General features: G+C 37.7%; 3 protein-coding genes and 3 pseudogenes across 3 annotated transcripts; 3 read left to right on the plus strand and 3 right to left on the minus strand.

Annotated features, from left to right (window-relative positions):
* The first annotated feature begins 18,666 nt into the window (after positions 1–18,666).
* On the plus strand, positions 18,667–19,597 carry LOC144254435 (olfactory receptor 56A4-like; annotated as a pseudogene).
* Positions 19,598–25,025: 5,428 nt separating this feature from the next.
* On the minus strand, positions 25,026–26,020 carry LOC113177858 (olfactory receptor 52L1-like; annotated as a pseudogene).
* A 7,054-nt stretch (positions 26,021–33,074) lies between these two features.
* LOC113177857 (serine/threonine-protein kinase 38 pseudogene) lies at positions 33,075–34,134 on the plus strand (annotated as a pseudogene).
* Positions 34,135–39,946: 5,812 nt separating this feature from the next.
* LOC144254273 (olfactory receptor 52K1-like) lies at positions 39,947–40,906 on the minus strand. Its single transcript, XM_077797282.1, has one exon. The coding sequence runs from the start codon at positions 40,904–40,906 to the stop codon at positions 39,947–39,949; it is 960 nt and encodes a 319-aa protein (XP_077653408.1).
* Positions 40,907–56,787: 15,881 nt separating this feature from the next.
* LOC113177856 (olfactory receptor 56A4-like) lies at positions 56,788–59,122 on the plus strand. The gene is made up of 2 exons (XM_026382368.2): positions 56,788–57,036; positions 58,418–59,122. Exons 1-2 carry the CDS (start codon positions 56,788–56,790, stop codon positions 59,120–59,122), a joined length of 954 nt encoding a protein of 317 aa, XP_026238153.2.
* Positions 59,123–68,435: 9,313 nt separating this feature from the next.
* LOC144254496 (olfactory receptor 56A3-like) lies at positions 68,436–69,383 on the minus strand. Its single transcript, XM_077797740.1, has one exon. It carries the CDS (start codon positions 69,381–69,383, stop codon positions 68,436–68,438), a length of 948 nt encoding a protein of 315 aa, XP_077653866.1.
* Positions 69,384–72,089: the final 2,706 nt, after the last annotated feature.

The following is a 72,089-nucleotide window of genomic DNA, read 5'->3' on the forward strand; positions in this document are numbered from 1 at the left end:
ACAAAAGCTTGTAATACTGCATTAAGCTCTACCTTTTGAGCTGATTGTTTGGGTACTACAAATGTAAAAGCTTGATCAGGTGTAACTATTGCTGCTGTACCATTATTTGACTCATCAGTGAATATATTTGGAGCATTTATGATAGGGGTTTTTCTTGTCATTTTTGGAAAAATTACAGGATGCAATGACCAAAAAGACAATAAAGGATTAGATGGTAAGTGGTTATCAAATGAAACATTAGATTTGCACATGATTATTGCCCAAGTATTTAACTCATTAGCTAATTCATCAATCTGATTTATATGGAATAATAATTTTATTGGGAGAAATTCCAAACACTCCCTTTGCTGCTTTTATTCCTTTGAGTATTAATTGTCCTACAGCCTCAGGATACCTAGTAAGAATAGTGTTAGGAGAATAAGATAAATGTATCCATAATAATGGACCTTCTTGCCAAAATACTCCTGTAGGAATATTTTTTGTTGGTAGTACAATAAATAATAAAGGCAAACTTATATCAATTCTATCCAAATGCATATTTTTCATATATGTTTCAGTGATTTTTAATGCCTTTCTTGCTTCAGGCTTTAACATTCGGGGTGAATTTGGATCCGATGGACCTTTTAGGATATCAAATAAAGGTCCCAACTCTCCTGTTGGTATACCTAGATAAGGCCTTATCCAATTTATGTCTCCTAATGACTTTTGAAAGTCATTAAGTGATTTGAGTTGATTTACTCGAATTTGAATTTTTGGTGGACAGACCATGGTTGAGGATAATAGAACTCCTAAATAATTAATTGGAAAATTTAATTGTACTTTATCTATTGCTATCACTAGATTATAATTTTTAATAAGTTTGTAAGTGTGGCATAACATTCTAGCAATGTGTTTTTATCTTTGTGTGCTAATAATACATCATCCATATAGTGAAATATTTGTATTTCAGGATTCTGATTTCTAAATGGTTGGATTACTTTGTTAACATAAATTTGATACATAGTTGGGCTGTTAGCCATCCCTTGAGGGAGTGCTTTCCATTCGTATCTCTGATCAGGACCTTCATGATTCAGTGCAGGGATAGTAAATGCAAAACGTGGAATATCCTCAGAATGAATTGAAATTGAAAAAAAAAACAATCTTTAATATCTATAACTAAAACATACCAGGTTTTTGGCAAAGCAGATAATTGGGGAATCCCTGATTGAGCAGGTCCCATAATAACCATCTCATTATTAATGGCTCTTAAATCTTTCAATAATCTCCATTTACCAGATTTCTTTTTGATGACAAAAATGGGAGTATTGTGGGGAGATACAGAAAGTTGTATATGTCCTTCCACTAATTGTGGTTTGACCAGGTCATGGGCTGCTTGTATCTTTTCTTTAGTCAGGAGCCACTGAGGAACCCATACTGGTCTTTCTGATTTCCAAGTAATTTTTATTGTCTCAGTGGCCCCTTCTGAAAATCCAACCCATGTCTGTGCAATACCTTGTTCTTGTTTTTCTAATCTTTTTTCTTTCCTAAAACCTTGTGTAGCCACAATAGTGGGTGCATTTTGATTGATGTTATTTGTTAATGTCAAACCTAATTGATCTAGGACATCTCATTCCCATAAATTTATGGGAAGATGATCTAATACATATGGTTGTATAGTTCCTTCACATCCTTCAGGATCCTTCCAATCTAATACCATTGCACTTCTATGGGGATTAGTCGCCACTCCTAGGCCTCGAAGCGTTTGAGTGGCTTGTTGTAATGGCCAATGCTTTGGCCCTTCTTGACGAGAGATGATGCTAAGGTCTTCACCTGTATCCAGTAGCCCATTAAATTCATGTCCTTGAGTATTTAGTTTTAGCATGGGGCGAGAATCTAAATTTAAAGAAAGCATAGCCCAATCTACACCTGTGGAGCCTAATCCCTTGGAACCTCTTTCTACAGTACGACTGGAAAATTTATCATGTAGGCTGGGTATTATTAGTAACTGTGCTATTCTATCTCCTGGTGAAATTACTGATAGACCCTTTGGAGAACTTGCTATAATTTTTATTTCACCTTCATAATCGGGATCAATTACCCCAGGACTTATCATAAGTCCTTTTAGAGTAGAAGAATTGAGTCCCAATAATAAGCCTATATGTTCCTTTGGGAAGAGGTCTTTTTACCCCTGTGGGAATGATTTGAACTCCCATCTCTGGAGTTAGTACTGTTCTGGCAGAGGTGCAGATGTCCAATCCTGCGCTTCCTCTGGTTTGTCTAGTGAGGGATTTAATGGACAATATGTCCTGGGCACTACACTGATGGGGTTGCTGGGTTCTTCCAGTGCCCCGTATATTTGTGGTCTTGGGCCCCGAGAACTGGGCCCCCCTGTCCTTTTTTTCATAATGGAGCCCGATGCCTTTATCCATGATATCGTGGATAGACACCTGGTCCTTGTTTGTTTTTTGATAATGGAGTACCCTCTATGGTGGTTTGAGAATGGCATTCATTAGCCCAATACCGCATCGAGGGCAAATACCCAGTATTCTACTCCTTTGATACCTAGTTGTGTTAAACTCTCCTCCTATGGGGCAATTCCTTTTAAAATGTCCTGTTTGTTCACAATTGTAGCATGTTCTTGTCCTGGCATCTAAAACCTGTTTTACTGCAGCTGCCACGACTTGCCCTTGTTCATTAATGTATCTACATAATTTAATATATGTGTTTAAATCTTCATGTTTCCATGGCCTAATGACCTCTCTGCAGCAATGATTTGCTTGGTCATAAGCCAGTTGTTTTATTAACAGCAATGCTTGTTCTGTATTCCCCAAAACTCTGGTAGCTGTTTGAATAAGCCTGTCTACAAATTCAGCGTAAGGTTCATTAGCTCCTTGTATTACCTTAGATAATTGACCTTGTAAACCTCCATGTCCTTGTAAAGTCTTACATGCCCTAACCACATCTACAGCAATTTGTATGTATACACCAGGATCATATGCAATTTGTTGCTGCTGATCCTCATAATGTCCCTTTCTTAACAACATATTTAGATTTCTCTGAGGATAACCAGCTGCTACATTTCGCCTAGCCGACTCCTTGCAAAATTCCTCATTGGCAACCTTCCATAATAGGTATTGTCCTCCATTTAGCACAGATTTACACATATTAGCGCAATCTGCTGGCGTCATGTTCAAGTTGGTAATGGATTCGACCATGTTTACAGTGAAGGGTGCTTGAGGACCATAGGTTGTTACAGCCTCTTTTAGCTGCTTCACTTTTTTGAAATTTAAAGCATGGTGATGACCCACTTGAATCAAACTGTGAAATATGATATATTAAGAATGGTGTAATGTTTTGAACTACCAACAATAAAAAAAAATTAAAAATTAAAAAAAAAATAATGCATGGTGAATTCGCTGCCCTCCTGCCTGCTCAAATACAGGGCATGTTAATATTTGAGATCCTGTCTCAGGATCCCAACTATCAACTGCGGGGGTTGGGGGCCTCCCAGCATATGGAGGTCGTGCTGCTGGTTGGACACTTACGCCCTCTGGTGATAGAAAGGTGTTAGTAGCAGTCTCCTGTAGAGGTGGCACTGTTGGTTGGACATTTACACCCTCTGGTGATAGAAAGGTGTTAGTAGCAGTCTCCTGTTGTAACTTTCCCCCTGATGGCTTTTTCTGCTCTAAACTTTCTTCCTTTGTCTGACTAGCTCGAGAGACCTTCGCTTTTACTTGAATCTTTTCCACTGTCTGACTAACTTGAGAGACCTTCTCTTTTACTTGAATCAATATATCTTCTCCTTCCTCTACCATTGTCTGAACAGTTCAGCTGGAAGTTTGCTGGCAGCTGGAAGTTTGCTGGCAGCTGGAAGTTTGCTGGGGCCCCTTTGGCTATGGCCACCAACACCCTACTTGTGCCTCCTAACACCATGAGGAGATGGTCTGTATTTCTCCCTTTTCAGACTACTTCAGCAGTACTGACTCAGGAAAGAAAAACAGATTGTGTCTTGTCTTCTGGTTAAACTTAGTACAGTATCCTGTACCAAGATTCACTGACAGAAGAGATGAAGCATGGTGTCTGGTTCACAGAAATTGAGGCTCTGGTTGGTTCCAAGAGGTATCTGCAGATGCTTATACTCTAGATGTTCAGGGACACTACCTTTTTTGAACTTCTCAATTCCCCTTCCCTTGGTCCTAAAAGGTCTTCCTAGTTAAGGCAGGTAGATGAAAAAATAAAGTGATTTTCTTTCTTTCTGAATGCTCTCCTGATAATTTAGCCCTATACTGACTATGTACAACAGGTGGTCTCCTGGGTACAAAGTTTACTTACTCTTCTATGTATGTTCATGCTCATTTACATGTGCACATTCAACACCTTTTGCATATTCCAAAAACTCATTCAGAAGTTCTGTTGGATTCTGGCAAATGTTTATTGGATGGGCACAGCCTATTCAATTGAATGAATCAAAGTTAATTCCTAATGGTATTCACCATGGAACTTTAAAAGTGCCATAAAAATTATAGTGTATGCTGCAATTTATTCAGCATGAATCTTTCAACTTAATGAAGCAAATCCAACTTTTTTTCTTTATGCAGTAATCATCTACCCTTGATGCCATCAATCCTACTTTTTCTTCTTTGGCAGTTTACCTTGTCTTCTGAATATCTTCTATATCTCTACTTAATGTTTTGGAATATATGGGATTCAGTTTTAATCATTGAATGTTTTTGTTTTCTATTTCGATTATTTTGATTGATTAATTTCCTTCTTCATTCTATTTGTAGTTGTTTATTTTCTACTTATGTTCATTTCTAGAAAAATTTTATTGTATATCACAGATTTTGGATTTTGCTTAGATACTATATTTAATTTAGTTTTAATTCTGTAAATATTCTTAGTCTTTTCTCTGAATGCATGTAAGTTACTTGAAAACAATTTTACCTTTTTGAGCTCTGTTAGCACAAACCAGAACCAATTTTGGTCTAGAACTAGTTTTGATTCACAAATGAAGAAAGATTCCTTTGAGTATTCCGATTGAAGCCTCATGAATTATGTTTTTATTTCCTTTTCTGGCTGGTAGAATGGCTATTCTTAAGGCCCATTTGAGAGCTGGATACTCTCTTTTTTAATCCTTAGGGTACTGTAGTTTCTCCTCCTACCTCATTTGTTACACTCATCACTTGAGGATCCTTTGCAGATTGTGACCATTCTCTGTGTGCAGCTCTTTCTTCCCTAGAACTCTGCCCTGTTAACTTTAGCTTTATTTTTCTTTATATACTTCCAACTAGACCTCTTCAATTCAGGGACTCCACTGAATTCCACCTGGGGTCCATCTGTCCTCCCTCACGGTAGCCTGGGAACTGGGTCATGTCAGCAAACTGGAGTAACTGCCTCACTTGTTTCCCATATTGCAGGGATCCTTGTTCTCACTTGCATGAGGTCTGGTGTATTAGAACCATTACTTAATATATCTCACTCAGTTTTGATTGCTCTTTTTTCCCCCAGTTATTAATGTGAATTCGGTTCCTTTTACTCCATCTTGGCTAGATGCTGAAGTCTATGGGAATTTTAAACTTTACCTTTTATCACCACTTGTTGTGGCTGATCTAAAAAGATGATCTCACACAGTAGCAAGCCAGTCAGGATGCCATATCTTGTGTGATTTCATTATCTTGAATCTGGAAATGGGTTCATTGAAACTGGATCAGTGAGTGGAATCCCTGCTCTGACACCAGCCATCTGCTCTGTACATATTCTTCCAAGGCAATCTGGTTCCATACCATTGAGCCTCCTCCAGAGAAACATGGACTATAGTTTGGGCATCCAAAGATCCTCCTTCCTTCTGCCTCTGCTGTTTCTGGGGTGAGGTGGGGATCAGGAGCTTACAGTGAACTTCTACCCCATTTCATCCTTATGTCCTTTCCTCTCTGTCTTTTGCCTTTTTGGATCCTCTTTATGCTAGTTGGTTAATTTCTCCCAGTCACATTCTTTCACCTTCTTCTGTTTCTTCAGTTTTCCCACATTTTTTTAATAACAAGGTGTTAGGGAGAATTTGAGTTGATCACCTTGCACCTTGTAACCCTGAGTTACATTCTAGGACCCCAGGGCATCTACTGTAGTTGGAGTGCCCAATATGGCTTCTTTACTTATAGGTCTCGCTCCTGGGTTAGAATGGCTCAAACACAGCAGAATGGCTAGGCACAGGCCTTTCTCTGAGCCTTCATCATATTGCTAACTTGGCCTCCCTCATATCAGAGCTGCCTCAGGGTAGTTGGACAATTTTCTGGCCAAGGGCTCTTCTCTACTTGCTTTCAAACCTGATCCTCAGCCTTCAACCACAAAGCTTTCCAAGTTGCAAGCCCAGCTCTCATCACACCACAACCCCTGTTCTAGGCAGGTGTCTAAAATCATAGTGGTGACTTGATGCCTTCATATCCCCATGTTGCCATATTCTGTCAGGCAAAAATATTCCTGAATCTGACTCAATATTCTTAGCTTATCATAATTTACTCCATTACATCCTGCAGGTAAAATATATGGCTGAACTTGTGGTAATGATTTGTTTTTTTTCTGACTAGTCCCCTTCCTTGTAGCCAAGGATCCAAGGCTAGAATTTGGGCAGGACAGAATTTTGCTTTCATGTCTGCTACTGGACAAGTTGCATAAATTATTAAAATATTATATTTCTAATTTGTTTATTTACTGGAAGAAATAAATGTGAGCATGTTTGTAAAGCCCTTAGAGGTTCTTGTTGGTGGTTCAATGCTGTTGTCTTATTATTATTATTATTATTATTATTATTATTATTACTAAACCCTAAAAATTGGCTTCTCAGTATGTTTTTGGGGAAAATGCTAATGAGCAATAAGTAAATGTTTGCTGCTGCTCAACTTGGAGCCCATTATTAAAAATTGTTTGTGAATCTTAATCTCAAATCAGTGCCCAGTCTTTGGAGCACATGTACATATAATTGCTGGTTTTGTGTTAATTTTATAAAAAATAATTTCCTTTGCTCAGAGCATCTTAAGAAATTGTTGCCTATGAGCCTCTATAGCCTAGGCACATTTTCTGAGGACTATTGTCTAGATTCTTGAAATCATCCTCTAGTTCCCCTCAAAGTCAGCTCTGCACATATTGGGTAGCTAACTTTTAAAGTCAGACATTCCACAGTCTGTCTGGCTCATTTCATTCGCTTTTGTTATTTTATCATTTTAGTCTCTTGAGCTCTTCATTCTGGTATTTCAAACTTCCTATTTAGAAAATTAAGGGCTAAGGATGAGTACTTGCCTGGTGTGTGGGAAGTCCTGGGTTTGATCCCCAGCACTAGTGGGAAAAAAAAACCCAGATTTCCTAACCATATTTTTCTTTGTGTCTTTGTTTCATTTCTTCAAATTTTGCTTTCTCCTATTTCAGTTTACATTACTGTTACCTTAGCCCCATTTCTAGTAATTCTCTTATCAATGAAAAAAAATATTTCTAGGTTTTATGTCTAAGGTATCCTTTTTCCTCTGTTAGATGCTGAAATAATTTTTTTTTCTTTTTAAATCAAATTCATTACAGAGGCAAGTGAAATCTTCATCTTCTGGGATTGCAAACTATGGCCCCAGGCTTCATTAACTGCTTACAAAATAACTTTCACATATATAACATCATATTTAATAAGTGTCATTTCAAGTTTACCAGAAATTTTTCATTTGCCAAGTTTAATTATGAAAAGATTACTGAGGTTATTGGGAGTTAATTCAGTGTGACAGTGTTAGTGGGCAAATTCAAATTCTGACACCAAAGCTAGTTTATACCTTAAGGAAACGATACAATTTTCCAATGCTAATATATTTTTTCTTTTTAGTTTTTAATAGGTTCCTACTTATACATAACATTAGAATTTATTTTGACAGAATTATAAATGCATGGAGTACAGTTTGCTCCAATTCAGTGGCCAGTACTTACCCCTGCCCTCTGCCTCCTCTCTCCCCTGTTCCCTACTGATCTTTCCATTTATCTACATTCTTTTTATTAGTATATTGTGGCATAATGGTTTCCTCAACACTACTTAATGGTGTGATACACACATTATCCCATGAAAGAAACCCTGGAGACATCCTCAGTACTTTCCTCTTCTTTACATTTCCTCACTCTTCAGTTCTAAACACTCATCAATTCTTCATTCAAGTGCACTTAAATACTAGATAAACACTGCATTCACATTATCAATGCTCAAGGAGCTAGACAGACTGGTCCTGCTCTTGTGGGTCAAATAGGTTATCGAGGAGGACAAACACTGATCAGATCATTTAAGTAAAGTGGCAACTGGATTACAAAGAGGAGTTGCTGTACACTAGAGGCTTAACTAACCTGGTCATTACTTTTGGGGAATGATTTCTTGAGGAGCTTTGGCTAAATTGACAGCAGAAGGATGGGAATGGATACATGGAAGGGTGAGTCGGGGAGAAAAAAATTCTAGTTTATGAAAAGAATGGGAAAAGATTTGAGTGGTGAGGAATGAAAAGGCAAAGATGAAGGAATGGAAGGTCAGTGTGAACCTGGCTGAGAAAGAAGGCACAGAATAGATGAGATAAGAGGGCGTAGAAAACCAGAATGGAGGCTCTTGTGGTTAATCCAAGAAATTTCATCTTGTCTTAGGAACAATGGAAAAGAATGTAGGCTTTAAGCTTCAGTGTAACATGATTCAACTGCAATTCAAAAACCATAATCTGCTTGCACTGTCAAAAGTGTATTAAAGTCAGCATGCATACATGTAGCCAAATCAGTTACAAGTTTATCACTGACATCAGATTGAAGATGACATTATGGTGTACCCTGCTGCTAGTGATGAAGGTTGTCCAGAGCAGGTCAATTTAAAAATAATTTAGTAGGCTTAATCTTCAGAAACTGCTGTTCAATCAATTTTTCTTTCCTCTTACTGATACTGAGTTCACAGGATATCTTTTACCATAACTTCCCCCTAATTCATTTATTTTCACCAAAATTCCTTCATATTTTTCCATTTTGAAAAACATTTGAGGGATCAACATATTGACCCTAATTATTAATGAGATTAATTATTGAGACTGGGAACAGTGATTCACATGCTTTGAGACAGGAGCAGGGACCAGAACTCTGTGAGGGGCTAAGGAAAAGGTTTTGAGGGTATGTATATCAGATGCATCCTCAAAAATTTATATATGTATATATATCTTGTATGTTTACATGAATATATATTTTTTAAATCCCATTGACTCCTTGTGACTGCACATAGAATGAGTGGGTGGGGGTTGATGTTAATTTCATGTGTATTTATTTATTATATTGTTTTTAATATGAAACATAGCTCATGTACCAACATCCTAAAACCTTATATATTGTTATATGTTCTAGCTGCTTCTAGTCACTTAAGTCTCCCACCTTCTATATTCAGAATTATCTGTAAACTTAACCACTACTACCATTTTCTGACCCCATCAGGTATATTACAGAAGTTCCCATATGAGAAAGGTTTATAGCATGCTGTGGCAGGTACTGCTCCAAATGCAGGTGTACACCAGCCATTTAGTCAAAGTCCTCAAATTCATGCAGCTTAAATCCTAGCATTGCAATATTTTGCTTCCTGGTCTCAAACAAGATTTCTGCTGTTATTAGAATCCTCTTATTTATTAATATTCTTTCTAAAAGTTCCTTTGATACTCTAAATATATAACAAATTCAGAATATTCAATAAGCTTAGCAGCAGCAGAAAAAAAATAAAGTTCTATTATGTCACTACTTCTCTGTGAACTGCTACCATCATTGTGACCACTACTAATGCAATAATTTTCACCTTTATATACTTTGTATTTTTTTTTCTGTTTAATATGTAGTTTCATGCATGTTGTCTAAGGTTTTCTCCACCATATCTTTCTGTGCCACTCTCTTCCTTTTCTTTCTGAACCTCTCTTCCCTTTTCAGATACTCAATTCCCCAGTTCAGCTATATTGGACTTTTCCTAGTAACTGCCTTCCATTCTCAGAGGCAGAATATTTAATAACCTCTCTACCCAGGCTCACAGGATTCCCATCCCGCAGACCATCTGTTCTCCATTTTTGGATATGCAATAAACCTTCTCCTCCTGGAATGACTGACTATTAAGAGCTTCTCTTCTGAGTGACAAAATGAAAGGATTTAGAGAGAGAAAAATTTCCATCATGCCAACTGGTAGGTTACCATGAGTGTTCTCATATAATAACATTTGTTCATATGTTTGTGTCTAGGCATATGCTCCTGCATTTGCAAAAACTGGATTGCTGGTTTGTCACTGTGCATGTTTTGCTGTGTGCTTCTGTGTAGTGTCTGCCTTGTGGCAATTGATACAGATTATTCTCAACATGACTCCTCTCTGTCTTCCTGCAGACCTTGGAGGTGGCCCTCTACAGAAACACTGGCTGATTCACTGGAGCTCTACCACCCCTGGGATCACTTTGGTTATTGTCACTGGAGCCCTCTTTCAACAAAACCAGGGGAGCTGACTCACCTACCTCTGCCCAGCATCTGAGAAGTCATTCCTCAAGGACTGGATGCCACAGACTGCAAACTAAATGTGACTGAGTTCTCACAAGCCAGGACCAAGAAATTTGACAGCCACTCTAGTCCCCTGGGAAAAGCCTTCACAAGCAGGTGGTGTCTCTGGACCTAGGATAGAGGATTTTCATATCCTCGAGGATAGAGCTCTGTTTTCTAGTCAGAGACTTCTGGTTTCCAGTCACTTGCTATCTGTGCAACCTCTAGTGAGTGCTCTTTCCTGAACAGGTTCCATAAGTCTAGTCAGCCAAAGGAATAGTGGCTTCACACCAACACCTTAAATCCCAGTGTGTCACTCAATGAACAGTTACTTTTGGCAGAGAGACAGCACAGGCAAAAACAGAGCACTGTAGGAAAACCCAGAAACTCCTCAGAGTCAACTCAGAAATATGCATAAGTGGCAGAGATATGAATCTAACTTGTTTCCAAACTTTGAAATATATATATAAACTTTTGAAATATATATATATATATATATATATATATATATATATATATATATATATCAAGGTTTATAACTGTAAGAATTATATTACATGATTTCCATGAGCATTTAGTGACTCTTTCTATATGTTATTAATTTAAAGAAACACAAAAATAAATATATATTAATATAAAGGGAATACGTTTATGTACAGACTAAAAAACATGACTTTTGATCCACTTAATTTGTTCTACGATTTTGATCTACTTCATGTGTCATTCTAAGTCCCACTTTTGGTTTTCTCACATGGAAAACGATAAAATATTATGTGGACTTGTAGGATTTATGTAATGATATAATAATGTTATTCTTACAAAGTTCTTAGAAACTATTAGGCACTTATTGATAAACAAACACTGGCAACTTTTATAATTTTTAACAACCTAATCTTTGAAATTAGCACTTGGAAGTCAGAGACAGTCTATGGTTACTTTAACTTTAGACCTATTTTCTATAATTTGATAGTTGATAAAAACATTTCTTAACATCTCTGCAACTCATGCTTCTCTGTAAAACACCCAGGAGTCATAAAAATGACAATATACATTTTACATAATATTTCTAACAAGTGAAAGAATACATGTGGCTAGAATAGCAGTGTGTTTGAAAACAGATCCATACTCTTATTGAAATGAGCATCATTCTCATCATTCTCAACAGCAATCATGTCTTATGCCATTAATTTTCCCCCTTGTCTTTATATTTTCCACTACTGAGGATTGAAACAGGGGTACTTTACTACTGACATACATCCCCATTTTTTTCTGTTTATTAATAATTAATTAATTAATTAGTTTATTTTTGGTACTAGGGATAGAACCCAGTAGCACTTTACTACTGAGTTCCATCTCTCCTCAAACCCTGTTTAGTCTTTATTGTGAGGCAGGGTCTTGCTAAGTTACTTAGGTTGGACTAGAACTTGAAATCCTCCTTTCTAAGCCTCCCAAGTTGCTGAGATTACTGGCATGTGTCCCTGAGCCTGGTGCTATTATTGTTCTTACAGTACCTAACACAGAGCCTCATTTCTATAGCCAGCACTAAATTAACTTTTATACAGTGAAGACTAGCACTGGGATAGTCTGGATAGATAGAATTTAACTCTCATATCAGCGAATTTGGCTAAATTTGTGTACTCAGGTTTCATGAATTTGGGCTAAGCTCATGGACCATGGGTTTCTTTACCTTGAAAATGGTGATACTGATCTTATTATTGTTGTTTTGAAGAATAAATAAACTAATTGTGAAATTTTTTTAATAGTGCCTTAAATTTATACATTTCAGATTATACACACTTTGAGTTGTTATTGTTTTTATTAACATTTCCCTGTCCTTTGATTAGGAGTCAGCTCATTGCTAAATACCCCATTTAACTTGGGATAAATAGTATCCATGTCACTTGATTCCTCCTCTGTCCCTATAGTTGTTTTAATTATAGTTTATTTTCTTTTTTAAAAATATGTAATTTAAATTCTATATGGACCTTAATTTTGATTATTGATTTCTATGTGGTGCTGGGGATTGCAAACAGTACCTCACAGGTGCTAGCCTCCACAGTTTATTTGCTTGGGAAATTCTTTTGTATATGTGAGAATTATAATGTAAGAATCCAAAACTATTGGGTTTCCCACAAAATTGTCAATCGGACAAACTCCATCTATATCCAATTCAGTCTGGGTATTCCATAAAGTTTCTCAAAAGCATCTCTTATGAAATGCCACAGGATGGCTATCAGTGATAGGAGACTACAATACCACCCCATGCTCATATCCTTTTGAGGCTACCTGGCTTCCAATGTCAGTTCCTCCCAAGCCATCCCCAGTTCTTTCCACATTAACTTTTGACATAGTTCAGGGACCAAGACAGGCTCAGACACAGTAATCATAAAACATAAATCTGCTTTCACCACACCCCAAGCAGTTTTCTTGGTAAATTATCTTTTTGATTCCTGTCCACTTAGTATGCTGGTGCTTGATTACTTTGTAAAATCTTCCCTAAGCATAAAGAGAATTGACACTCTCAGTTTAGCTGTAAAATAACACAATAAGAACCCACAAATTCTGCAACACATATTTTCTCTAGACAATCTCGTTGAAGCCTCTTTTTAGTTCAGTTTCCTTCGTGGGGTAGAATTACTCCAGTAGTCTCTCTCAGAATCAGCTGTCACCTGACACTTTGTCTAAAAAACCTGCTAAGCTATTATTGTCCATTTCTACTGAAGCATTCTCAGTAGAAAGGAGTGATATTGTTGCCTGGTGTCATCAATCTTGTTTGCTTTTCACCATTTTGTTGTAATTTCCCTTTCTTTTGATTTATTACCATTCTTGAGTGAGGAGTTCTGTATAGGAACACTGATAACGCATAAATCAGTCAGTCATGGGACCCTCACTGGGTCCATTCATTTTGTCTAGGAGGAGGTGGCAGTGTTCAAATGGTAGAGTATAAGAGAACCATCTCTACTCCTTGGCATTATTTACGGGCATTTCTAGCTTGGACCAGTGAGGTGAGGTTGTCATCCACTTCAAAGTGTCCTTCAGAAGACAGACAAGCACAAAAGGACAGGTCTTTTTTTGTCCTATTGTGCCCCCTCAACTGAAACCTGACTGCTATCCCAGTCCTGAAAATTAGGCCTTGGGAAGTAGAAGAGAGAGAGGGCTTTGCCTCAGCATCCTCTCCAGCTCCTGTGCTTCTTTTGCAAAACCCTGCAGCTTTTTAAGGCATTTCCCCATTACTACTGCACATATGCAAAGAAATCCTGGAATCATCCCAGCAAGTGAGTCAGATTTTCATACTCTAGTCATGCTCTATAATTAATAATGAAAAATTCATCTGCGCATTTCAATTTTCAATCAAGACACTACACTGTGGGTAGTAATAGGGGAAGTAATATGTCTCCAACATGTCTAGTTTTGGCACACTGGTATACGGTAGTGGTTATCAGAGGCTGGGGAGAGAAGTGGCCAGAGAACTAGGGAGAAAAGGTACAATCCATGTTACATTTAGATAGGAGGAATAAGTTTTGATGCTCTGTGGCACAGCAGAATGATGCATGATATATATACAAGAGAGAATTTGGGATGTACTTACCATAAAGTGATGATAAAATTTAAGGTGCTGTATTTGCTAATCTACCTGAGCTGTTTATTACCCAATATATACATATATAGATATGAATTGAAAAATCACCTGGTATCTCAAAAATGCATATAAATGTAGTGTGTCAATAAAAAAAATTAAAAGGTATTGACATTAAAAAAAACAAGAAGGTGCTGGGGATGTGGCTCAAGTGGTAACACGCTCACCTGGCATGTGCAGGACGCTGGGTTCGATCCTCAGCATCACATAAAATTAAAACAAAGATGTTGCATCCACTGAAAACTGTGAAATAAATATTAAAAAATTATCTCTTTCTGTCTCTTAAAAAAAGAGGAAAAAGAATAAAGATAATTCCTGACTTATGATGGCTTGACTTTTGATATTTTGACATTATAATAGTGTTACAGTAGAAACCACATTTCAAATTTTGAATTTTGATCTTTTCTGGGTTAGTGATGTTGGTATGATTCTCTTTTTTGATGCTGGGTAACAGCAGTGAGCCACAACTCACAGTCAGAGGCCTGATTATAAGGTAAACACCTGATACTCTAAAGTGTACTGTTGCTAAGTTATGATTTTTGGTAGGTTAGGTGTATAAAGCATATTTTCAATTTTATAATATTTTCAACTGAAGATTGGCTTATTGTCATGCCATTGTAGGTCAAATGCTAAATTCTTATTTAAATGTATTTTCCCTAGGAGTACACCTAATGTCTGAAACAGAGGTCTCTCTGTCCTATGTCTAGAAATGCTTGTTTCCAGATGCATATATTCTTTAACTTGAATGCTCCAAGTTGTCTGGATTTTCCTCAACTTTGTTTCTCTTCACTGTTATCCCATATTAAATTTGTCTTCTTTGTTTTCTTTTCCCATCCCTGAGGAATGGCCTTATGGTCCAAGGTTCAGATGGCTAAAATAGCTTTGCCACTGTGGGCATCTGGGACAGGGAGGGTCAAAAGGGAGTGAAAATATCCTCTGGAGCCCCCAAGGGATTGAGCCAAATGGTGCACCAAATGGTCATAAGTGGTGGTTATAGTACAGTGTTGAGCTGTTTGGTCTAGTTCAGAACCAGGAAAACTATGAAGAGGGCAATAATGTGGCATGTAGGGACCCTGGTGTCCAATATAAGTATGAAGAAGAAATTCTTCTAGTAGGTCTATAGTAGGTCTGGAGTTTCAGATTCAGTTTCTGCCAATTTCTCCAAATCAGCTTCTTCCCTTCTTCTTCTATGGGGGCAAAGTTTTTGAACATGAACTGTACACTACTGTCTTGTCCAGAGACTAGTTGTGCCAGGTCAGTAAGATAGGACTGAGACAGGCCTAAAAAAAAACGTGGCCAGAGACAGCATGGGAGACATATGATTTGTTTGGGAAAGCTTACAAGAGACCAGAGCCTGCTCTAAGAAGAGTTCAGTGGTGACAGGCTGACAGCACCTCAGTCCTTATGGTGCTTTTCCAGGCAGTGCCTCCCCTCCCTCATGGTGTTTTGTCCAGTGGTGGCCAGCTGGATGAGTGACATGTATCTTTTCTACAGTGCCCTGAGTTCCATGCCCATCTCCATTCAGAGAGGGATTTTATTTGTTAGGCTGCAGAAGCAGTGACATCATCAGTGTTAACTTGTTTAGTTTGCTGGTCTGACCAGCATCCTGAGAAGTACCTGGTGTACATGCACAAAAGTGTCTTCCTACAGATAATACTGACTTGTCTTTGTTTCTAATGTGAATAAAAGAAGTCCATTTCCTTAAAGATAATATGTATCTGGACTTTCTGAACCAGGCTTGCCCTTATTGATCCCTTAACTTGACTAGATATTGGGAACAGAAAGGGGGCATATTAGTGTCCCTCTTTGGTCTAGGAATGATACAATTACCCATTTAGAAAAAACTGAGATTTGCAGGGTGAGGGCTTTTGAATTACACCTACACCTTAATTGTTGCCTATAGCAGTCGGAGACCAGGAAATCCTCAATGAGTTTATATTCCCAAATACAATTTAATCTCCCAAAAGAAATTTGCCCTGGAGGCACCAGATGAGATAGGACCAGTAATCCTAGCTGCCTTCATATCACCCTTCTGTCTCATTCTGCCTCATCTCTTGGTGCTGTCACCTGCTTTCATGGTTGGGACACATTATCTTTCCCATTGCTACTTATGGAGTCAACTGTATGATTGGCTCATTGACCTAGGAGAAAAAACTTAATGGGGAATTGGAAACAATTCAAATGACTTTATATATATGAAGGTTATCAAAATCTGGTCAGAGGTAAGTTTGTATGGTCTGACTTACAGGATAAATAGATTTTTATTTGGATTTATAGCTGAAGCTATAGTTGTTCTCTAATTTCACTTCTACCTTTTGAACTTCAACTTTTTTCTTCCTGTTTGTTAACAATATCTATGTGTAGTTCTTATGTGAAATAATCAAATATTTTTTTGTGAAAGAATGATGCCACATTTTTTCTATTCCATTCCATTCTATTCTATTTCCACATTTGGAGATATCTGAAAATTTGCCATTATTTTCTAAATAGTGACTTTAATCATGTCAAATAAGTTACTTCAATGATTTAAGGAATGGGTCGTGATGAAGTAGTAACTAGTTTGAGTTAAGGGGTAAGAGTGCTAGTTGCTGGAGACTCCTAGTCTCTGGTAGAGACCTCTGTGATGACAGAAGCTGAGACAATGGATAGGTTCCCATTTTTATGTCTGGGAGGTCAGTTCACTAAGATTCCTAAAGGAAGCTTGATGAGTAATACTGAAAAAGAAAATGAAAATTGTAATTTTGAGCTGTCCCAGAAATGGAACCTGATGAAATTAGGTTCCATATAAAATCCAAGAGTCATAGATGCCAAGTGGCCAACACTAAGATTAAACTCCTATATCAAGCAAAATAAAAAGAGAAGCTTTTTAGTTTCCCATGTCTTTAGACCTGTGATGTTTGATGCAGTAGTCAATAGCTACTTGAAAAGTGGCTAGTTCAAATTGCAAAATTCTTATTTTAAAGAATTAGTACAACAAGAAAAACTGAAAAAACTCTTTCAAGAAAAACTTTAAAATAAATCTTTAGCATTTTAAAATTTAAAATTATGTATATTCTCTACATTGTCTTTTTGCTATTGATATTTTGCTGGTGCTACAGATTATATGGAGGGTGCGTTCACATTATTAGGCAAACAGTGGAAATTTTGTTTATTTCAACCTTCATCTATGCCTTCAAATATTTGTATTTCAAACCTTTGAGAAGCTGGCTTCCATTTTCTCAGAGGAAATTAATGGAAATTAATGGAAAGATTCCAACAATCCTTAGGACTACTGTCATTGTTGATTTAAAAGTGGCTGAGTATGAACTTCCTAACAGCATTAAAGAAACAGTGTCACTGGGCATATCAACCAATGTTCAGAGGTAGGCTTTAGCAGGGAAATCGTGTAAAAGGTTAACCCATTATATTTTTTTCCACAACTGCTTATGATATATTAGGCCAGGAAGCCATAGAGTGTGGGTTTGTGACTAATGGTGAATTCACATGGAGTCAGTTGCTGCTGTTCCTCACCTTTTCTTTTATTATTATTTTTTATTTTTAAAAGCAGGGATCAAACCCAGGGGTATTTATCCATTGAGACATATCACCAACCCCCTTTTTAAAAATTACTTTTTATTTTGAGAAAGGATTTTGCTAAGTTGCTTAGGACCTTACAAAGTTGCTGAGGTTGTCTTTTAACTTGGGATCTTCAGCCTTCTGAGGCACTGGGATTACAGGCATGTGCCAACACATCCACTTGTCCCATAGTCTAGGAATAGTACTGTTGGACCAAAAATTGCTGGCTTCTGAAATTTACGGTTCTAATCTCAACACCTTGCCTAAGACACTAGGATATATATAAAATTTTTACATTTTATATTTTTATATTTTTAGATGTCTATGAGATTTATTTTCCATACATATGATAGTCACAAGTGTAATGAAGTCTTCAAGTATTATCTGGTAATGTAGTTAGGTCTGATTCCTCCTTTGCCTGTGATATAGTCTCTTGGATGAAGGACAGAGACCAACATTGGTTTGGAATCTATGGCTGATCTACTTTACTAGCTGGGCCTGCATAAGTAGTTTTATATAAGTTTTTATAGTAGCAGAAAAAGGTAGTGGCTGTAAGATCCAGATTTCATAGTTTCAAGTCATGGTTTCACCATGATTTTAATAGAGTGACTTTGCTTACCTTTTCCTTTTGTTTCTTCATCTGTAAAACTGGGATAACAGTGGTACTGTCTTATAAGGGGGTTGAGTACATAATATATCAATCAAGTTGAGCACAAAAACCAGTAGCATAAAAAGGGATTATCTCAGGAAAACAAAGAAATATAATTTTTTTCTGTCCATTCTAACTACAGGGTTTTTAACAGTTAAGTATATAGCTTAGGATGCTAGATACTTAGCTGTTACTATTTTTAAATGATTCTTTGGAAAATGAGTTACCTCTCTCTGTAGGTATTCATATTGCATAGATGGATTTATTCCTGTTTTGTCCATCAAGGTTTTCTGAAGTGTCAGTCCTGATGAGAGCACAGTATATGGCGGTACAAAGCAACTTCTCTACTGTACTGATCTCTGAATTCCTCCTCATCTGCTTCCCAAACTACCAGAGTTGACAGCACTGGCTGTCCATGCCCCTCAGCCTGCTCTTTCTCCTGGCCATGGGGGCCAACGCCATGCTCCTGATTACCATCTGGCTGGAGGCCTCCCTGCATGAGCCCATGTACTACCTGCTCAGCCTCCTCTCCCTGCTGGACATTGTGCTTTGCCTCACTGTCATCCCCAAGGTCCTGGCCATCTTCTGGTTTGACCTCAGATCCATCAGCTTCTCTGCCTGCTTCCTCCAGATGTTCATCATGAACAGTTTCCTGACGATGGAGTCCTGCACTTTCATGGTGATGGCCTATGACCGCTATGTGGCCATCTGCCATCCACTGCGGTACCCTTCCATCCAGGGCTGCTATCTTTATCATGGCCCGGAATGTTCTTCTTACTATGCCTATCCCCATACTTTCTTCCCAATTGAGATACTGTGTAAGAATTATCAAGAACTGTATCTGCACTAACATGTCTGTGTCCAAACTGTCATGTGATGACATCACCTTAAATCAGCTCTACCAGTTTGTGATAGGCTGGACACTGCTGGGTTCTGACCTCATCCTTATTGTTCTCTCCTACTCCTTTATATTGAAAGTTGTGCTAAGGATCAAGGCTGAGGGTGCTGTGGCCAAGGCCCTGAGCACATGTGGGTCCCACTTCATCCTCATCCTCTTCTTCAGCACAGTGATACTGGTTCTGGTCATCACTAACCTGGCCAGGGAGAGAATTCCCCCTGATGTCCCCATCCTTCTCAACATCCTGCACCACCTCATTCCCCCAGCGCTGAACCCCATTGTTTATGGTGTAAGGACCAAGGAAATCAAGCAGGGAATCCAGAAACTGCTGAGAAGATTGTAAGAAGTCAAATGAGTGAGACGTGACCTTGGAAACAGAAATTGACAATTTTCACAATGCATAGGAAATTTAAATATTTCATGTAAGAGTAAGTTTGTATTTTGCTTTGCTCATTGCTGAATATGGGATTTTCATATATTGATGCCTGTTTTCTGTTACACTGACTTGAAGCTTAACTTTTGCCTTTTGGTATAATTTGTAAATTTTTTCTGGCCTTATCAATTGAAGGGGACTTATCAAGTCATAATTTCAGGAATTTGGAGTAATATGGTTTGTCAAATGAAGAACAAATATTATTTCAATTGTTGTAAATGATCTTCAGTTTCCTACATTGTTTAACACATATGTGTTAGGTCTCTTCATTCTCCTTGATGTGGCTGAACCTGGTTTTTTGCCATCACTTAGTCTCTTGTGGAGCTACAGTGGTTGATTCCAGAACTTTGGTCTGATGTAGAGTTAGTGGCATGTGTTATACACTGCTTCTTTTCTCCCTGATAGAAATCATTATCATTTATACTTAAGGCCACTTCTCTGCTCTATAAATTTTCTGTAGTTTTTTCCTTATTTGTAATAAATTTTATTAAATTCTAGGATGATTTATATTTGCATGGGTACATGTTTTTTTTAATATATTTTTAATTGATTCTTTTTAGTTATAGATAACATTAGGGTACATTTTGATATAATCATAAAAGCATGGAATATAATTTGCATTAATTCATTCCCTAGCACCTCCAGCTCTCCCCTTCCATGCTTCTCTCCCTCTAGTTCTAATGATCTTTCTGGAGTTTATTTATAGTATTTTTAAAAATTTGTGTTTTGGGGTATACTTGATGTTGGGATTCAATGTGGTGTACTCATGTATGTACATATGAAAGTTCAGACAAATTCATTCCATTCTTCTTCCATTTTCCTATATTTCTTTCCTCCTCCTCCTCAATCCCCTTTGCCTACTCTACTGATATTTATTCTAGTTTGCTGAAATATTTTTTTCCTTTTGTTTTCTTTTCTCTTTCCCTCTCACCTTATTTTGGATTAGCTTCTGCAGAGCAGAGAAAATATTTGACCTTTGACTTTCATAACTTGCTTATTTCACTTCACATTATATCCTCCAGTTCCGTCTATTTGCTGGAAAATGCCATAATTTCATTTTCTTTATGTCTGAGTAATACTCCCTTGTGTATATATGCCACATTTTTCTTTATCCATTCATCTGTTGAAGGAAACCTAGGTTGCATCCATAGTTTGGCTATTGTGCTGATTTTCAGAGTGGTTGTACTAATTTGCAGTCCCACCAACAATGCATGAGTGTAAATTTTTCCCCACATGCTCTCCAACATTTATTATTATTTGCTATTTTGACTGGAGTGTGTCTTATTTTAAGTGAAATATTGTGTTCTCCCTCTACCCAGTTATCAGTGTCTAATTTCATACTGTCTTACCTGGTTCCTCTGTCAGATTTCAGGTACCATCTACATTCTCATCCTTTCCTTCATTTCTTTGATATACCTTAAATTGTACTCCTCATCCTATTTGAAGCCCTGTTGTGTCAATCTTCATGTCTTGTCCTGGGGCCAGTGTAGTTTTCTATAGAATGCAGGCATTTGAATTAGTGGGTGGCTAAAGGAGAACAAATGTTTTTAACTCTTTAGAGTTCTCATCCCAATCATGCTCTGAAAGTGATTGTGACTGATTGATTGGTAGTGATTGATTGATATTTCCTGGTATTCATTTACATTAGTAACCAGGTCCTTTTTGGGATAGTAATTGAGGGCTTCATATATAGTATTTTATGAGTCGTTTGAGAATGCTTTCCAACTTAGCTGATCTGGCTTGACCCAACATTTCTTGGAGGACTTATAAAGTAATTTATCATTCCTATGATGTTGTCTTTCATCAAAATAATATCTTTATTCTCCATTTTCTGTTTGCAACTCCCAAGACAGAGCTCAATCAAAACACAATACTTTTCAAGCACGCTTCCCTTCACTTGTTCTTCTGCCAGCTCCTAACTCGTGCTTTTCTAGATTATGCTCCCACTTGCAGATATATATATATATATATATATATATATATATATATATATATATATATATTTAAAGTAGCCTTTTCTACACAGAAAACTTAACACTAATGTCTTTATTTGACACACTGAGCCCACTCTAAGAGTCTCAGTTTAGACTATGCTTACTCCACAGTGCCTTATTTTATTCACCCCAATGGAATCGATCTGGCCATCTTGAGTCATGAGTATGTGTTCATCTCTCACAGATATTAGATTGTAAACCTCTCTGAATCTGGTCAAGAGTTTTACTCATCTTTTCAATTTACATATTGCTTTACATAGTGTTACATTTGTTGAATAAAAGTTAATAAAACATGACAGTTTGTTTCTTGTATTCTTTGAAAATGGCTCAGTGAACCAAGTCATTAATATATTCTCCAAAACACTTAACAAAATGCTGCATATAACTCACAGTTCAATGCAAACTTGAATACCATAAAATCTAAGGGTTCTTATTTTGTCTATATATATATATATATATATATATATATATATATATATATATTTTTTTTTTTTTTTTTTCTACTGGGGATAGAAGCCAGAAGTTATTTACCACTGGTTACATGACCAGTTTTTTTTTTTTAATTTTAAGTTAGAGTCTCACTCTAACTTAAAATTAAAGTTGCTGAGGTTGGCCTCCAACTTGGCCATGACTCAGTCTCCTGAGTCACTGGAATTACAGATGTGTGCCACTGCACCTGCTAATTCTGCTTATCTTGGAATGAGATTGATTTATTTTAACCCCTGAGCACATGAGTTTGGCCATTTATAAGATGTGTGACTTTTGACTCACAGATCTCAATCTGAGTTAGTATTCTCATTTAAGAAGGATGATAACTCCTCTATTTATAAGCAGTTTTTCCTGATTTTTCAATGTTCTAGATGACCTAATTTATGAAGAGTTTCTCAACCAGAGTCTAAAACATGCTTGTAACTTATAAGTAGCAACCCACTTTATTATTTTCCTCTTTACATTGCTTCTCTAATGTTTTCAAAGAAATGTATCTTCAATATCGTATTCTCCTGTGTATTGAGATCAGAAAGACACATGTGTTAGAAGTCTGTAGGTCAAACCAGAAGCAAAGAACAGTTCAGGCCTGTATCGAGAACGGAGACTAAAGGGAGACCCCAAGTGTGAAGAGTTTTCTTTAATTGTTACACCAGATGATAAAGGGTTCAATAATGTATCAGTTTTTGTCATTTTACCTGATGAGATTTGCTATTAACAAGGGTGATATGGGTTATACTAAGACCTTTGGTTCAAGAATGATGAGGTTCAGGGGAGAGCAGTAGAGCTCCAAACCTCTACTTGAGAACCAGATTGTCCATCCTGGGGGAATGGAGGCCAGAAGGGAGCAATGTTGCAGGGATGTCAATCTGATGTGTAAAACTAGGGGAGCTAACCTAGAGCTGAGCTAGTGGAGGCAGAATCAGGATTAGTCTGACATCAGTGCTGACATGTAGACATTTGAGAAAAGAGTGAATTTACTTCTTTAATGAGAGAATTTGTCATAATAAGACTCTGCTTCTCCACCTGAAGTTGTGCAAATGGAACCATATGTAGATGTGATCATCTGTAAGAAGTGACATTTGGCCTATGTTTAGGTAAAACATGAGAAAATTAGTTATGCAGGTTGCTGGAAGCTCAAGGAAACACCCTCAGAAAATTAAAATTCCATTTGGTGTTTAGTTGGATCCTTAACCTCTTCACTAAGTGTCCTTTCACACCCAATCCTACTCCTGCCTCAGAAAATTCATTCCCTTATCTTACATCTTTCTGCTGAGGGAAGGATGAATATTTGAGCAGCAACCACCAAAGGAGCAAAGTGAGAGGCAACAGATAAAGTGAACTCAGATTTTTGTCTCATTACTACTCAGTTTTTGTCCTATAGCTGTTGCTGATTCTCTGAGAAAATGTGCAAAATGTCCTGAGATTAGAGGTGGAGCAAAGGATTGAAATGCTGGTGACAGAAGGCTGATAGAAGAGCTAAGGGATTTAATAGTTGTGTTCAAAGGAGTAAAGAACAAGGGGAATGATCTAATTATGTCTAAGACTCTAATAACAGAGAACATGTAACACTCAGACAAAGTAAGACAAAAGCGTTAGAAAAAAAGCAGGGAAATATTTTCTGATTGAGGTAAGAACATGTGTAATGTAACAGTAGTGAGAGAAAATACATTATATACTAGTGCAGCTGAAATCCTGTAAGGAAACAATGAAATTTAAGTCTAATGTAATTATTTTTTTTTATCCATAGACCTTCTGTGAGTCCACAGAAGGACAGAGTAGAATGATCTAAATTGATTTTACTCATATTGTTCTGGAAGAAGCTTTGGGGAGGCATTTGAGGGGTTAGAATAGCAGCAAATGGATCACTCTAGGAGGATATGAAAGGACATGTACATCAACAGATGTAATTTTGTCTATTTTATTTCACCTACACATAGCCCTTCCCTCTTTCCAGCTCTGATATTATTTTTAAATAGACACCTGTTTTTATTCTTTCTTTTGTATTAACTATTTTTCACTCTGTTTTATTTCCATTTTTGATTTATTATAATTTTCTGTTTTTGAAATTTTTATTTTTGTTGCTTGAGGGTTTATAGAATATGTCATTATCACAGAATACTTTAAAGTGATAGGTTATTTCCTACATAGTGTAACAAACTTACAGAGCAACAGTTATACATTGCTATGCTTTTATCACAAAGGAGGATTATGCAATCATAAAGAAGAATGATTTTATGATATTGCCAGTAAATGGATGGATCTGGAAGCTATCATGAGAAGTGAAGTAAGCCAGTTCCCCAAATCCAAAGATCAAATATTTTCTCTGATAGGTGGAATCTAACCCACAAAATGGGTGGGGGTGGTAAGGCTATGAATAGAAGTGTCACAATGGAGAATGAAGGGAAGGATGGGGAATAAGCTGCTACCCAGGAGTCCAGTGATTTGGAGCTCACTGTCAAACTTAGAGGTTTTGAAGATGCTCTAAAACTGAGCAAAACTTGGGACTTTCCATTCCCATTCCAGACAGGGTTGCAGGAAAGATGTCATAATCAGAGCTGTCATTTATCTTATTCTGAAATCACTCGAAAAAAGGAGTAGACAACTGTGGGCAACAGGGGAAAAAATATATAAAGTGTGTGCGTGTCAAGGAGTGGGTCCTCTTCATGATCCAGCTATCCAGATACATCCCAACAGAACGTGGAGCCAAATGCCTATGGGCTGTTCTTGGCATGGGGGCTAGTAGGACTAGAAGGACTCTTCATTGTAGAGTGGCCTCTATCCATATTATCCATACAACCATAAGTTCTTGGCTGTGCCTGTGTCAGGAACCTCTGAAGAAACTAACTAGATTAGGTTCAGACCAATCCTTTAACATAGAACACCCTGAGTACTTGCTGGCGGATCTGCCGAGTCTTCACCCCATAGACGAGAGGATTGAGGGCAGGTGGCACAAGGAGGTACAGGGTGGCCAGAAGAACATGGACATGATGGGGTACATGGTGGCCAAAGCGGTAAGTGAGGAAGGAGAATATTCCAGGGACATAGAAGAGCAAGATGACACAAACATGAGCCCCACATGTGCTAAAGGCCTTGAGTCGAGCCTCACTCCCTGGTACCTTCAGCACTGCCTGGAGGATGAGGGCATAGGAGACACCAATGGCCAGGACATCTAGCCCAACCACCAGAAGTGCCACTGCCAGCCCATAGGCTCTGTTCATTGTGGTTTTTGAACAGGCAAGTTTTACCTCAGCCATATGTTCACAATAGGCATGGCCTATGACTGTGGTCTGGCAGAAGATAAGGCTCTGAAGGAGGATGGGGAAGGGGATGAGGAGGATTAATCCATGTACCAGCACTGCCATCCCAATGTGCCCTATGGTCCCTGGATGCAGGATGGTGGAATGGTGCAGAGGATGGCAAATGGCCACATAGTGATCCAGAGCCATGGCCACCAGTACACCTGACTCCATGGAGGAGAAAGCATGAATGAAGAACATCTGGGTCAGGCAGACAATGTACCCAATCTCATGAGCATGGACCAGGAGCACAGCAAGGGCTTTGGGTGCAGTGGAGGAGGCCAGGACAAGGTCAATGGCAGCTAGCATGGCCAAGAAGAGGTACATGGGTTGGTGCAAGGATTGCTCAGCCCAGATGATGAAGATAATGGTAACGTTGCCCACTAGAGCAAGGAAGTAAAGGACACCCAAGGGGAAAGCTATCCAGTGCTGACTCTCCTCTAGACCTGGAATACTACCAGGAAAAAGGAAGGCTGAGGTAGCCTCCTTCTGGAATTGCTAAGGGCCATCATAAAGGGATTAGAGAGGGAAAAGGGAAAAGAAACTAACGTCATGATTTTTTTTCACTCTTGATATGTTACCACATAGTCCAGCTCTGGCTACCCTCTGTACCAGAAAAATGAAGTACCTTGAGCTGCAACACAAGAGGATATGGTTAGCGATAAAGAAAAAAAAATCCCCTTTCCTGAAGATACTCTTCTTATGGGTGAGATTTGTACATGTCTGAATTAAGATATATCTAGTTTTTCTCAGAGATGAGAAACACATGCTGCCTTTGAAAGAGATTCTTATACTTTACCATTCAATTCTTTGTATTTCAGAACTGTTCATTTGAAAGAACTCTCCTCATTCATTCTCTGGATGTTAATAAAGTCTGTTTCTTTTGAAACTAGTCTCCTTAAGTTTCCACAACATTGTACTCTACAGTTGTTCCTCCTCTGACCCCAGACCCCCCATCTTTTCCACCTCATTAGAGATTGATTCCAGGATTCCATCCTCTCTTCCTTTCACAAAATTGAACATTATGTCTCAATTGAATTCACCCATTGACATGCTTTTAACATTTAAATACTTCCATTTCTTCCAAACTTATGTTTTTAAGTCTGAAACAAATTACTCTCATGACTATGCAGTAAACATATCCAAGATTGGACAAACTTACCTATTCTTCCCAAATGGCTTGTCTATATTTTTGTGAGTTATACCACTATCTACCTTTCCAACTTCATCCAGAAAGTTGGAAACTCTCCTTACTCATTTTTTCCTTCGTCCTTTTTGCCCCTTCACCAATTCCTAATGACTTATTTACTTTTATTTTTTGCATCTCTTATAGCCTTTCCTTTTCCTTGTCCTCTGAAGTCCAGCTTTAGCACACACTCCCAACTTCTTTCACCTGGACTTTGTTATTAGGTGTTTCTGTTGTAGCTTTGGGTCTCTCCCCAATCTACTATCAGTCCTGAAGTTAAAGGGTTTTTCCTAAAATGCAAATGTCATCATGTTACTCCAATGGTCAAAATTGTTCATGAATTCCCTGTATGAATAGTCATATTTTTAGGACAAGCACATGAAGTTTTGAAGACGGTCTTTGTGTATTACTTGTGTATTCTATTTAACATGTTCCCATATGTTAAATGTTTTGTTTTAGACATTCTAAAACTCCTGGGATTACCACTGGACCACTCTATTTTGTATATTCCCTTCATGTATTCTTTCATTTTCCTCCTTTATCTGAATTAATAGTTCTCATCCATCAAACTCGAGTACACTCTCTCCCACCCCTTAGGAAGATTCATTGACTCTGTTAGGTCAATGCCCATTATATTAGGAACTCTTAATTCTATGATCATCCTTTGTTCATCCAATAGTAATGACTTATCATTACTATAAAACTCTTTTCAATCTTAATTATTTGTATCCACAGAAAGGATTATAGTTCATTAAAGTTGGTAATTACAAGTTAGCATGGTAGACACTTCACAATGTAGTAAGATAAACACAAGCATCAGGGACTAAAGGATTCAGGTGTAAGCTGTTTCCATTTCATATTCTAGGAATGAATTGTTGGCTGTCTACTTAAACTCTCAAAGGCTTTATCTTAGGATAAATAAGATCAAATCACAGGTTTATAATAAATATTAATGAAATACATGTAAAGTCTTGATACATAAGTAATTCTATAAAGACAGTTATTAACAGTAATAATAAGAGATGACTTAGTGTGAGATCACAGATTTCTTTTTTCTTTATCTACATGAATCTCTTTCTGAGTTTCAGATTGTTGTTGTGTCTGTCTCTCATCATGATGCTACAATAATTCAGTCTCTGTCACCCTCCATGTAAACATCAAGTGCCAAATAATTAGGTGTTCTAATTAACAACTTGATTAACCCCTCAAGCACCAACACAAAAATCTGAATCTGTACGTTTGTGTATACATGTTTGTTTTAAAAGACAGATGGCACTCTGAAATAATGTTTTTCTGTGTTGAGGGTTTACACATGTATATGTAAACATAATCTAGAATGCCTCAGTTTTTGTGGACTGAGCACCCATAGATCATTCCAGGTGCCTTTTCCTAAATCAATAATGATTAAATACTGCCACAAAACTCTAAAAATATCAGCAATAAAATATGAACTGCCTGGTGGGTATGTATCTCTCTGTATTTGTTTTTCATCCAGAATAAGCTTAGAAAAGCAGTGACATTACTATTGAGACCTCCAGGGGAATCTATAATTCTACAAAAATTCACCTTTCAGTACTTAACATTTCACCCAGTGAGACAGCTGATTGCTTTCTTAGCTACCCTCTTCTGCCACCAGATTAAGGCCATTTCCCGTCTTTTAGCTGAGAAGTGAAAGAGCAGCTACACACGTGCAGGGTACCCTGGCCTTATCACAGGCAGCATTCAAGGAGCACTGAGGCTGAAGCCCACCTGTGGGTACAGGAGAGATGAGAGAAGCTTGTGCTGAGTATAACCTGCCTCCTCTTTGTCCTGGGTGACTCCTGAGCCACAGTGAAAGCCTAGAACTGCTTGTTAAATATTAGCTGTTAAAGTAACAAGAATTGTCTCTGTGCTCCTTAGAGGAAAAGCAGAAGGGACTTCTTCCCAGGAACCTGAAGGGGAAGATGCCCTTAACTCTCTGACCAGGAAGCAAAGCGATAAATGAGCAAAGCACTGATGTTGCTCAGCTCCTACTTGTTTTTGTAAATCCAGTGCAAGCAGCCTCTCTTCCATGAGGCTTTCCTCCAGTGCTGTGAGGCAGCAGGATGTGGCCTCTGCACTTTCCGATCACAGTCTCCTCACTGCTTTGTCAGTGCACTGATTACTCCACACTGTAAAACCAGTCAGTGTCAGTCCTTGAGGAGTGGGGGCTATGCCTTCCTTACTGGAGCAGCCCCAGCACAAACTTCAAAAGGGCCTAGAATCTAGTTGGTACTAAGGAATATTGGCAAAATAAACACCCACATGACTAAATTAAAGAATAAATGAATAAGAACATGAGTGTCTTAAAGGAACTGAGAATTGTGGGAACCTGACAAGTCAGAGGCCCAACGTTAGGCATAAGGATGATGTACCAGACAGTGGAGTGTCTCTTGAGCAGGGAGGGGGCTAAGCCTCAGTGTTCTTCACCCTGATTTTTGACAGAACCAGCTTTGCTGAACCTCTCTACCTTGAGAGGCCAGTGAGGAGTCCCAGATGTGTGTGAGATATGAGAGACTTCCTTTGATCATGAGGGATCACTACTGTCACTACGCAGAAAGTCTCTTCTTTGATGTGACCTGATCCTTCTTAATGCTCTTCTTTTTTAAAAATTTTTAAGGGGCTGGGGATGTGGCTCAAGCGGTAGGGCGCTCGCCTGGCATGCCTGCGGCCCGGGTTCGATCCTCAGCACCACATACCAACAAAGATGTTGTGTCCGCCGAGAACTGAAAAATAAATATTAAAAATTCTCTCCCTCCCTTTCTCTCTCTCCTCTCTCTCTTAAAAAAAAATTTAAATTGATTTTTAAAAAATAAATGACAGCAGTTTGCGTACAAGTCTTATTAAACATATTCAGCACAATTTTTCATATCTCTGGTTGTATATACAGTATATTCACACCAATTTGTGTCTTCATACATGTACTTTGGATAATGATGTCTATCATATTCCACCATCCTTGTTAATCTTCTGCCCCCTCCCTTCCCCTCCCACTCCTCTGTCCTATCTAGAGTTCATCTATTCCTCCCATGTTCCCCATCTCTACCCCAGTATGAATCAGCCTCATTATATCAGAGAAAATATTCAGCATTTGTTTTTTTGGGATTGGCTAACTTCACTTGAAAGCATTATCTTCTCCAACACCATCCATTTACATGCAAATGCCATTTTATACTCTTTTATTGCTGAGTGAAATTCCATTGTGTATATATGCCACATATTTTTAATCCACTCATCTACTGAAGGGCATCTAGGTTGGCTCCACAGTTTAGCTATTGTGAATTGTGCTGCTATAAACATTGATGTGGCTGTGTCCCACAGAGGCCTGGATTCTATGAGAGTGAGAAAGAGGGAGAGACAATAGCACAGATAGCTATTGGAGGAGGGCACAGAAGCAGAGTGTCCATGATACTGGCCTAATAAGAAAGGAAGATAATAAACGTCAAGCATTCAGAGGTAGAGTTCCAGAGAACAGACCTGAGACACACAGGTAATTGATACACCATGCCTGACCAGTTGTTTCCTGGTCTCTGGGATGTCCTTGAAAATGCACATTTTAGTCTGAAGTCAGGCTTGAGAGAGACTCAGCAGCACAGAGAGAATTGAGAAAAGACAAAATGCCCAGACTCGGAAAACTTACACTACAGCCTTCCCTGCTCAGCTCCAGGGATTCCCAGATTCCCATGAAGTCCTTCTGCACTAGCTGGGCACCAACAATGAGGATCAGGTATTTTGTTCAGAAGGCTTCACTGCAGTCTCTGACACTCAAGGAAAAATCAAAGACATCATTCAAGGTCTGTGCAGTTAAAGTTTCCCAAAGTTAGGAAACATGAGTTGTAGACTTGACAAGACTAGCACAGATTATGTCCTCCTGCACCATATGTGCTGCTGAGAATGCCGACCCAAGACCATGCTGAATGCCCCATGACTGCCTCAGGCTGACCCCAAAGTTTTGATGACATTTATAGGCATCTGTCAACCCACAGGTTGGCTTTTAGCAATGTGTCCTGCTCTGATCTCTCTTTTTGTGCTTGACTCTCCCTGTCAGTGCCCAGGTCAGACCTGGGAAAACAACTATTCTGTCTCAGGAGGAAATAAAAGTAAGAGACGCTAAACCAGAGGCACTGGGAGACTCAGAACCACATTAACCAGGCCAAGAAATAACCCCATCACAAGGGCTCTGAGGAAAACAAAAGTTCTCAGCAGTCTTCCCCTCAAATGATAAGCCCCAAGTCTGTCCTCATTTTCCCCACCTGAAATCCCATGGACTGTCTCACTTTTACCTTGAGCATCCTTTCTTGATGTTTACCCAAGGCAGGGACAGTGACTGTGGACACAGAACTGGGAAGGTAGGGTGTTATTATTAATCGCAGGTCCCAGAGGGCTCCAGACACACCTGGACAAAACCAAAGCTGGTGTAATATTGGCAGGAGGCGCCTGAAGCTAAGGATACTGCCCTCAGGGATGGGTGGTTAGGCAGAGAGGCAGAGCAGGTAGTGGCACCCATACCTAAATAGGGGTTAACCTCTGTCCACTGTTAATTATGACCCCTGCATCATCCTGCATATCCTGAAGGCTGGGCTAGAAAATCTCCTGTTTAGTGACCTGGGAAATTCCAAAGTGCTCTGGAGTTCAGACTTCTCATTGTCACAGAACAATCTGGGACCCCAGTAAATTCTTTAATGGATACTGTGTTTCAGTGCACCTGTTCTCCAGGTCTTACGAGTGTTGACTGCTGGAAATTCATAATTACATCACTTTTTAAAAACTTTTTTTATTTGTTCTAATTAGTTATACATGACAGTAGAATGTTTTTTTGACACATCATACATAAATGGAGTATAACTTCTCATTACTCTGGTTGTAAATGATATAGAAACACATTGATAATGTAATCACATATACATGTAGTGTAATAATGTCCTATTCATTCTACTATCCTTCTTACTTCCAACCCCCTCTCCTCCCTTCACTCCATCCTATCTAATCCAAAATATTCTTCTCTAGCCCACACCCCCTGCTTTATGGTTATTTAGCATTCACATATCAGAGAAAACATTCATCCTTTGCTTCTTTGGGGTTGGTTTATTTTGCTTAACATGACATTCTCCAGTTCTATCCATTTACCTACAAATTCCATAATTCCATTCTTCTTTAAGGCTGAGTAATATATATATATATATATCAGTTTCTTTTTTAATATTTATTTTTTATTGTAGTTGGACACAATACCTTTGTTTCACTTATTTATTTTTATGTGGTGCTGAGGATCGAACCCAGGGTCTCCTAGGTGCGAGGCAAGCACTGTACTGCTGAGCCACAACCCCACCACAGTTCCACAGTTTCTTTATCCATTCTTCTGTTGAATGACACCTAGGTTAGTTCCATAGTGTAGCTATTGTGAATTGGGCTGCTATAAACATTGATGTGGCTGTGTCACTGTGGTAAGCTGTTTTTAAGTCCTTTGGGTATAAACTGAGGGGTGGGATAACTGGGTCAAATGGTGGTTTCATTCCAAATTTTCTGAAGAATTTCCAATGAATTTTCCATAGTGGTTGCACCAATTTACAGTTCCACCAGCAATGTTATGATGTACATTTTTCCACACATCCTCACCAACATTTATTTTACTGTTGCTTGTATTCTTGCTAATTGCCAGTCTGATTGTAGTAAGATGAAATCTCAGTGTAGTTCTGATTTACATTGCTCTAATTGCTAGAGTTGCTGAACATTTTTTCATATATTTGTTGACTGATTATATTTCTTCTTCTGTAAAGTGTCTGTTAAGTCCCTTAGCCTACTTGTTAATTTGGTTATTTGGTTTTTGGGTGCTAAGTTTTTTTCTTGATTATAATTGTTTGATTTTTATCAAATTTTAGCTGTATTATTTCTTCTCTATTTTATATATTTCTGCTCCTACTCTTATTTTTCCTTCCTGCTACATAATTTGAAAATCATTTGTTATTCTAGCTTCTTTCTGATACAAGTACTTTAAGTTATAAATATTAATCTAAGAACTGTTTCATTCCAGAGATCATGGTATTTTAAGCTTTTATTATCACTTAGTTTAAAGCACTTTTTATTTATTTTTCTTATATTTTCTTCCTTGACCTCTGAGATATTTATAAGTGTGCCATTTAATTTTGAAATAGTTGACATGTGGGGATGGGGTTCTATATATCTTAAGGTGATTGAATTCTAATGTAATAAATAATGCAGGAAATAAATTCTGCATGATTTCAAAATTTTTTAAAAAGTAATAGAAATACTTTTAATATTGATTGTATTGGTTACATACATGTTGAAACTGATCAAATTTCATACTTCATATATTTGCATTTTATTGTACTTCAATTTTACCTCAACAAACCTATGGAAAAAAATTTTTAATAGAAATAAAGTATATGAATACTGGGGGAAGAAAAAAAGCCACTCTGACCAAAGAGAAAACTAAGTTTTCTATAGCAGAAACTAGCCATAAACTCTATTAGCCATAGACTCTATTCTCCAACTTGGATTCATCCACAGAGACATCAAACCAGACAACCTTCTCTTGGACAGTAAGGGCCATGTGAAACTTTCTGCCTTTGCACAGGACTGAAAAAAAGCACATTAAACAGAATTTTATAGGAATCTGAACCATAGTCCCCCTGAGTGGTTTCACTTTCCAGAATCTGAACTCCAAAAGGAATGCAGAAACCTGGGAAAGAAACAGATGTCAACTAGCCTTCTCCACAGTAGGCACTCCTGAGCACATTGCTCCAGAGGTATTCATGCAGACCAGGTACAACAAACTCTGTGGTTGGTGGTCACTTGAAGTGATCATGTATGAGATGCTCATCAGCTACCCACATTTCTGAGACCCCTTAAAAGACATGTAAGAAGGTGATGAACTGGAAAGAAATTTTGATTTTTTTCCTCCAGAAGTTCCCATCTCTAAGAAAGCCAAGGATTCGATTTGGAGATTCTGCTATGAATGGGAACATAGAATTGGAGCCTCTGGAGTTGAGGAAATAAAAATTCATTCTTTTTTTGAAGGTGTTGACTGGGAACATATCAAGGAGATGCTGCAATATCTATTGAAATTTAAAGCATTGTTGATGTCTCAAATTTTTTTTTAATTTTTAATATTTATTTTTTAGTTCTCGGTGGACACAACATCTTTGTTGGTATGTGGTGCTGAGGATTGAACCCAGGCCGCGTGCATGCCAGGTGAGCGCGCTACCGCTTGAGCCACATCTCCAGCCCAAATCTATATCTTTTAATTGACATATTTTAACCATTCACATTCAGGCTTATTATTGAAATATGATTTTTATTCCTGAACATTTTGGTTTATTTTTGTTTTGATCAATTTCCAGATCCAGAACCTGATATTCTTAAGCCAACAGTGGCTGCAAGTAATCACCCTGAGAATGATGACAAGACAAAGACTGGATCTTCATCAATTACACATACAAGTGATTAGGGGGCCTGATTGAAAAGCGGGGGGAGGTAGGGGATGGGGATATACCTTCCTACATGAAAGCAGCAAAATAGGACCCTTGTCACGGAATCCTGAGAGGAGCAGATTTCTTTGTATAACATCAGAGTTTTCCTCTTACACTTTTCCAAGAAGTTTATGGAACCCATCAATATGTCATTAGTAAAGTTTCCTGAAATGTGATAGTAAGTGGATTTTCTTCCACAATACATCTGAAATCTGAAAGAACAATGACAGCCAATTCTACTACATTAGCCATAAATAGCTGTCTTGCTTCTTTAGACTTTTAGCACAAGGTGCCTTCTCTGTGGCAGTTCTGCCACCTTCAGATGATTTTTGCTGCATCAGAAAAATATGGAGGTTCCACTTTAATGCATTACTCATTTTTGGTTTTAAGTTTTGATAACTATTAAAGCCTCATTTGTACCTGGATGGTAACTTTGCCTGATGTAGAGCATCATGGCCAAGCTCCAGCGGGGAGCCTGGTTTCTTCAGTCTCAAGGTTGCAAAGGTCAGCTTCAAAAGGGAAGTACATCCCAGTGAAACTGCTTGGATTTTAACATCTTAGATGAAGAAAAAAGAATGTTAGGGAAGTTTTAATCTGGATGAAAATAGTGTGTTTATCCCTTAATTTTTCATTCATAGCCTGTGACAGGAAGTAAATGAGATTATTTTGTGCAACTCTGTAGTTCCTTTGTATTACCAAATAGTTGGTTAATACATGAGTGTGTTTTGCAAGAGTGTGTGGGAAGCAGGGTAGGAGAAATAGCAGAGTAGCAGTAGCAGCTGTGGGTTTGGGAGTGGCAGGGCATGGTTTGTTGTAGGGAAAAATGCCCACATTTTAATTTTCAAACTTCTAAATAAACTGTGTGAGAGCAGCCAAAAAAAAAAGTAAAATAAAATAAATAAAACGGATTGGGGATGTTACTCAGTGGTAAAGCACCCTTGAGTTCCATAATTAATCCATCACACACAAACACAAACACACGAATAATACAAAGACCTAACTCACTTTATTCAATCTTAACAACACTGAAGGGTCAGCCCAGCTCAAGAGGCCCCACTGGGTTAGCTGAGGCATCTAGGAGAATGAGATCACAGTTCAGCATTTTTCTCTGTAGTCCTACTTCTCTCAATCTTTGACAGGTGTCATTCCAATATACATACTTCACAATGAACTTCCTTTGTATAAAAGTAAGTTTCAGGGTCTGTTTCTTGGGAATCAAATCTAAGAAATATGCTTCCTGCCTCAGAAGTACTTTGTTGTTTCTTTGCAGGATTGTGACACACTCACAGACATCAACCTCCTTGCCATAGCAAGAGTGGGATAAATAGGGCTTCTCAAACAGTCCAACCCAGGGAATTCCCAACAAAATGCACTGAATCCTCTTCTACCATATTTCCCCATCACCAAGAACTTCTCTTGGTCCCACCTCTGAAGTAGCTACCACATCAGACTTCACTTCAAGAAGAGTGGCTACCCTCTCCTTGGGAACAGTGCGTAAGCCTTTCATTCATTCAGTCAACAAGTATTTCATTCACAGCTGATAGAAACCCTCATTCATTCATTCATTCAATAAATACAGATTTTCTATGACTTAAAATTTTTCAACATTACAATGGTGCAAAAAATGCTAAGATTTCAGTAGAAACCATATGATTTTTTTTTATTGTTGGTCCTTCAAAACATTACATAGTTCTTAATATATCATATTTCACTGTTTGATTCAAGTGGGTTATGAACTCCCAATTTTACCCCGTATACAGATTGCTGTATCACATCAGTTACCCTTCCATTGATTGACATATTGCCTTTCTAGTGTCTGATGTATTCTGCTGTCTGTCCTATTCTCTACTATCCCCCCTCCCCTCCCCTCCCCTTCCCTTTTCTCTCTCTACCCCTTCTACTGTAAATCATCTCTTCCATTTGTATTATCTTGTCTTACCCCTCCTTTCCTCTTATATGTCATTTTGTATAACCCTGAGGATCGGCTTCCATTTCCATGTTTTGATCTTCATCAAGCAGCAATACATGATAGAATACTCTCTCATGATGTTGGTAAAAATAACTGGGAACTTACTGAAGTTCCCAGTCAGCCAGACAATTACAAAAGAAAAAAAAAAAGCTTTTATTTTACAGTGTACTGTGTTTCTAGGCTTGGGTTTTCAAAAGATTTGGTTTATTAAATGTCTTTGATGTCCTGGCATGGTGGTGCATGTCTATAATCCTAGTGATTTATGAGACTGAGGCAAGAGAATCGAAAGTTCAACAACATATTGATAAAAAATAAAAAGGGGTAGGGATGTACAGTTCAGTGGTCGAGTGCCCCTGGGTTCAATCCCAATTACTGGAAAAAAATGCTTGACTTAATGTTTTCAACTTGTGATGTGATCCCATCATAAATCAAAGATCATCTGTAATAAATATCTACCAACTCCAGGTACTCTACTAGATGTTAGAAAAAGTAAACAATATGATAAAACAGTAATAAAATGATAAAAGTGTTACTAGATGATATATATTAAGTACATGATCACATAAATAATTAATTGCAGTTATAAGTATTAGAAATTAAACCTACTGTGTGTTAAAAGCATATACTAGGTAGACTTTTCCAGTCTGCAGAGCTCAGAAAAGACCTCCCTAATTCAAGTCAGCAAACAGAAGTACTGATTAAAGTGAAAGAGGGTGTGGAGTAGGTTGAGGGTACAAAATCCATATGGCAAGAAGAGAGAGAATTTGATATTTTCAAAGACTTGAAATAATTTTTTAAAATTCAGGATTATAGTACTCAGGAACTTAGACTAGAGTATAAGCTGGAACCTGTGCATGCAAGGTCTTTTAGGCCATGTTAAAGAGCTATGGAAAGTCAAGATGGATTTTAAGCAATTGACTGAGACATGAACAGACTCTCATTAACAAAACATGATCCTAAGAGAATGGGTAGGAAGGAGTGAAACAAAGTTGGAAATCTGTTGGGAAGCAAACGCAGAATTCTCTAGAGACATTTAAGGACATATCAAGGGAATAGGAAGATGAATTAGGGAGCTTTGGTGATAAAGAAATCAGGGACATAAAAAGCCAGAGCAGTCAATGGGTCATCCACATGAATATTGATGTCTCCCACAGGGATCAAAACACAGATTTTGACCATGTCATCATTTAAGGAAGAAGAGTAATGATGAGAGATAAAAATTAACTGGGAGTGGTAGAAGATAATATACATGAATGACATGAATATCGAAGAAGTACCCTGTCTGTGCTTATTTGTCTGCTTGTCTGTTTTATGGGAAAGAACTAAAAATTGTACTTGGGAACAAGTACACTAAACACTTCCACCAAACATAGATAGAAAATAAATATGAGAAAACAAGTGGTTCCTGCTGAATAGGAGATATGACATTTCATTAGACATAAAATGGGAATAATCATGACACCAGCTCTGCATTTTGTGAACATCAGAGAGTATGTGTGCAAAGTTTTTATCTCAAGGACTCAAGGTACCATGGAGTAAGAGCTGAAACTCAATAGTAACCCTTATGAACAAGATTTTTCACTAATACAACATATTCAAAGTAGAATTGTTCAAAATTATTTTTCTCAAAGCACTTGAAGACCTCTAAGCCCCTTGGTGGTAGCCATCACTCAATCCTCCACCCATCTAAAGAAGGCTTCTCTGCAATCCTGTGGCTGGTCCACCTCTCCTGCAGATTTTTGTTCCACTCTGTCCCTTGGAACAGCTACAGGGACAAACTGGGTCTCCACTTTTTGCCTTTAAGAGCCATCTTCTTACTAATAATCTCAAAGACTAATATTTAAAGAAGAAAATAAGGTCATAGTATATGGCATAAAGCAGAAACTACTTAAGAGAAATGTTTGAGGCAAACCTCTGCTTCCTGGAACAGGAAGTGTATCCCTAACCCTCTGACTACCCATCTATCAATGCAAGCCCCTGCTCTTCTAAACCTTGGTCATACATAGCATCCATTTAACCCAACCCAGTCCATATCCCACTCCTGCCACTCACCCTCCAATGAGGACTGTTCTCTATGATTTAGAACCAATATGACTTGGAACCAGTCTCTCTCAGAGCAATACCATATTTTATCATACTTTCTGCATTTTCAATTTCATCTCACCATCACACTGAAAGTATGGTAAATACTCAAGATGTGAAAGGTCATAATTAAGAAAAGAAGAAAGGGGAGCAAAAGAAACAAAGGAAGGAAGACAAATGCCATTTTTTTTTCTGTTTGTCCTATGCTTGTGCACAACAATGACTCTGTCTTAAAACAGTATTCATGTCCTTCAGTACCTCTGCACAGTGTACAAAATACCACCATTTGAAATTACAACCATTGACAAGGCTAAGTTAAGGAGATATCAGTCTTGATGATGATAGTGAAGAAAGTAGTATTTGTGATGTGATTGTGATGACAATGGTTCATTCCATTTCTTCAAAAATAATATACTGAATGCCTACTGATATGGAAACTTGTGTATTAATTTATTAAAAAACACACATAATGTTAATGTGACTAATGAAGAAATACACTAGGGCCTAGATAAGATCTTTTTATTAATCAAACATTTATTAAGAGCATATCACATGCAAGAATACAAGAGAAATCATGTTCTACTGGGGATGCAGGACAGAGATCATTATATTTACACATATATACATCTTTATATATTATATACACATACACATTTATATGTATATATAATAACATATAAGTATGTGTATTACATATATAGCATAACATTATAATGATGTATATATAGTATAGATTACTTAATGCATTATACATATCATTATATATTTATATATAATTATAAATTGAAAGATACATACACTGTACTCTGAGGTGAGAAAATGAGTGACTTGATGTAGTTAGAAAAATTTCCTCCAAGGAGTTGAGGCTGGAACTGAAGTTCAAGGTGAGTAGAAGTGATGAGGATAGAATAAGGAGTTGTATTTCCATGAGGAGGAGCTGGGATAACCCTCGCTAGAGGGAACATACACATTTGAGGAACCTGAAGAAGGGCACTTGTGTAATTAGGAAGGCATAACACTCAGACAACACTATAAATTTCACAGATATGTACAATTTTAAGAACACATGAAAACACAGTAAAGTGGGTGCCAATGGTAGGAACTGGGAAGAGAATGAGAAGAGTTAGAAATTAAAACAAAAAATAAGAAACAGAACAAGAATTTTAAAAATTATTATTGTGTGCAATAAACTTAGAGCATTCTTAACTCAAGTCTCTGCTCTTGAGTCTTGAGACTAAAATTGAAGAAATAAAGTAATAATTACCATTTCTTCCAAGAAGTAAAAGTATATAATATTATAGGAATCATTGAGTTCATCCATCCGTGTGACAGAAGTTGCCCTGTTTGTTTCAATGCCCCAAATAGATATCCAGTTCCTCTCTCTCTCTGAACCCCTCAGTCACTTGAATCTAGATCCATCAAAGTCCTGTTTCTTAGTTACTTGATGTATTTGTATTATCAGCACAAATAAACTATAAGCTTTTGGATAAAAATGGTATCAGAAAATTACTTGCTTAATAATTAGTTGAGATATAACAACCCTTCTTAGTCTTTTTCCCTAATAGCTGAACATCACAGAATCCAGAAGTTATTTTGCAATTTACAGCCTCCAAAGATAACTTAATTTCCTTTATCTTCACTGTCCCCACCAGACAAGTATTCCTGAGCTCTGAGGCTTCTGCCCCATGGGAGAGGGCCACTCTGGCCCCTGATGTTCAGCTGATGAAAATTGTACTCAAGTGGGATCAATCTGTTTGGAGCCTAGAATTGTGAACAGCCGCTCCCGGATCTGCTTGGTTTTAACCCCATAGACAATGGGATCCAATGCAGGAGGAAAGAGCAAGTAAAGATTACCAAGGATGACCTTGGCAGCAGAGGCTGTGGGTGGCCCAAAGCGCTGCATGACCACAGAAAGAAAGCCTGGTCCATAAAAGAAGAAGATGAGGCAGATGTGAGCTGTGCACGTGCTGCCTGCTTTTGCACGTGCCTCAGGTGAAGGAATACGCATCACAGTCTTCACAATCTGCCCATAGGAGTAGGCAATAAAGGCCACATCCCCGACACCAAGAAAGACTGCCACAGTAAAAGCATAGAGGTTGTCCACAGTGGTGGCCCCACAGGCCAGCTTTACCACTGCCATATGTTCACAGTAGGTATAGGCAATCGTGTGTGAGCCACAGTAGGGCAGTCGATGAGGCAAACTTGGAAAGAAGATGGTCAACCCTACACCTCGCAGCACCACCAGGCCCCCAATCTTGGTGACAACAACTGGGGTCAGGATGGTTGCATAATGCAGTGGATTACAGATAGCCACAAAGCGGTCGAAAGCCATGGCCACGAGTACCCCTGACTCCATGGCAGAGAATGCATGGATGACAAACATCTGGGAAAGGCAGGAGTAGGAGCTGATGGCTGTAGCATCAAACCAAAATATAGCCAGCATCTTGGGCAGAGTGGAAAGGGAGAGGACCAGGTCAACAAAAGACAGCATGGCCAGAAACAAAAACATGGGCTGGTGAAGACTGTGCTCTGTCCAGACGAGAAAAAGCAGGATGCCATTCCCAGTCAGTGCCAAGAAAAACATGAAACAGAAAGGAAGTGAGATCCAAATGTGGGCAGCAGTCAGTCCTGGGATGCCAACCAAGTAAAAGGTATGTGGGAAGAGATGAGAGTTGTTGGAAAGAATCTCGGCCATCATCCCACATGGAAGAACAAAGGGCCTCTGCAAAGAAAAGCAGGCAGGTGAGACACAATAATGGGGAAATTGGGAACTCGAGACACATGGTCTCATTACACCACCAACCACCACCACATCAATTTCCCCAATCATTCTCAGGGGGAAAGTAAATATAATTTTCAGTTTAGTTAATATTTCTGCAAAATCTTCAAATAAAGAAGAGGCAAGTTGGTATGCAATACATTGAACAGGAAGTTCATAAACCAGGTTCCAGGTTACATATCCCATAACATGTGGGATACAGGGAAATCCATATACCTTAAGGTGATGTACAGTAATTGTTGAATAAAAATCATTCCCATGAAATTCTTATTCCCAAATTCTGCATGCTTGTGTTTGATTTAATCAGCACTGACTTCAGCTGATCCTCTGGCCTTATTCTACTAAATTTCATCTGAAACCACCAAAAATCTGACATTATAAAATCCCTTAATTTAGAGACATCCTACCCTCCAAACTTCACTTGAATGCCAAGACTAACGAATAACACGCTCCCTGATGACTCCAACATTGATCGGCTCTTCTTTGCTTCTCTTCCCAATATTACCATATCTATCTGACTCCACAACCTCCCATGTTTTCCCCTCCTTCAAGGTGATATTGTATTGGAGTTGACACAAAGTTTATCATTGTGGTGACCTGCAGGAAACAGAGGCTCTTGGTAACAACAGCACCACGAAGGCCAAAGAATTCTGGATCACAGTCACCTTCTTGAGGGCAAGAAAGAAAACTGGCAGATTTGCCTTCCTGCTCGCCTCTTCAGGTTTTCACACTAGGAGTTTTCATTATTCACATCCCCAGGATGTGCCACATTCAATATATCATTTTATGGGTCAGAAAACTGAGATCTGGAAAGAAGTAAATTACCCAGCATCATGGCTTTGTGTGAGTGAACCAGACCATTGCTCATGTCTACTGGCCTCCAACCTAGATGACAGCACCCTGTCAGGGTGTAATCAAGGGCTCCTGTATGCCTCCAAGCCCCTCAGCCATAGAGGGTAAAACAAAGGGATTAAATAACAGGGCCGATAGGGAGGACTTAGGGATTATGTGTTTCTGACATCTTAATACCTCAAGTACCACAATCCCCACTTGTGAGAAACAGACACAAGGACACACAGATACCTGGTTCTCAGGTCTGAGAAGTCTTTGGAATGTAAGATAAATGATTTCACCAATTCACATTCTAAGCATTAAATAGGTACAGCCAGATTGATTTTATAGCCTCAATGACAGCAAAAGAGGTCTCTAAGCATAAAGGAAAGAACTCAGCCTGGAACAAAGTCCAAGAAAGAAACGGCACAGCTTTAAAATGGCCAAGAAAGTTTCCTTTTTTATCTCCAAGAGAAACCACATAATTATTCCCCATGCCTTCAACCACAGCTGCCGAGGAGACCAGGCAATGATGGCAGAAGGTGTGTGGGCTGGGAAAGTATGAGTGGACCTAGAGTTTTAGTGTCATGGAATAGACTAACGAGAAGAAATCAACATACTGGTTCAGGGCACCTTTTCTGTCAAATGTCAACTGTGTGACCTTAAAAGAGCATCAGGACACTTCAATTTTCCTCAGATGCAAAATGATTATACTATAATCTATCTCAAAAAGGCATGGAGGGAATTGAATGAGATGTAATATGTAAAAATTCATTGTCAAATCTGAAAATAGTATGATTTTTAATATTATTGTTTTCCTGAACTATAATAGACACTGCATTAAGAGGAGTCTGCTTAAGAATAACAAAAACTTTCAAAATTGAGAGACAATGAAAAGATAACCAGATACCTCCATGGGTGGATGCTGTATAGCAAACATGAGCTACCCAGTTAAAAGTACCATATCCTTCCAGACAATGCTCCCTCCTTTCTTCCCAATAGCATGTTGTTTCCCTCAGCAACCCCAGAGTAAAAGGAGTGTAAAGAGTTGTGGCTCTGATCACCAGAACATCTGCTTCAAATTATCTTCAAAACTGCCCTTCCTTAAACCATTATCCCCAGAATATTGTCTCAACTATCCTCTCAAGACTTAGAAATTGCTCCTTATTATGTCCTGGTGCCTTATAAAACATCTGACCCAGTAAACTCAGATCCTCTACCTCTATCAAGGATGCAGGTAAAGAGAGGCATTGGGTCTAGGAACCAGAGAAGTCAGGGACTTGTGATTTGGGTGGATTCATAAACCCTGCAGGTTTCACAGAGGAACACTTACAAAGAACCTGTTTCTAACCTAGGACTAGATAAATGTTTGCTTGTGATGGAGTGAGGAATTCTCACATCCTTAATCCCTCCCTTGCCCTGTTCCATAAAAGGTCTTTCTTCCTTTTCCACCTTTGTTCCACCAAAGATCTAGATCAGTTTCTAACAAGGTAGACAATATTCCCTGTGTTTTTTATTTTTCCTACTAAAATGGACAGTGCACAATTCTACCCCAGGAAGGCTAATTGTTCAGATTTGGAAAAATTAAGAGGAAAGTTAATAGATAGATGTAGCCTGTATGTGTCTCTCTTTCTTGGTCCTATCCTTAGCCATTACTCACCAAAGAGCTGTAACAATTGACCTACAAAAGAGGTGAGAGTTTAAGCTACCAGGCAAGTCCCAAGAACAGGGTATTTAATGGGCGCTTTTATTTAATGGGCGCTGTAGGGATTGAAGGTGAAGTTTCTACCACCTAGAAACCAATTAGTACTTCTGCCTCCTCTTCAAACAAATTTCTAACTAGTTCTATTCCTTTTATGGAGACCCCAGGGAACAACCCTAGGAGGGAATATTTTGAACAGCATACTCCAGGGTAACTTGCCAAGAGGGAGCAAAGGCCCTGCAGCCAAGAGCAAGAAGAGGCTTCCTACCATGGGGAATGGGACCACCCAACCTGATGATGGTCCAGAAAGATCTGAGCTAGGGAAGGTAGAGAAAAACACAGAAAAATGTAAAGGGGCACCCCTAGGACCAGCATAGAACATTGCCTAGAGGACTTTCAGTGAGACAGGAGACCATGAAAGGAAGAGGAGATTAATATGTGAGAGCCTTTATGAGAAGAGAGAATCTGTACAAAAAATAAGGCTATAGAAAATGGAAAATGTTTCCTGTGCCTAGCCTTGAAATGGTAGGTGTGAGGCTAGCCCAATCCTGTAGATTTTGCTATCCATATGAAATTTAACAATTCTGACCCTTTTTAATTGGTCTCCCTACTTTTCACTTTCCTCTAAGTCACAAAAATCACTTCTGATAATAGTGCCAGATTAACCTACAGGGGGCTATCCAAGAATATTGTAGTGCATTAGGAAAAGAAGAAATAGAGGGCTGATTTCTTTCAGTTTACATAGGAGAAGACATGGAAGAATGCATGATTTTTCACAGGTTCTTAAAATCCATAAAGAATTTTCTGGTACTGGCAAAAAATGATTTGTTCTATGAAGCTAAAGGAAAAATAAGATCAAATTTGTAGAAATTTATACTTCAGAATGACAATCATTTCTGAATTACAGAGATAACCACAGGTTATATCAGAAGAGAATAGAACACAGTTTACTGGGAATGATCGTATCCAGAATCTGGTCATCCACTTAGTAGAGCTGTGTTTTAAGGTAATGATTAGTTCAAAGAAAATGAGAAGATATAGCAGGTGTCATTTCAGGTAGAGGCAAGATAACAAACATTAATATGAAATGCCCAGTTTGCTGATCAAGAAGGTGTGCTTGGTAATAGTGAATTTTTGACAGATGATGCTATTACAACTCTTAGAGAAAGACAGGTATAATGATGTAGCAAAACACCAGTCCAGAAACCCAGTGGAGAAGGAAAGAACAGGCAGGACAGGCAACAAAAGCAATACAAAAACCAGTCCAAGAGGAAACAACATGGACAGGTAACTGTAACAGGACTTAAGGCTCAGAAAAATAAAGAAAAGTCTAGAATAGAGATACTACATGTGGACTAGTCATGTGAACCACAAGACTAAAATTCTTAACACCTTCCTCTACAGTCAGAAATTGTATAAAACATAAAGAGATTGCAATAAGGCTAATCCAAATACAGTCAAGAGTCCTTGACTTGCATCAATAATAGATGTCAGAATTTTTTTCTGAGTTCCTTTTAAGGTCATAGAAAGAAATATAGAGATTTAACTGGGTCATGTATAAGATATACATTAAACTAGGACAAAGCACCACAATCAGCAAAGCAGAAATACATGAAAGGATTTATGGCCACGCCTTGGAGAAACACCTTGTGGAAAATTAAGCAGAGTAATAAGATACAAAGTCAATACAATATTAACTGGATTTTTACATAATTATGCCTGTGGGGATCAGAGAAGCCTTCGAAAATGAGGCACCATTTGAAAGAAAAGTTGAGCTGCCGAAATAGAATGCTCCAGAATGACTCACTGGCATTAAAAAGAACAACAAACTCATAGAGCACAGAATTCTCAATGAACATCTATGAGGGCAATGTGGAGGAAGCAGTGGAGAGGAGGGCAGTTTAGAGAAAAGTTGGACACAGACTGTGGGAAGCGTGAGTGCTCTTCTGAGAGGAGTTAAATAAGAGGTGAAGGTGACACCCAACAAACAAGGACATTGTTCTAAGTAGGGCAGTGACATCTGCATATCAATGCTTTCATAGATTTCTTTCATATTTTTTTTTGTGGGGTGGGGTGGGGGTTACTGGGGATTGAATTTAGGGGCACTCAACTGCTGAAGACATCCCAGGTCCTATTTTGTATTTTATTTAGAGGCAGGATCTCACTGAGTTGCCTCCACATCTTGCTTTTGCTGAGGCTGGATTTGAACTCACAGTCCTCCTGCCTCAGCCTCCTGAGTGGCTGGGATTACAGGTGTACACCATCCATCGTACCTGGCTTCATAATATTCTAGCAGAAGAAGAAGGAAGTGATATTAGCTAAAAGTTGATAAAATCCTGGAACACAACAGTGACAATGGGGTGAAAAATGAAATTGGATCAAGGCTTTACTGGTAAATTCTATCAAACTTTTAGGAAAGAAAGAACAATTCTTTACAACCTTTTAGAAAATGGAAATTTAAAAAAAATACATCCCAAACTACCTTATAAAGACACTATAAGATAGGAAAACCCAGACCAATAACCTTCATGAACAGATATAAAAATCCTTAACAAATTATTAGAAAATGAAATTCAGTAATATATTAAAGAGTAATGGATTGGGAATAAGTGGGGCTTATGTCAAGAATGCAAGATAGTTTATCTGGCAGTAATTAAGCATATCTACCATATTTTATCTTGCAAAAATGAGTCAGTATAATTCAGCATATTAACAAAAAATGAGAAAAACCATACATCTCATTCAACAGAGGCAAAAAAATATAAAACAAAAATCAACCTTCAACTTTCTCCCTCACCGCTCCATGTGCGTCCCTCCCGAAGCTGAGCGCTCGGTAGAAGAGGACAATCTTCCCCAATAGAGGAGGACCGTTTTTAGGTCAAGGGTATTCGAGTAGCTGCGCTCCCCTGCTAGAACCTCCAAACAAGCTCTCAAAAATCAACATTCAAAATTTGCTAACATTCCAGATTTAAAAATGTGGATGTGTAACCGATGTGATTCTGCAATCTGTATTTGGGGTAAAAATGGGAGTTCATAACCCACTTGAATCTAATGTATGAAATATGATGTGTCAAGAGCTTTGTAATGTTTTGAACAACCAATAAAAAAAATAAAAAAAATAAAAAAGAAGATATAAGATAGAAGATATGAAAAACTTTGGAACAGAACCTGAAAGCAGAACCTTTTGACAGACACATAATTTAGTGGATATTTTGTTAAATGAATTGGCAGCTAATAAATTATAGCCAATCAATTTCTGAATATCAGTCATCTATATGAACAGTAAAATCTCCAACTTCTTTTAGAAAATAACACTGTTATACATCCCATTGATGCTGTATACAACCATTAAAATCATTTACAATGAAAAAAAAAAAGATTTAAAAAAAATAACTCTCAGTGTACTAGAAATAATAGAGAGCTTCCCAAGATGATAAAGAGCATCTATGTAAAGCATACAGTTGACACTATACACAAGGTAAAAGACTGAGGCTTTTTCACCTAAAATCAAAATTAAAGCACAGATACTCTTTCTCACCATTCCCATTCAACATTATACAGGAGTCTGTAGTTAGATAAAAAAGACAAGAAAAAAAATCACACAATTTGGAAAGAAAAAACATAATATAGTTATCCTTTGCAGGCAACACAATTGTATATGCAAAATACTAAAGTATTGCACGAATAAGTGAATTTAGCAGAGTCATAAGATACAGAATTAATACAAAATTAACTGGATTTCACATAATATCCATGAAAAACTGAAAAATTCAATTTATAAACATATTATTTAAAAAGTCACACATATATATGAAAAACTCAGGAATAAATTTAATAAAATATATGCATCCCTACCTTGAACATTAGAAAATATTGCTCAGAGAAATTACAGAAGATATAAATTGTAGAGAGAAGTGCTATACTCCTGTCTTGGAAAACTTAATATTACTAAGATGTCAGGTTTTCCCAGGTGGTCTATATAGTGGATATGATCCAAATCAATACTGAAACAGGATATTTTGTTTATGGAAATTTGCAATGTTAAAGCTGAGTCTAGTGGCCCATACCTGTAATCCCAGCAATTCAGGAAGCTGAGGCAGGAAGATGGCAAATTCAATGGTAACCTTGGCAAATTAGCAAGACTATCTCAAAATACAAAGGGCTTGGGCTGTAGTTCAGTGATAAAGCATCCCTGGGTTCAATCCCTTGTACTTCCAGAAAAGAAAGTAAAGGAAGGAAGGAAGGAAGAGAAATAAAATTATTGCAAAGCTAATTCCAAAATTGGTAGGTAATGCAAAGACCCTAGAACAGCTAAAAAAATTTTAGAAACAATTTACAAATGATCAAGGTTGGAAGACTTACATTTTAGATTTATTATAAATCAACAAAATTAAGACAGTATAATATTGGGATAGATATAAACACCAATAAACAGAACAGACATCAAAAATATATACAAAATATGTAGTCAATTATTTTTTAATTATAAGTAATTCAGAGGGTAAATTAATAAATAATAAATTCATCAATAAAGAGTATGGAAATAGCTAGATATCAATATGCAAAAGCATAAACTGCAGTTCTTACTTTATATCACAGAAAAATGAATTTGAAATCACTCTTAGGAATAATATGAAAGTTAAAACTATAAAGTTTCTATGAAAAAAAGTACAAAATTCTTTGCAACCTTATATTTGGCAAAGCTTTCTCTAACAGAAAACAAAAAGGATAAAATATAAATATAAGTTCATTACGTTATTTTAATTCTATTCTTCCAAAGATACAATTAAGAAGATGAAAAGGCAAGCTATAGACTGGGTGGAAATATTTTCTCTACATATGTTCAAGAAAAGACTTGAATCCAGGATATATGAAAAAACTTTTTAAAGTGATTATATGACAAACAACCCAAAAACCCAAATAAAAACAGTAAAAAAGTATTTGAACAAACACTTCTTAAAGAAAGGTATTCGAGTGACCTGCAAACCCAAAATGCATGTGAAAAGATGTTCAATAGCATTAGTTATCACATAAATGCAAATTAAAATCACAAGAACTTGCAATGACAGACAAATCAGTGTGAACGTCTAGTGCGTTAGGGTCCCTGGGTAAGGGTCGCAAAATCACCTGGACACAGCGGATGCAGAGCCAAGGCAGCAATTGCAACTGCATGCTGAGGTTTATTTGCAAGTTCCTTTTATATTCTTCTTCTAACAAAGCAAGCAATTCTTCAGTAACACTTCATCCACATAGCCCAAATATCATGTCTCAGCGGGTACACAGAGCTAAATTCAGATTGTTCCTGTTCATTTGATAAGTACCCTCCCAAAGTTCTTTGTAGACATTATCTAATCCCTGAATGTACTGTTCCCAGGTCCAGTATGCAGGAAGCTTCTTCCTCTAGGCCAAACCATGCAGAAGCTTGTGTCTTGCGATAAGGGGAAGAGAACATTTTCTCCTCCTAGCTGAGGTTTGCCTTCAGCTGACCTAAATCACAGCCACAGTTTCTTGCAAAGTGTCAGGCTGAGGGAGCTAAACTCTGCACACTTAAACCCCAACAAATCATAATGGTTAAATTAATAACACTGACAATACCAAGTGCTGAAGAGAATGCAGAAGCCCTGAATTCTCATACTCTGCTGGGAGGACAGAAAATGTGCAACCATTTATGAAAGCAATGGGGTGGATTTGTTTTAATAAAACTAAGCATACACTTACTCTACAACCCAACAACTTCATGAGGGGGAAAAAGGTTTAAGCTGAAAAATACTCTTGCTTCTTGATCTTTTCCTTTATGTTTAGTTTTTTAAGTTTCAGTTTTTTATGAAATTTTTGTCTACCCAAAGATCATGAATATGTTCTTCTATGCTGTCATCCAGAAGTTTATTATTTTTAGCTTTCACATTCATCTTTTTTAATACTTTTTTATTTGTTCTTATTAGTTATGCCTGATAGTAGAATGGTAGAATGTATTTTGACATATTATACATACATGGAGTAGAACTTCTCTTTCTTCTGGTTGTACATGATTAGAATTATATTGGTTGTATATTCATATATGCACATAGGATAGCAATGTTCAATTCATTCTACTGTCTTTCCTATTCCAATTCCCCCTCCCTTCCCTTCATTCATATTTAGTCTTGAAATGACTTTGTATATAAGAAAGGTATCAAGATTCATTTTTCTCTATAAACAGTCCACTGACTTACTAAACTACCCAAACCTCTTACTAGAAAGACTACCTTTCTTCCACACTGCCTCTCTAGTTTAATCTTGGCCATAAATCAAATGTCCTTACAGATGAGGTTTACCTTTTGACAGTTTGTTCTTTTTCATTGATCTTTTCATTTAGTCTTATGCCAAGGCCACATCACATTAATTATTGTAATTTTATGATAGATCTTGCTTGCATTGTGTAAGTTATCTAATATTGTTCTTCTTTTGGTGTTTTTCTCAAAAACGGGCGAGGAAGCAACAATTTTAAAGATTAGAGCAAGCACTATATCAGAATATCCAGGGAAATTCTTATCCCTGACTGTCAATATCATACATATCAATCCACTAGCATCACCGCTCACATTTTTATGTCATTTGGAAAATTATTCTTAGATTCATGGGTTCCAGTAAACAACAGTAAACACAGTACAATAGTGACTCCCATGAGGAATCAACTTCATTTAATATATAATGGCAAGTCTTTCCACAACAGACCACTTCAGAAGATCCAAAAGGAACAATGAAAAAAACAGTTGCTTTGAGAGTATTTTCTAATTACTGTGGTCCCCAATTTCTACCAACTATATAGTTTTAGTGCTCATGAGGGATTATGTCAGGAAACTGGCCACACAAATCTCAGCCTATTTATTTTCAAATTTTCATTGTGCCCTACTGTATCTAAGTGATATGGAGAGATAGGCATCCTTTAATCTGTAGGGCTTTAGAGACTTTCTTTATAATCTGACCTGTAGGAGTGAGCCCTGCCACTCAGTTAATACAATATCATTAAGCAAGACATAGAAACTTCCTTTAAAAATATAATTGTCTCAATACAACTTTACATTCTTTTCCAACACTCCACAGGAAAAATTATAACATACAGATAAGAGTTCTTAAGAAAGCAGTTTGTCAGTTTGAGTTATACATTGTTATACATTTTAATTTTGATCAAGCAGTAAATCATAAGTAATTTTTGAACATGGGACTCTAATCACTTTCCAAAATAAAACCTTTATCTAATATTCAAAAAAATGTGTATTAATTTTCTGTTCCCATATTACTCATGCCGGAGTACTTCAGGTACAGATCAAGTTGGAAAACAGATCTGGAGGGACAGTAGGAGGTATCCAACAGTAGAGACTTTAGGGTAATTATGTATGTTTACATATGGAAAAGAGAGCTTATAAGAAAGCAGTACAATATAAAGCACAGAGGATACATATACTGGAATGTGGTCCCTGAAGAGACTGAAAAGGTGTGTTGACGGAGAGGAGCAGGCACTCAGGGATTCACATAGAATGAGAGAAACCTGTTTCTAAACCTTCAACAAAACTGCAAGGTACTGGCATAAAAAAAAACACACTGACCAATGGAACATGATAGTGAGTTTAGAACAGTGCCAGCACACAAATGGGGAAAGGCTGTAACGAACAGTGGAGCATCTCTTGAGCAGGGAGGGGGATAAGCCTCAGTATTCTTGATCCTGCTTTGTGACAGAACTGGCCTTGCTGAACCTCTCTGAACTGAGAGGCGAGAGTGGAATCCCATATGTGTGTCAGATCTGAGGGAATTCCTATGATCAGGAGGGATCGCTACTGTCACTAAGCAGAAAGTCTCTTCTTTGATGTGACCTGACCCTTCTCCTTAATTCTCTTCTTGACACTGGCCTGGACTCTATGAGAGTGAGAAAGAGGGAGAGACAAGAGCACACAGCTATTGGAGGAGGTCACAGAAGCAGTGTCCATGATACTGGCCTAATAAGAAAGAGGTAGAGCTCCAGAGAATAGACCTGAGACACACAGATAATCGATTCATTATGCCTGACAGCACTGTTCCCTGGTCTCTTGAAAATGCACAGTTTAGTCTTAAGTCAGCCTTGAGAGAGACTCAGCAACACAGAGAGAACTGAGAAAAAGACAAACTGCCTGGACTCAGAAGTCTTCCACTACAGCCTTCCCTGCTCTGCTCCAGGGATTCCTAGACTCCCATGAAGACCTTCTGCACTACCTAGGAACTACTAATGATGATTGGGTATTTTGTTCAGAAGGCTTCACTGCAGTCTCTGACACTCAAGGGAAACCCAAAGACATCACTCAAGGTCTGTGCAGTTAAAGTTTCCCAAAGTTAGAAATCATGAGTTCTAGACCTGGCAAGACTAGCACTGATTATGTCCTCCTGCACTATATGTGCTGGTGAGAAATCCAACCCAAGACCATGCTGAATGCCCCATGACTGCCTCAGGCTGACCCCAAAGGTTTGATGACATTTATAGGCATCTGTCGACCCACAGGTTTGCTTGCAGCAATGTGTCCTACTCTGATCTCTCTCTTTGTTCTTGACTCTCCCTGTCAGTGCCCAGGTCAGACCTGGGAAAACAAGTATTCTGTCTCAGGAGGAAATAAAACTAAGAGACGCTAAACCAGAGGCACTGGGAGACTCAGCACCACACTAACCAGGCCAAGAAATGACCCCATCCCAAGGGCTCTGAGAACAACAAAAGTTCTCAACAGTCTGCCCCTCAAATGATAAGCCCCAAGTCTGACCTCATTTTCCCCACCTGAAATCCCATGGACTGGCTCATGGCTGGTTCTCTCACTTTTACCTTGAGCGTCCATTCTTGATGTTTACCCAAGGCAGGGACGGTGACTGTGGACAGGGCACTGGGAAGGTAGGGTATTATTTCCAATCTCATGTCCCAGAGGGCTCCAGTCACACCCGGAACAACAAAAAGTTGGCATGAAGATTGGCAGGAGGCACGTGGAGCTGGGGATCCTGCCCTCAGGTATGGGTGGTTAGGCAGGGAGGCAGAGCAGGTAGTGCCACCCACACCTAAACAGGGGCTCACCTCTGTCCTGTGTTAGTTATGACCCCTGAATCATCCTGCACATCCTGGGCTGGTCTAGGAAATCTCCTTTCGGTGATCTGGGAAATCTGAAACTGCTCTGAAGTTCAGACTTCTCATTGTCACAGAATAATCCAGGACCCCAGTAAATTCTTTAATGGATTCTGTATTTCAGTTCTCCTGTTCTCTAGGATTTAGGAGTGTTGAGTGCTGGAAACTCAAAACTGAGTTAGTTTTTAAAAACTTTTTAAAATTTTTTTCTAATTAGTTACACAAGACAGGAGAATGCTTTTTGACACATCATACATAAATGGAGTATAACTTCTCATTCTTCTGGTTGTACATTATGTAGAATATAACTGGTCGTGTAATCATTCTACTATTTTTTCATCCCCCATATCCCCATCCCTCCCTTCTGTTTAAATCAAAGTACCTTTATTCTTCTCTAGCCCTCCCTCCTTTTATGATGATTCAGCATTCCCATATCACAGAAAACATTCAGCCTTTGAGTCTTTGGGATTGGCTTATTTTGCTTAACATGATATTCTCCAATTCTATCCATTTAACTGCAAATACCATACTTTTTCTTTTTTAAGGCTGAGTAATAGTTCATTGTGTATGTATATCACAGATTCTTTATCCATTCATCTGATAAAGGACACCTAAGTTGGTTCCAGAGTTTAGTTATTGTGAATGGAGCTGCTACAATGATTGATGTGGCTGTGTCACTATAGTATACTATTTTAAGTCCTTTGGGTATAAACCTAGGAGTCAGATAACTGGGTCAAATGGTTGTAGCAATCCAAGCTTTCAAAGGAATCTCCATACAGTTTTCCATAGTAATTGCACTGATTTTCAGTCTCACCAGCATGGAGATTAACAAGTTTTTCATTCAGTGTTTTATTATTCATTTGTTGATAAAAACCTTAGAAATAATAACTTATCTCATTGACATATTATAGTCTAACGAAATATATGCAAGTTAAAGGAATGTCAAAAATTGTGTAAATTTTTTTCCTAAATTAATATATTTTTCCCTGTGTAAGATATTTATAGAACTTAGTAAAAATTAATGATAAAGAAAATGATCACAAAGTAACCATTTAACAATTTTTTCAAGAATGCAGCTTTTATGTGTTAGATGAGGTATGTTTTGTAAGTCTACTGAAATTTTTCTTCTTAAAGGTTCTCTTAGATATATCCTCCATATTCCTGGGTGATATGCCTTCCCATTGTAAACAGTTTATGTAACTCTCAGTCACCTCCAGGGAGACTATAAGTTGATTACTTTTCTTACTCCACTTGAATATAAATGCAGAAATCTCCCTTTTCATCTTGGAAATGTCTGTGTATCTACAGGGACACAAGAGCCCATGGGAGCCTAAAGACCAATGCTTTGTCTTTCTGGTCACAGGAGAATGGCTTTATCCACATAACATTTTCATAAATGGATCCAGAGGCCAAAGCCACAAGCATAGGGTTAGCAAGAAGCCAAGGAGCCACACCTTGCCTGAAAAGCACTGGATGGTCAAAAGTGCTGGGTAGAGAAGACTTTCTCTGTTAAGTATTTTTTGGGAAAAGTACATTGGATGTTTTCCAAACAAAGCATGAGTGACACTTTGAGTTTGTTTTTGACTTTCTTCATTATTTATTTCACAGAATGTTATTGTACTCTGTGGAGATCAGTGATATTAGAGAAACATGAGCATGTGAGGATGTAGGTCAGCTTAGCTCATGCTCTATCACTGACAGGGAGGATGATGGCACAGAAGGTTTCCTTCTTTGATTATTAGAGGCATAATGCAAGCACCTGAATTTGTGCCAACTGCCAGAAGGGAAAAGGAAGGAAGCCTTGTCCTTGACCTTAATGATCTTTGATCCTCCTATGAGAGATGGCTAAGTTATGAAACTAGTCAGAGAGACAAAACCATGAAAAAGAAATTTATAGTATTCTCAGAGAATCCATGGGAGGAAGACAGCTTTCAAATCAGAAAGCCAGAATTGTGGAGTAAGAACAGAACTGTAAGAACAGAAGGTCATGGGGAGGTGGCCAATTTGATATCTGAAGCTGAGCAGAGCTGTGGCTGAGGCTCTATGAACTGAGACAGATGGCTTGGATTAAGGTTAACCTAAATGAGAAGTTAGGTCATTCCTGAAGTCCTATTCCTGAAAAGCAGTATCAGCTTTACTTAGGAACTTGTTAGAAAGCCATATCATCCTACATCTACAGAATTGGGTTGTTCCCAGAAATCTGTGTTTTTAACAAGTTCTTTGGTGATTCTGATGCATACTCTCCTTTGGTAACCAATGTTCTTGATGAAAAGAAAATTCTGAAGAGATGCCCACACTATATATTGAGAAAAAAATAAGAGCTTCAAACTTTGGGAAATATTTTGCATCTTACATCCTAGGGGCCCATAACAATTTACCCTCCAGATCCAACTATAAGCAAAGATGTTCTCCGTGCTTCTGAGGAGAACACAGAAGAACTTGACAACTACTTCTCCAGTCAGTTCCTGGCTAGTTAAGGAGATTTATAGAGAAAAGGGCTCCAGTTTGTGGAGCATTATGTCTAGGGTATGGTTATGTATTCCTTCAGTTTCTCTTTGTCTGATAAACTTCATTTCCTAATTTCCTCCTTTCCCTCAAACAAATATTTTTTTTGATACTTAGCAAATTCACACTCAAAAAAGCTATTACACAAGTGTCTTTAGTATTTATATTTTTCACCTTTAACTTGCTTGGAGTCTTTGTGGGGTGAGGGTACTTGGGATTGAATGTAAGGAAAATAATAAGAGACACAAAGACAAGATGCAGGGGCACGAAAGATGGCAGAGTGGCAGAATGTCCAAGCTGCCAGCTTTATTTATGTCAATAAGTTACTTTTAGGTCATTGGCATCAGTAGTACATTATTGTTCATTGTATTACTAGGCAGGTTACAGACTAGTAACATTATGCAGCTTATCTCTCAGTTACATACTAAATTGCAATCTGCAATGTTAGGAGCTTTTTTTGTGTAGCTCTTAAGAAAGTCCATTGTATAAAGTTATTGTTATGTGGTAAGGTTTAGGCTCAGTGAAACATTGTGGTTGTCTAAAAAGAGAGTCCTTTATTCTCAGGAATTGTGTGCCTGAGATCAAAGTGGAGTTGTTTAGACTCTATCTACCTCTGAGCCACATTCCAAGCCCAAGACAACTGTCTTATTTTGGGATAGGGGGTGGGTATCAGGGATTGAACTCATGGACACTTGACCACTGAGCCACATTCCCAGCCCTATTTTGTATTTTATTTAGAGACAGGGTCTCACTGAGTTGCTTAGCTCCTCGATTTTGCTGAGGATGGCTTTGAACTTGCTCCTCCTGCCTCAGGCACCCCACCCACTGGGATTATAAGCATGTGCCATCATTCCAAGCTTTGTTTTGATTTTTTTTATCACTGCTAAATTGTTTCTTTCCTACATCATTCATACTTTTTTGAGTGCTAAGCAATGGTGCTTAGGCAAACAAGATACAGAGGTTCTAAATAAGAGAGGATGATTTTTAAGGCATTATGGTGCTTTCAATAACCAGTATCATATGTCTGAAATATTCTTATTGAATGTCTATTATGTTACTAAATGCCTAGTATGTTTCTCTGTTATGATAAAAAGATAAAATTCCATTTATGGGCTTTTTGGAAAACTGGAAACATCCATGAGTGTATTCACGGTTTTTTAGTGCTTTGCTAGCTATATTCTTGGAGTATTTGAGGATCATACAAAGGGGAACATTGAAAATGAAAGGCATTAAAGATGAGTAATAAGAAAATCTTTCTAGGAAGTACAATCTTGGTGAAGATAAGGATAGAACAAGGAGATGTTACTTTTTGAGGGCAAAATATTGGATTCCAGAGGGACATGATATACACAAAATAACAGAATGTAAACCATGTCCTATTGGTGTGGCTAATCTAAATGTGTGTCAATGAATTGTGGGATCTGGGACATAGTCATGTGAAAGGAGTTATTATTTACCCCTAAAGTATTGAGTACTATGGGAAAACAATTTAAACAATATAGTCTAATTTAAACTTAATGGGACTATTATTCAGTAGAATTGTGGATAAAACTGAATGCCTAGAATGGAGCCACACAGATTAGTTAGGAGTCTATTTATAATTGCTGACTCTTTTCTTTTAGCCATTTCCAGCCTCACCTGATGGTCATGGCATTATCCTCCAAAAACACAGGGACACAGGTGATTGAATTCCTGATGATCTGCTTTCCAGGCATGCAAGATACACAGCACTGGCTCTCTATCCTATTGGCTCCTCTCCTGGTTTTGGCCCTGGGGGCCAACTTTGTTTTATTAATGACCATCTGGCAGGAAGCATCTCTGCATGAGCCCATGTACTACCTGCTTGCCATCCTCTCTGTGCTGAATGTCATCCTCTGCCTCACAATCATCCCCAAGGTCAGACCCTCCAAAGACTTTCTTCTAGACAGTCAACTTCCTTCCTTCCTTCCTTCCTTCCTTCCTTCCTTCCTTCCTTCCTTCCTTCCTTCCTATTTTAATTCGTTATACATAATAGCTGAATGTATTTTGATTCATAGTATATAAATGGAGCACAGTATTTTATTTCTTTGGTTGTATACACAGTAGATTCACACCATTTGTGTCTTTATACATGTACCTAGGGTAATGAGTCCATCTAATTCCACCATCTTTCCAAGCCCCATGCCCTCTCCCTTTCCCTTCCTCCTCTTTTCCTTATCCAAAGTTCTTCCATTCCTCCCATATTCTCCTCTCATTATGGATCAGCATCCACTAATCACATTTGGCCTTTGGGGTTTTTTGGGGGGGATTGGCTTACTTCACTTAGCATGATATTCTTCAACTCCATCCATTTACCTGCAAATGCCATGATTTTATTCTCTTTTATTCTCAGTAATAATATTCCATTGTGTATATATACCACGGTTTCTTTATCCATTCACCTATTAAAGGGCATCTAGGTTGGTTCCACAGTTTAGCTACTGTGAACTTAGCTGCTATAAACATTGATGTGGCTGCATCACTGTAGTATGCTGTTTTTAAGTCCTTTGGATACAAACCAAGGAATGGATAGCTGGGTCAAATGGTAGTTCCATTCTAAATTTTCTAAGGAATTTACATACTGTTTTCCAGATTTCAACATTTTTTCTTTACACAGCATGTTGTTTTGCTTCTATAAATCCTCCCACCCTAAAGGAAAACCACTACACCAGATCCGACAGAGATATGCCCTCTTAATTTTTATGTTCATATCTTTTTAAGTTTTTATTATTTCCAGTGGACAGATCATCTCTCAATATATAAGTGATATTTAAAATTTAAATTTTCTTCTTACCTATCATAACATCTGAATTATTCTCCTCCTACACTCCAGGGCTCTAGAATTTTCTTTCTAAATGTAATTGGAGGTATATTTGCATCATGTACTGTGATAGCAAACATTGTTGTAAAAGGTTTCTTATGTGTATGGCGGGACTTCTTGAAAATTCCTGTGATAGGCAGATAAGCCTACTGGAGTTTGGGTAAGAACCATAGAGATCAGGAGAGGACAGGGCTACAAATACACATGTTTTTTAAAACCAAAGGTTGGTTTCTAGAATTAGGAAAGGGTATAAGTTAGACTTTTGAGATTGAGATGGGCTTAGAAAGAATTTGAAATAAGGATACTGTCCTGGGGTGTTGTGGGCTGTGGTTTGAAGGTGGGTTGGTTTTAACAAACCTTCTGAGTGTTTTCATAAGAGTTAGGTGCTCTAAGATGACAATGAATATACAGTGTATTTGAGAACAATGATTCTGGCAGATTCTGCTCATCTTCTGGTTCAACATGAAGACCATCAGCTTTTCAGGTTGCTTCCTGCAGATGTTCATCATGAATACCTTCCTCCCCATGGAATCTTCCACCTTTCTGGTCATGGCCTATGATCGCTATGTGGCCATCTGCCACCCACTGTGCTACTCCTCCATCATCACAGAGCAGTTTGTCATCAATGCAGCCATCTTCATTATTTTCTGCAATTTGGTAGGCCCACTTCCTACTCCAGTCCTGGCTGCTAGGCTCAACTACTGTGCCAGCAACGTGGTGGAGAACTGTATATGTGCCAACATTTCTGTAGCCAAGGTCTCCTGTGGGGATATTCACCTCAATAAGCTCTATCAATTCATGAGTGTTTGGTGCCTTCTAGGTTCTGACAGGGTGCTCATCTTGCTGTCTTACTGCTTCATTTTGAGGGCTGTTTCAAGTTTGCAGTTGGGAGGTGCCACCACCAAGGCTTTGAGTACTTGTGGTTCACATCTCATTCTTATACTTTTCTTCTATACACTGTTGCTAGTCTTCATCTTCACAAACAAGGCAGGAAAGAAGATACCCTCAGAGGTACCTATTCTTCTCAATGTCCTGCATCACCTCATCCCACCAGCCCTCAACCCCATTGTTTATGGAGTTTGTACCCAGGAAATTAAGCAGGGGATCATCAAATTATTCAAATCCTGGGCTTGGGAGATATGAATCCAAGATCAGGCACTCTAAAAATCTGGACATGTCTTGATTTCATCTGAATATCTCAAGGGATATCATATGGCATCCATGGGTCTATCTTCATCTTCATCTGAAACTTTCTAAACTACTTTCAAAATACTCATCCTCATTCTCTCTTTACAAATATGTGCTAAATCCACATTTAGGTATATATTACATGCTTCATTTTGCTTTGTACCACCACAATCTCTCAATTAGTCATTAAATAAGTTTTTCATATTTTCTATATTCTTTTCAGTATATGCATTCTGAGTAAGTCGCATTTAATTTATAGACAACAATGAAGAAGCACTTTCAATGGAACATGGTGAATGAACAGGATTTGGGAAAACAATAAATCCTTTCTTTGAATAATTTTATGTTAAAAATAATAATGACTAAGGTTAAGGTGGTGTGTGAATATTGAAGTTATGGGTCCACCATATTTCCAGATAGTCTATATGAAGAGTGTGAAAGCTGGAAAGGATGAAAGGAGGACACCTTGGCTTTTAGCAAGAGCAATTGAAATAGTGAAATTTCCATTACCTGGGAAGCTACCTTGGTCCATAATATCAGAAGATCAGCATTTGATGAACTTCATTTCTGTACCAGTCTTTTCATGACTGTATATTAGAAATGACTGAAGTATCTGAGTGAAGAAGGAAAAGTAAGCAACTGATGTTTATCAGGATAAGATAAAATTTAGAATAGAAGTTTGAGTCATCAGAAATGATATTTATAGTTTGAAGTCTGGTATCGCTATACCGCCTGATTCACACTTCCTGCTTAGTATTGTTTTTGCTATTCTGGGTCTTTTATTATTCCATATGAATTTCATGATTCTTTTATCTATTTCTACAAGATATGCTGTTGGGAATTTGATTGGCATTGCATTGAACTTATAGAGAACTTTTGGTAATATCGCCATTTTGATGATGTTAGTTCTGCCTATCCATGAGCAGGGTATGTTTTTACAGAGCAATAGTAACAAAAACAGCATGGTACTGGTACCAAAACAGGCGGGTGGACCAATGGTACAGAATAGAGGACACAGTAACCAATCCACAAAACTACAACTATCTTATTTTTGATAAAGGGGCTAAAAGCATGTAATGGAGGAAGGATAGCATCTTCAACAAATGGTGCTGGGAAAACTGGAAATCCATTTGCACCAAAATGAATCTGAATCCCTATCTCTCGCCGTGCACAAAAGTTAACTCAAAATGGATCAAGGAGCTTGATATTAAATCAGAGACACGGCATCTGATAGAAGAAAAAGTTGGTTATGATCTACACGCTGTGGGATCGGGCTCCAAATTCCTCAATAGGACACCCATAGCGCTAGAGTTAACAAATAGAATCAACAAATGGGACTTACTCAAACTAAAAAGTTTTTTCTCAGCAAAAGAAACAATAAGAGAGATAAATAGGGAGCCTACATCCTGGGAACAAATCTTTACTCCTCACACTTCAGATAGAGCCCTAATAACCAGAATATACAAAGAACTCAAAAAATTAGACAATAAGATAACAAATAAATGGGCCAAGGACCTGAACTTCTCAGAGGAGGACATACAATCAATCAACAAGTACATGAAAAAATGCTCACCATCGCTAGCAGTCAGAGAAATGCAAATCAAAACTACCCTAAGATACCATCTCACTCCAGTAAGACTGGCAGCCATTAGGAAGTCAAACAACAATAAGTGCTGGAGAGGATGCGGGGAAAAGGGCACTCTTGTTCATTGCTGGTGGGACTGCAAATTGGTGCAGCCAATTTGGAAAGCAGTATGGAGATTTCTCGGAAAGCTGGGAATGGAACCACCATTTGACCCAGCTATTCCCCTTCTCGGTCTATTCCCTAAAGCCCTAACAAGAGCATGCTACAGGGACACTGCTACATCGATGTTCATAGCAGCTCAATTCACGATAGCAAGACTGTGGAACCAGCCTAGATGCCCTTCAATAGATGAATGGATAAAAAAAATGTGGCATTTATACACTATGGAGTATTACTCTGCATTAAAAAATGACAAAATTATAGAATTTGGAGGGAAATGGATGGCATTAGAGCAGATTATGCTAAGTGAAGCTAGTCAATCTTTAAAAAACAAATACCAAATGACTCCTTTGATATAAGGGGTGTAAACAAGGACAGGGTAGGGACGAAGAGCTTGAGAAGAATATTTACAGTAAACAGGGATGAGAGGTGGGAGGGAAAGGGAGTGAGAAGGGAAATTGCATGGAAATGGAAGGCGATCCTCAGGGTTATACAAAATGTCATATAAGAGGTAAGGAGGGGTAAGTCAAGAGAATACAAATGGAAGACATGATTTACAGTAGAAGGGGTAGAGAGAGAAAAGGGGAGGGGAGGGGAGGGGAGGGGAGGGGGGATAGTAGACAATAGGACAGACAGCAGAATACATCAGACACTAGAAAGGCAATATGTCAATCAATGGAAGGGTAACTGATGTGATACAGCAATTTGTATACGGGGTAAAAGCGGGAGTTCATAATCCACTTGAATCAAACCGTGTAATATGATGTATTAAGAACTATGTAATGTTATGAACGACCAATAAAAAAAAAGAAATGATATTTATAAATGTTAATTTTTATTTATTCTAATTTGTTATATACAACTGCAGAATGCAATCCAATTCATATTATACAAGTGGAACCAATTTTTCATGTTTCTGGTTGAACACAAAGTAGATTCACACCATTTGTGTTTTTATACATGTATTTGGGATAATCATGTACATCTCATTCCACCATCTTTCCTACCCACATCCTCCCTCCCTTGCCCTCCCTCCCCTTTTCCCTATCTGAAGTTCATTCCTCCCATGTTTCCCTCCTCCCATCCCCATTATGAATCAGCATCCTTATATCAGAGAAGACATTGGCATTTGTTTTCCTTCTATACATTTACCTGCAAATGCCATGATTTTATTCTCTTTTAATGCTGTGTAATATTCCATTGTGTACGTATACCACATTTTCTTTATCCATTCATCTACTGAAGGGCATCTGAGTTGGATCCACAATTTAGCTATTGTGAATGGTGCTGCTATAAACATTGTTGTGGCTGTGTTCCTATAGTATGCTGTTATTAAGTCCCCAGTATAAACTGGGGAGTGGGAGAGCTGAGTAAAATGTGATTCCATTCACCATTTTCCAAGGAATCCCCATACTAATTTCCAGGTTGGTTTCACCAATTTGTAATCCCACCAGCAATGTATGAGTGTGCCCTTATCCGTACATCCTCACCAACACTTATTGTGGTTTGTGTTCTTAATAGCTGCCATTCTGACTGGAGTGAGATGAAATCTTAGAGTAGTTTTGATTGTCATTTCTCTATTGCTAGAGATGTTGAACATTTTTTCATAATTTTTTGATTAATTGTATATCATCTTTTTAGAAGTGTCTGTTCAGTTCCTTGACCTACTTATTGATTGGCTTATTTGTGGTATTTTTGGTGATAAAATTTTTGAATTCTTTATATATCTTAGAGATTAGTGTTCCATATGATGTGGTAAAATTTGTTCCCAAAATGTAGTATATTTTAAGGTCTGATGTAGTAATGCCACCTGCTTCACTCTTCTTTCTAAGGATGTTTTGTTTTAGCTATTCTGGGTCTCTTATTTTTCCAGATGAATTTCATGATTGATTTTCTAATTCTATGAGGAATGTCATTGGGATTTTGATTGGAACTGCATTAAATCTGTATAGTGCTTTTGGTAGTATGGTCATTTTGACAATCTTAAAATAGTGCCTATCCAAGAACAAGGTAGATTTTTTTTAATAAGGATGGTATTTTAATTTCAATTAGAAGTTTGATTTTAGGATCACTAATTTCCATGCCTTCACTTAAGAAACTTTTTCACCTGTTGAATAACCTGAATTTACAGTTTCTTGCTACTACCAATAGATTGTGAACTCACTATTCTTTGCATCTGTAACATATAGCATTAGATATAATGCTATATAATAAGTGATTTTTGCCTCTGTCAAGACATTTGTTCTTACTAAGGGATTTGTCAATTGTAGTCTCATTCTAAAAGACAGTACTGCTTATTGATGACATTTCATATAGTTGTTTTAGCAAACATATTAAAACATATGTTATTTTATAATATTAAAAGTATTAATTAGTGTAATGTAGCAGAGAAATGGACTTTCTATATTTAAAATGGAAAATGTATTTTTAAAGCAAGCTTTAAAGAGACACCACCAACAATGTGATATTAAATACTTATTCCACAGAAAGAATTTAAGAAGACTCCCTGAATGTGTACCCCATCCCACCCCTTGCTCTCCATCCAAGAATTCCTCATAAAATATGTTTGGATGGGTGATTGTTTTAGATTCCCTTTAATCAAAACCATCATCCAGTTGTAATAATTTTCTACCATTTGCTTGAGATCTGCCTTTTGATGCATCCTGTTAAGGAGTAATAAGGATGGAATAATTGTGGTGTATGCTTTAGAGTTGAGCACCATAATAATTAAACTTATCCAAGATATAATGTGTCTGGGTTATAGTATTCCTTCTCTAATACCAATATAACAATAAGAATACAGATTTTAAGGCCTAGTCTCTTCCTTTATATGGGCTCTGGTTCATAGTAAGGGATCTCTGCTTCTGACCCATGTTCCCATTCTAATATTCTGCATTGACTTTCAGTCATCTGCCAGGTCTGGGCTTTAAAAGTCACCTTCTCATGATCAGGGCTACTTTGTTTAGAGAAATAGGTCCTTCTACCTGTAGTCAGAATTCCTCAGGTTCCAATTACTGTCTTCTGCCTTTCGCTTCCCATGACTGTATCCTGTCATCCTGCTGGGATGTCCACTACTCCTTGGACTTCCACTTATTCTAGGCTTAGATTTTGTATTTACTGTCCTATATTACTGACGCAGATTTACTCTTTATGTGCAAATGATAAACATCCAATATGCATAATTTTAGTTCAAAAATAATTTTCACAGAAATCCCATTCTTTTTAATTTTTTTGTTTTATTTATACATGACAGTAGAATGTGTTTTGAATATATATATATATATATATATATATATATATATATAGAGAGAGAGAGAGAGAGAGAGAGAGAACAATAATTTTCACAGAAATCGTTCTTTTAAATTTTTTTTTGATTTATTCATACATGACACTATAATGTATTTTGTATATGTATAACAACATTCCATCCCATTCCATTCTTCTGGTTGTACATGATGGAGAATTGCATTGATTGTGTATTCATAAATAAACATACACTAACATAGGAAAGTAATGTCTGATTGATTCTACTAACTTTCCTACTCTCAATCCTCCTTTCTTTCCTACATTTCCTTTTGTCTAATCCAAAGTACTTCTATTCCCCACCCCATTATGTGTTAACATCTGCATATTAGAGAGAACTTTTGGCTTTTGGTTTTTGGGAATTGGCTTACTCACTTAGTATGATAGTCTCAGTTTCATCCATTTACTGGCAAATGCCAAAATTTCATTTCACTTTATGGCTGAGTAATATTCCATTGAGTATATACAACACATTTTATTTATCCATTCATCTGTTGAAGTGCATCTAGGTTGGTTTTATAGTTTAGCTATTGTAAATTGAGCTGCTATAAGCATTCATCATGTCAATAGATTTTTAGACAACAATCTCATGATTATCTCAATAGATGCAGAAAAAGCATTTAAGAAAATATAGCACCCATTCATGTTCAAAACTCTAGAAAAACTAGAGATAGTAGGAACAGACCTCCACATTGTAAAAGCTGTTAATGCTAGATCCAAGGAGAGCATCATAATAAATGGAGAAAAATTGAAAACATTGTTTCTAAAAACAGGAACATGACAAGAATGCCCTCTTTCACCACTTCTATTCAACTTCATCCTTGAAACTAGTTAGAGCAATTAGACACAAAAAAGAAATTAAAGGGATATGAATGTGAAAAGAAGAACTGAAACTATCACTATTTGCCAATGACATGATTCTATATTTAGAAGACCCAAAAAACTCCATCATAAAACTTCTACAACTGATAAATACAGAAAAGTAGAAGTGTATAAAATTAACATCCATAAATCAAATGCTTTCCTAGACATCAGTGATCAATCAACTGAACGAGAATTTAGGCAAAGACCTTAGAAGATAAAAGATCTCCTATGCTCTTGGATAGGCAGAATTAATATTGTCTAAATGGCCACCCTACCAAAAGTACTATACAGATTTAATGCAATTCCTCTTAAAATTCCAATAATGTTCTACACAGAAATAGAAAAAGTACTCCTAAAATCATTTGGAAAATTAAGAGAACCAGAATAGCCGAAGCAATCCTTAGTGAGAAAAGTGAAGTAGGAAGCATCACAATACCAGACATTAAATTATACTACAGAGCTATAGTAACAAAAGTGCCATGATATTGGCACCAAATCAGAGCTGTAGATGTGTGGTCCAGAATATAAGACACAGAGACAAACCCAAATAAATAATTATCTTGTACTATATAGAGATCACATTCTTAATAATCACATGAAAATTGGCCTTTTTAATATTACCTGTACATAATGTGGGGTTCATTTTGATATAATCACACATGCATAGATTATAATTTGTTCCATTTAAGTCTCCAGTACCTCTTCCCTCTCTTTCCTTCTCCCTCCAGATCTCCAATTCTTATTCCTATAGCCTCTCCCGGCACAAATTTATTGTTTTTATAAGTTAATACTTATAGGTGTATATAAAGGTGTAATTCACCATGGTACATTTACACATGCAAACAGCATAATTTGGTCAACTTAATTCCACAGTTCCTCCCTTTTTCCACCCCTTTCCTTATCTGCACCACTGAATTTCCCTTCCATTTTCTTGTGTCTTCCTTGCCCACATCCCCTCCTTATTTTCTCGGCCTTACACATATGAGAGAAAATATTCAATCCTTGGCTTTCTGAGTTTAGCTTATTTCACTTAGTGTTATGTTCTCCAGTTCCTTCTATTTACTGGCAAGATGCAAGCCACCAGATGAATGAATAAAGAAAATTTGGCATATCTACACATGGAGTTTTACTCAATTATAAAGAAGAATGAAATTACCACAAAGTGTCTTTCTTCTGGCTTTTCTGATGGAAAGAGATATTATAACATCTTTTTTTTTCTTATAGCATGTACTACTTTCTGAAGTAATTTTAAAATTTGTTTCCTTACTTAATGTCCTAAATTTCCCTTCAGAATATACATATATCTTGTCTTGTTCATGACCCTATACTCAGCACAAAGAATGTGTGACACTTATTAGGTATTGAATATGTTTTGGACAAAAAAATAGCTGGTCCCCAAATTTGACCTGCAGGGCTACTGCTGTGCTGTGGACACTTTGCAATTTTGATCAATATTTCCTTATCACTCTCTAGTTAAATATTTCCTTAGATATCTGTCAGATGCACATAGAAGAGTGGCTAATTCCTGGCAATGTTAAAGTTGCTGACAAATCAGGGCTTCGGCTGGGGCTCAGCAGTAGAGCACTTGCCTTGCATGTGTGAGGAGGCACTGGGTTTGATCCTCAGCACCATATAAAAATAAATAAATAAAATAAATGTACATTAAAAAGTTACTGACAAATCCTTCATTTTAACATTCTCTATGTGTTCCATTGTTCAAAGGATGAGATTTTCTATATCTGTTCCTTACTGAATGCTAGGTTATGAAGTATTCCATATATCTTATGTCTTCAGATATTGATGTAGAGAATTGTGAAAATCTGTTTAAGGCAAGATTTAAGGTAATACATAAAAATTAGGATGCGATTATTTCTGTAACTCCTAACTTAAACAATTAATGCTTATTATAATGCTATTATTTTTATTATTCATTGATAAAAGTAATTACAATGTACATTTTCCAGGATTTAAATGTAGTTCACTGTGAGCCTGTTTAAAATACAGAAAGCTGGTAAGAATGTCTTCTGCCATTTTAAACAATTAGTTTTCGGCCTTCATGTGACAGAAGAGGATCCTGAAGGTGAGTGATACTTCTGAGTTCCTCTTAGCCACAGAAGTCATCTATGGTTGTTCAAGCACCACAATGCAGAACATGGAACTCACTATCTCACATCACAGGTTTTCTCTTTTTTGAGTCATTCCCTGAATGTGTATGAACCTATTTTTTATATCTCTTAATTTTGATGAACTGTTTTGCTCTTGAACTTGCCATCCTCCTTCCTCATCCTCCCACATATCTGGGATAACAGGTATGCACCACTGTGTCTGGATTTGTACCCTGTTTTTTCCTGTCTTTTTACATAGGATAAAATATTCTTTAATAATCATAGGTCCCAGATTGTTTTATATTTTTGTCTAAATACCATATGATTTTCTCAATGATTGCCAATTGTTCTATGTGTCTTTATACTTACCAAGTTCTTTAACCAAGTTTCAGGAAGGAAGAAGTTGCTTTAGGAAACCTGTGCCTCATTGGTAAGAGACCCAATTATATTTAAGTGTCCTTTCTAGGGTGCTTTCTGATATTGTAACATATGAGAATGCTGTAGTAGAGTCCTGTCCACAGATCACAAGTGGAGTCACTGTGAATCCTGCATGTGAACTTCAAGCACAGACAGTAGTGCAAAGACATTAAGGAGAAGGATCTCTATGGTAATTCCTTCTAACCCAGAAAAACTCATTACTCCATAGGTCCTTAAGTTTTACAGGAGCTTTATTCCTTTGAGGATTCTGCCAACAGAAAAGGGGCTTTGCTTGAAAAAGAGGAAGGGGAGAAAAAGGTATTGGTCTGGTTAGAGGAAAATGAAAGTGATTATGGATTCTAACCACTGTCAATGCTGACATTTAAACTATCGTCGTCTTCACAGTTGCATTATGCAGATGGGATAACAATAGTAATATTTATAATAGCAAGTGATTATCAAGGCCACTAATATCCAGTTATATTTTTTTTAAATTAAATGTTTAAAGATGTTAGTTTAGTATTAACTGGGAGTTAATTCTCTACTATAGTATTCATCGTCTTGAGTTCATATATTTTAGACAAAATAGAATCATAAATATTAGGGAATCATTGAAAGGTCAGAAAGATGTTGGAAATTTTTTTTTCTTTTTTTCCATGTGTGTTTTGGAAGAAGTTATTGGGTTTAAAGTGTAAGGAGTCAGAAACTTATTTCAGAATTAGTACTTACCTTTATTTTAAGATCTTGTCTCCAAGTTATGGGTCTCAGCCCAATTTTCCATCAACTAATTAGCAAGTCATCCTACATTAGGAAAACAGAGAGTCAGTTGCCCTTGTTACCACCCTTTCTTCAGTAATATCTGGATTCCTTGCTTGATCTCCTGGGTTCTCACCCCATAAACAATGGGGTTTAGGGATGCAGGGACGACATGGTGAAGGACATTGAGCAATATTGGCACATCAGGAGAGACCTTTCTCTTGGCCACATGTGTGAGGACAAAGACCAGAAGAATGGTGCTGAAGAAGAGGATGAGGATGAAGTGGGAACCACAAGTGCTGAGGGCTTTGGCTACAGCACCCTCAGCCTTGAGTTTTAGCACAGCTCGCAGTATGAGGATGTAAGAGAGGAAAATGAGGATAAGGTCAGATCCCAGTAGAGTCCAGCCTACAGCAAACTGGTAAAGGCGATTGAGGGTGACATCATCACAAGAGAGCCTGGAGACAGACATATTGGCACAGATACAGTTCTCAATGACATTTCTCCCACAGTAATAGAGTCGTGCTGAGAGAATGGGGATGGGCAGACATATGAAGATATTCCTGGCTACAATAAAAATGACAGCCTTGATTACAAATTGGTCAGTGATGATGGATGGGTATCTCAGTGGGTGGCAGATGGCTATATAGCAATCAAAGGCCATTACCATGAATGTACAGGATTCCATGGCTAGAAAGCTATTCATGATATACATCTGAAGGAAGCAGGCAGAAAAGCTGATGAGCCTGAGGTCAAACCAGAAGATGGCCAGGACCTTGGGGATGACAGTGAGACAGAGCACAATGTCCAGCAGGGAGAGGAGACTGAGCAGATAGTACATGGGCTCATGCAGGGTGGCCTCCAGCTGGATGGTTTTCAGAAGGATAGCATTGGCCCCCATGGCCAGGAGGAAGAGGAGACTGAGGGGCAGGGACAGCCAGAGTTGCCAGCCAGGAGATGTGACAAAACAATTCAGAAGGAAGTCTGAAATTCCACTGGGGTCGGTGTCATTTTGGTGTGCCACCATATTTAGTCATGAATTTTTACAACTTTCTTTTAGTGATCTGTAAACTGAGGATAAAAATCATCTAATGTCTCTAAGTACACGAAGATAAAACAACATTCTTTACATGGACACAACTTGTGCCAGTATATCCAGGACATTGTTATTGGCAGTTTATTCATAATGCCATGCTAGTTGGGCTACTCCTATTACAATAAACAGTGCAGATGACTGAGATAATGTGATTTATTACAGGTTTGATTTATTCAATTTAATAATGTGATTTATTACAGGTTTGATTTATTCAATTTAATTCTATTAAAATTGAATAATTTATTAAATTATTCAATTTTAATAGAATTGTTGGGTACTTTCAGAAACTTAAGAGAAAAAAATTACTTAGGAAACACTTTGGGGACAGATGAGATTATCAATATGTATCTATAAATTTTTCCTGTTTTCTTTTTCAGAGTCACATAAACTATCATATCTGCAATTTAACTATCACAGTATGCCTAATAGGGCCTGACATAAAAGGGGCACAGATAAATGTCCCTAATTCCCATGCAATTTGCATTATGAGATTTTAGTTGAATTTATTTTGATTTAATTAGAGATTTTTATTTATTATATACTAAAATAAAGTTAACTTCCAATTTTCTATGAGATCACTTTTATTTGGTAAAATGGACCCTACCACATAATTGCCGCCCCCCCATCTACTTCTTCGATGGATCTTCATATTTGGAGAATAGGTAATTTCTGGAAGAAACAAGTTTAAAGTGGATGAGCAATTTCACACAGTTATAAGGGAGCACTATGTGTCATTGAACAAGTGGAAATCTGGTGATTGCAATGGTATAGGGGTGCTAGAGCCCAACTTTTCAGCCTTCCATCCCTTTTTCATGCTCCTTTTTTTATCTTGAATATAATGATCCATGTACGTGTTTCTCACGCTACAGACAGTGGTTCAATATTGCCACTACTTTCTTTTTATTTAGTCTTCCACTGGCCTTCCATTAGGTGCCAGGGTCACAAATTAAATAAGAAACACTCTTACTGTGCAGGAGTAAAACTAAAATGATTCTGGACGCTGATGGGTAATAATGAGAACAAACAACATGAACAAAGATAATGACATGTGCAAGAGCGATGGCTAACTCTGACCTGAGGGATAGGCTGGAGAAAAAGAATTATACATAAAAAATTTGTTAAGGAGATCCCAAAGAATGCTTCAGCTTGGCAAAAGTATTAGTCAGGCCTTTCAAATCATATAGTCCATTGTACTTAAGTCTGGTTACTGGGACAGAAATCTCTATTAACGTGTTATTTTGTGGATTTAGAAGCTCTTTTCCATTGAGTATTTAAGAACTGTCCTGTTTCTTTTCATTAGGCTCATCAATATAACACAAAATTTTATAATTATTTTTGGAACCCTTACTATTTCCTGGGAAGTGTGTTCAAATATTCTAGAACTTTATAACATTTAATCATCAATATCTAGTAAAATATATATTATTATCAAGGATTATCAAATATATCTTACAAATAAGGAAATGAGAGCTCAAGATCCGGATTGGTAGGCAACCATGCTGTAGTGTTCTAATCCTAATCCCACTTTACACAGAAGGTTGGATACAATTAATTTCCAGAACTCCTTTAGGCCTTGCAAATAATTCCATGAAAATGTGCTTGCCCATCAATCTTATAAAGAAGGAGATATAATTCACAGGTGCTGTAACTAATCATTTAGAAAATGGAATCTTTTAAAGAAGGAATGGTTTGTGGTGCAGTCAGGGTGACAAGGAAGTTGTAATTATATTGTAGACCCCACACTGTGTGATATTGTCACATTGGTAGAGGCATACCTTTTTCAAGAGATTCCAATAGTACATTTGTCCAGTTATGTGTTTCTTTTTCCCGAAATGCCATTCCAATCCTGTCAGCTGGCTCATCTCAGATTCTTCTCATTTGGGAGACTTTTAGTGATACTGTCTGCTCTACGTGGAGGGAGGATGGGCATTCCTTCCCTGGTCTCCCCATTTCTCCTCTGCTTCCCCAAGCAAGTCTGACAGATGTGGCTCTCCAGCCTGATACATAGAAAATCTCCCAAATATTTTTCTCTTGCTAATAATAGAGTATATTAGCAATGAATTTGGCAAGTCCAAAATCAATTTTAAACAAATTGTTTCATTTGTGACTCACAATGATCTGAAGTAGGTGGGGTAAGTTGACTACTTTAGCTGTCTTTCACTGTGAAAGTTCAGATTCAGTGATATTATGCCTTTTCCATGGTTTAACTGATGGGATTCAAATGTGTAAGAAATAGAAGTCCAAGTCAAAAGGAAGGACTGGAATTCAGCCATATTTGTGGAGAAGCCTAGGGGAAGAAATATATGTTTTTTTTTTTAATTTTTGTCCCTTAATTATTTTTAGGCTAGCATGGCATTTCTGAGGGCAATATAAGAAGTATAAGTTTTTTTGTCTCCCATTCAGTTACTTCTCCTTTCTCTGAACATATCTGCGTAGTCGTCACTCATAAGTCATCTAAAAAGCTCTGAATGACTTACTCAGCCCTAGAAGCAAAGTGCTTGTCCTTTGGCCTCCCTTCCTCTTTTAATCTTGGTTTGCAATCTGGATTGGTAGGCAACCATGCTCTACTATTCTAATCCTAATCACACTTTACACAGAAGGTTGGATACGATTGATTTCCAGAACCCCTTTAGACCT

Source organism: Urocitellus parryii, chromosome 4, assembly GCF_045843805.1.
Source record: "Urocitellus parryii isolate mUroPar1 chromosome 4, mUroPar1.hap1, whole genome shotgun sequence".
Taxonomy (NCBI): Eukaryota; Metazoa; Chordata; class Mammalia; order Rodentia; family Sciuridae; genus Urocitellus; species Urocitellus parryii.

Coding starts and splice junctions, on each gene's coding strand:
- LOC144254273 (XM_077797282.1), bottom strand. CDS start 40,906: ATGGCCGAGATTCTTTCCAACAACTCTCATCTCTTCCCACATACCTTT.
- LOC113177856 (XM_026382368.2), top strand. CDS start 56,788: ATGGCATTATCCTCCAAAAACACAGGGACACAGGTGATTGAATTCCTG. Junction 57,037..58,417: donor GCCTCACAATCATCCCCAAG/GTCAGACCCTCC, acceptor TGATTCTGGCAG/ATTCTGCTCATCTTCTGGTT.
- LOC144254496 (XM_077797740.1), bottom strand. CDS start 69,383: ATGGTGGCACACCAAAATGACACCGACCCCAGTGGAATTTCAGACTTC.